This window comes from Patagioenas fasciata, chromosome 2 (genome assembly GCF_037038585.1).
Source record: "Patagioenas fasciata isolate bPatFas1 chromosome 2, bPatFas1.hap1, whole genome shotgun sequence".
Classification (NCBI taxonomy): Eukaryota; Metazoa; Chordata; class Aves; order Columbiformes; family Columbidae; genus Patagioenas; species Patagioenas fasciata.
The window spans coordinates 10,104,815-10,165,762 of record NC_092521.1 but is presented as its reverse complement, the minus strand read 5'-3'; the positions used below and the strand labels follow the sequence as shown (position 1 = coordinate 10,165,762).

The window sequence follows — 60,948 nt, the reverse complement described above, 5'->3', positions numbered from 1 at the left end:
TCCCTTGAGCCCCCATTAACTGTGCTGGAACACAGGGAGGGTCATTTGGTGATCACTGACCGCCTGGGTGAAATAACAAATCACCAGCTACCCCCAGAGGACCAACTAACTCATTTCTGGGACCACCAACCCATTTCTAGAACTATCTCATTAATTAGCACGAGGATCGAGCAGAGGGAGGAGAGGAACTGCCTTCTATCTCACATTCAAATGAACTAAAGTATAAAAAACTTCTCACTTGGGACACTAGTGTGAATTTTCACCTCACCCACCACCAAAAGAGCTACAGAGATCATCACTGGATCAATGGACCCCTGGAGTGGTGAAATCTGACTTTTCTTCTGGTATCTTTATCTGTCTTTTCTCTCTCTCTAACTTTATTCTGAGCACGTAACTTCATTGTGAGTTTTGTTGTTGAAGTCTTGTTAAATTTTGTGATATAGTTACAAACTTTTGCCATCCACTATTTGCTGTAGTTCTGCTGAGTTTAAGTAAATCCATTATTTAATTGAACCTCTTGCATAGTTGTTATGACTCCCGGTTACCATGCGGGAGTATTTAAAAGTTAACTCTGCCCTCATCCCACTGAGTGGGACAGGACACAGTTACATGGTGTTCAAATCTTTTGTTCCAAGAGAGGGCTAAAAATGGGGGAAATTTGGAGTATTTTTAATAAAAGCATTTTGTTAAATTGTTATTTTGCTTTTTCATATATTTTTCCAGTTGATAGTAACAAATACAAGTATGCCTTTATTAAGCAGACTGAAGCATTGTGAGAATTCGTAGAGACCTTTCTAATTCCCAGAAGAAGTGAGACAGGTATGACTTGATCCTCAAATCATGAGACAGGTATGACTTCATCCTCAACTCAATTAATAATTTGTTTCTGGATGTTGAGGGTCACACAAACAAATCTGACTCTTCAACATGACGAACAACATGCGAAGTAGGTAAACTTTGACACCAATGTTATTTTTTTTCACCCTTCTGTAGGTTTGCAGGCTCAGCATTGTACAGCTCAGAATCCAGTCTCTCAGTTAAGGCAGTACTCAAACCTCTGCATTCTACCATGGTTAACAACTGAAGATACCTTAAGTGAAAAGTAAAACTACCTTGTTTTGATTTCTGGTTCTAGTTTCTGAGATGCCTGGGAAGTTCTGCTGTGATGTAGTGCAGAACCAAACCCAAACTCTGAACTCAAAGGTGTTTGGGGTGGTGGGTTGTTAGTCTTTGTTTCTCTCACAAAGTCAGTCATGGCAGGTCAGCACAAGGGGGCCAATCAAGTTAAAATGATATAATTGCTTTTGATCAAGAAGTCAAACCTTCACTCTTACAATTAGATGTGTTCACAGAAGAAATACCTGATTAGTGTGGTTTTGATTTTGCAAATACATGCTCAGTGGAAGTGTGGAAATACCAGTAATCCCGTTGAATAATATGTCATATGCCATTGTGGGCAGGTCACCTTCTGGGTTTAAGCCGTGTATTTGGACTGTTGTGTGCTATACAACTAAAACATAATGAAAAAGACATATAAAGATTATACCATTGTGTGCATCTTTTGTATCAGAGTAAGAAGGTTGCTAATGATTTTGATCCTAGCTGGGTTTTTTTGTTGGTGGTGGTTGGGTTTGTTATTAGTAGTGATGCTTTAGTAATTTTATTTCTTATGGCAATGTTTTATGATCAAAACATAGTCTAAATTAGCACCTTATCAAGTAAAAAGATGTACATATCCTTTTATACTACTGTTGTCTGATAAGTGGTGAACCTCATGAGTGATGAACTTAAAAACAAAAAGCAAAGAAACTTGGGTTCAGTAAAAAGCAAAAAGCATTATTCCAGCTTTACATTGCGTAGTTCAGAACACGTTAGTTTTAGTTGATTCCAGGAAGCAGAACTTTTAAATTTATTCCCTTTAGCATCCTGAAGTCTCTCAAAACCGGAGATAACCATGCATAGTACACAGCTTTGGGGCAAGGAATGTGTCTTTCGCTGTCGTGATCTGACTGACCAGCAGAAACTCTGCAGATTGAAATTTGCAATTAAATAGGAAGGGAAAAAGGAACTAATTTTTGTGTAATTAACTTAGCTTTTCTTTTGGGTGTTTCTTGCTAAGCTCAGTAAAAGAAGAATGTCCACAAAAGGAGTTGGAGTAGTTGCAGATTGGTTTAATTAAAAACCTGAAATACTTCGCCACCATCAGCAAGATCCAGTCAGAACCAACTACCCAGTTAAAAAAACCAGTCTTTGATTAGAACAGCTTTTACATAGAAATCGAATGAAATTATACAGAACACTGTCAAATAATTGTTTAGGGTAATATCTTACCTAAGTACATGATCCAGGGTGCCAACTTCACTACAGTAAGGGGTTGTAGAGCCTAACATTTAATACCTAGTCTATGATTACGTCATTTATGTGCTGGAAAGCCTATGGCAGCGTGTAGAGCGATAAGGAGGAGTAAGGTACGCAGTGGCCTGCTGTGATTGTCTCCATGCCGTTTCTCATGTGCCGGGTGGTGGTTGCTTATCTTCCTTCGCGTTGCCCGGTTCTGGAGTTTCCAACAGGACGACGCATCTCTCTCTTCCCTCTTCTCAGTACGCTCCACAGTGGACCTTCCTCCTCACTGCTCTCCTCAGAGCTGGAAATCCCCGTAGCTATTTCTGTGCCAACCGCAGGCCTTTCAGAAGGGTCACTTTGACATAAGATTTTCTCCTCTTGGCACTTTTGCCTGTGTGGAAACTTCAGGCTTTCATTGTAGAATGCAGAAGCCATGCACTCGGCTGCGGTCGTGTCACAAGCACACAGTAGTTTCTCACACATGCTCCAGCCAATACCTTAAAAATAACTTGCAAAATTAGTACTTGAAAGCAGTTACAATCAGTCAATGTGTAATTTGCCATGGGTAAGTAAGCTTTTGAAAATTAAAGTTTTCAAACCTGCATTGAATTGTAGTCTCCCAATTCACCTTTAATCATATAAATATAAGCCAAACACCAAGGTGCTGGGCTGCTGAGAGTCCAGCCAGCTTTGGTTGAATGTATGAATGTAAAAGCACCACCAACTGACTTCTGTCTCCTTAGTTTGGCGAAGAGGAGACTGAGGTGTGACCTTATTAATGTTTACAAATATATAAAGGGTGAGTGTCAGGAGGATGGAGCCAGGCTCTTCTTGGTGGCAACCAATGATAGGACAAGGGGTAATGGGTTCAAACTGGAAGACAAGAGGTTCCACTTAAATTTGAGAAGAAACTTCTTCTCAGTGAGGGTGACAGACACTGGCCCAGGCTGCCCAGGGGGGTTGTGGAGTCTCCTTCTCTGCAGACATTCAAACCCGCCTGGACACCTTCCTGTGGAACCTCAGCTGGGTGTTCTTGCTCCTGCGTGGGGTTGGGCTGGATGAGCTTTTGAGGTCCCTTCCAATCCCTGATATTCTGTGATTCTGTGATTTCTCAGCCTGCCCTGGTCACATCATACATGGGATATAATAACCTTTATCTCAACTAGGAAAAAAAGCTTGGGTTTATAGTAAACTAAGATTTTGTAGACCAATTTTTTCTGTCTCCATACTCAGCTCTAGCAGCTCACAGGCGTGGTGGCATTGAGTCTATAATACTTTGATGCACTCTCATCAGGGCATGAGAAATTTCCTCAAACCCAAACTTACATTTTGGCTTGTGATCAGAACATACAACTTCAGATCTTGAATTTCTTTCTGTGTGACATCCAAGTTTCTTAACTTGTTCCATACAACAGTGGTGAGAGAAGCAGCACCTAAAATAGAGTAGATGTAAATTAAAAATACTTATTCTTCCTGCATCTCAGAGTTCTTGCTCATTATTTTTAATGCCTATTAAAATGGAGAAATTTTTGTTTTCATATAATGCAAAGATCTTTTCCATAAGGAAGAAGAAAAACATTCCAAGCTGTTCCTATTCTCCTCCTATGCATGTTCCTACCTTCACTACCTTCTTCCCAATTTTTGGTATTATATGTTTAACAATGCTGTAGTTTTTCAGGGTTTATTGTTTTAATTTAAAGATATATAATTGTAACTGTGATCTAATCCTCTGTGAGACGTGCCTTTAAGTGTCCAAATATTGTTGGCTGAAAATCTGAAAACTGCATCACAATAACCAGATCTAGTGCACTTGATCATGCTTGGACAGTCTTATTTGTGTGCGAATGTAGGAAGATTGTGAGCGTTGTATACAAAGTGCTGTACTTAGACCTGTTGTGGCCCCAACTATTATGAACCTCCACGCAGGGAGAGATTTTTAGTTGCAAGTGCGAGACTCTCAGAGCGGATTTCTTTACTTTAGTTGAATTCTCTGCATTACTCCAGAATTCCTCCTCTGTCAGCCGTGCTGTGACAGCACAGACTCGGCTGTGACAGGTCTCTTGGCTGCAGCTCAGGCAATACTTTACTCGAGGTCTCCTCTCTTCTGGAGGACAGTGCGGCACAGGTAGATGTTAAGTCTTCATAAATCACTTTCCAAACCACCCCTGGCCAAGTTTATGTCAACCCTTGTCCTCCTCTATTTCCACATACTCTTCCTTCTGCTCTATTTACATATCATTGTTCTCCTTTCATATTTTAATTAAGTTAGTAAGTCCTGTCCAAAATGTTAATGCGATAATCATTTAGGTTGGAGAAGGCTCTTGAGTCCAACCATGTGTCTTAGTGACATTAGAGTAATTAAATTAATGTTTTCAAATACATAAAGGTTGAGTGTCACGAGGATGGAGCCAGGCTCTTCTCGGTGAGAACCAATGATAAGACAAGGGGTAATGGGTACAAACTGGAACACAAGAGGTTCCACTTAAATTTGAGAAGAAACTTCTTCATGGTGAGGGTGACAGACACTGGACCAGGCTGCCCAGGGGGGCTGTGGAGTCTCCTTCTCTGCAGACATTCAAACCCGCCTGGACACCTTCCTGTGTAACCTCATCTGGGTGTTCCTGCTCCGGCAGGGGGATTGGACTGGATGAGCTTTTGAGGTCCCTTCCAATCCCTGACATTCTGTGATTCTGTGCTTTCATGCTTTATGTATTATGTGTATATTTATTTTTTTTTCCAAAACGTGTCCTAAATACAGATACATAGCTATACAAGACCCAACAAAAGGTATATTGGTCTTTGCTGGTCCATAGGTACCCCAATAACACCCACAGCTAGTGGCAGATTCTAGAGGGCCCACACCTGTCCAGTGCATCAGTAGGATAACCTTTTCCTTCTTGGCCACAGTAGCAACCATAAGACTCAAATTCCTCTGGGCATCGCTCGGTTAAGCAGAAGAGCATTTCTCCCAGCTGGGGCAGCTCCCTTTTCACTCTTCCATTTCCTCTGTCTTGCAGAAAGGTTAATCGCTCACATACTATAAAGCAAAAAAACATTATTTGACGTATTATGTTTTAACTGGTTGGGGGCGCTCCTGTGATTATAGAAGTATTTTCAGAGTTATCAGAAGCTTTTAAAGACAGCATTTTAATATTTCCAAATTACTGCTCCAGTCCATGGACTGTGGTTCTTAGAATACTACAGAGCATGACAGCAGCTGGTATTTTACAATCAGATTTTCCAGTTTGACAGAAGGCCAAGTTGATTCTTCCTGTCTCACTGTTCCTGCTCTGGGACTGCTGCTCTTCATTGGGGAGCCTAAAAAGATGGGAGAGTCTGTGATTTACAGCAGGGACAGGTCTGAAATGTCTTGGGATCTCTGTGAACTCTGGGCCAGAGCTGGAACAGACTCAGGAATGGTGAGAAGAGGTTGACTCTGACAAGACTTTGGCGAAAGGTCAGAGAAAGGAGCAGGGGAAGTTCCTTTTATTGCTTCTGCTGCTTGTAATACAAAGTAACTCAAAACGCAAGAGGAGACATTCACCGAGCTCATTTTAGATCTTATACTGTATGAAAAGTGTACTTACAAAAATTATTTATTGTTAGATTATAAGTGTTAATGATAGTACATTAGTGGAAGAAGTTAAACTGTTGGAAGCTTTTGCAGATGATGGCATCTCCTGTTCTTATAAACACCAACACATATGTGCTTGTCTAGCTGGTTTAGAATAAATATAGTCTCTATACGTAATATACATTTACCTCTTAATATAGAGGTACCTGAATATTTCATTAGATATAACTGAAAACAAAACAACTTCATTTACCTTTTACTGCAGGTTCATTGGGTTCCCTGTCAGGCGGTACCAGCTCCAGGATGATTCCAGAAGAAGTTGTGATCTGGCCATCACTTGCAGGACTTGCCTCTGGAGATGACATATGGATAGGTTAGACTTGCAAAGGTAGAACAAACTCTTCTTTCAGTATTGTCTCTGAAAGTATGTATTCTGAATCACATCAATTGGCAGTTTTCTAATATTTGTTTGATTCATAGCTGGAAGATTGTTTATTAGTGGTTAGTTAAGCCAGTGTTTGATAGTGAACTGTCCTTTCCAGTGCACTCAGTGTTGTGCACCCTGTGTTCAATGTAATCTATCCAGATGCCCCTCAGTTCCAAGAAGGACAGGGAACTGGTGGAGAGAGTCCAGCACATGGCAACAAAGATGCTGAAGGGAGTGGAGCATCTCCCTTATGAGGAAAGGCTGAGGAGCTGGGGCTTTTGAGCTTGGAGGAGACTGAGGGGTGACCTCATTAATGTTTATAAATATGTGAAGGTTGAGTGTCACAAGGATGGAGCCAGGCTCTTCTCAGTGACAACCAATGATAAGACAAAGGGTAATGGGTTCAAACTGGAACACAGGAGGTTCCACTAAAATTTGAGAAGAAACTTCTCAGTGAGGGTGACAGACACTGGCCCAGGCTGCCCAGGGAGGTTGTGGAGTCTCCTTCTCTGCAGACATTCAAACCCGCCTGGACACCTTCCTGTGGAACCTCATCTGGGTGTTCCTGCTCCGGCAGGGGGATTGGACTGGATGAGCTTTTGACATCCCTTCCAGTCTCTAACATTCTGTGATTCTGTGATTTAGGGTGAAGATGGTGTTATTCTACATATGTATGAGAAATGCTGAATACTCAGATAGCTGTGGACAGGAGTAGAGGAGTCCTGCAAGTTGGAATAGGTGTAATTCCATTTTTACTTGCCTTTTCCCTTTGTCCTTGCAGATGTTTCAGCAGGAATCTTCTCAGTGGGGACAGTTTTGACTTGCATTGAGTTGATATCTACCGGGAAGGAAGCTGGGGAGATGGTTATCTCTGCCACTGGGACCATGACTTCCATAAATCCATTCCCTTCTGAATAAGCAGAAAGAGGAAAGCGGAAGAAGACATGGAGCAACCAACAGCAAGATTTTCATTTTAGATAGCAGGTCAGAGAAATATCCTCAGGCAAAACTCGTGTGCACTGATGTTCATAGAGAGGAAAGAAATCAAAATGAAGACTGGAAAAGCAAAGAGTACCCACACTGGTCATTTCTTCACACGTCTTGCCTTTCAGAATAAAAGATGCTGATTAAAAAGGACCGGTATAACTACTGATTACTTTGTTTTATATATCACAGTATCACAGTATCACAGTATGTTTGGGATTGGAAGGGACCTCGAAAGATCATCTAGTCCAATCCCCCTGCTGGAGCAGGAACGCCTAGGTGAGGTCGCACAGAAATGTGTCCAATATGACATGCTGAGATAAACAGCTGTGCCCATTGCTGAAAATCATATGGTTTACTGATTAGTCAGCTGTCCTGAGAGATAAGTGCAAGTGAGATGATATTTGAGAGTAAATTGATAAAAAAATAAAGTGTCCATTCACATGAGGTACCAAAACTGACAGCAACAAGGAAGGTAGAAAATTATTCAACTGATGCAGAGCTTGGCAACTGAAGGATTTACTTCATTGTAACCAAGCAAATATTGAAGTGAAAATACATTGGGGACTAATAGAAACATAATTTTAAGGAGATTCTTTATCCTAAATATTAAATTGGTATTTAGTTTTAGATTATCTGAAGCTTTATTCTTGAGCAGGAATGTTTTGTTTAATTTGAGGATTACTTAAATTTTATTTCATTTTTAATCCTTTTTAATATAAAATAACTTGTAAATGAAAACACTGTTATTAAATGGGAATCAAATAGTTTCATTTTTTTTCAAAACGTCAATATGATGAGGAATGTGGCATGTGACAAACAGAAGATTTTGAAAATACAAGTCAACATGTTTTTCCACGTTTTAAAGCCTTTCCTTTTAAATTCCTTGGGTGAACTTATTAATTGGATTAAACTCAAATCTATTAAATTTGTCCCTCTGAAGTTCTGGTTTTATTATATATTGAAAATAACCTGTCATAGGATAAAAGAATAGATAAAAAAATGAAACAACTGCTAAGAACACAAGGAAGCCCATTAAAGGCTGCAGAATGGGATCAATAGCAACACACAAGTTTTAGCAGCTCAGCAAGGTGCACATTTTATGCCGCTTTGACAGTGATGTGTTGAAATGAAAGTGATTCCTATTAGATATAGGAAATAAGACTGGAGTTTGGGAAATTCTGCACTTGGCTAAGCAGAGATATTACAAATCATGTTCCAGGAGCAATGGAGACCTCCGACCCAATAAACAAATTTTCTGATACATTCAGGTTGACAGAGGAGAACATTTAGTGATTTTTGATCACTGTTTAGTGCAGCGATGCTGGATTTTTGTGTTGGGGTGGGAAACATGGGTCCTGTCCAGACAGTGTCATCAGGGTTAAAAAGTGACTACTTTCTGCTCTCCATATTCGGTGTTCTTTGACATTTTTCTGGTGCATTTTAGTCTGCCTGGACAATCCTTTCTGAGAAAAAGGGGCCACTGAAAGCTTGCAGTTCTACCAAGGTGCTCCACTTCTCGCTGTAGCCACTGGTGGGGCTGCACTCAAAGCAATAACAACTGCAAAAGCTGATGTAAATGTTAGACTGGGAAAGAATTCCATTAAATTCTATATAATAGAGGAGAGGCAAAATCAAAATGAACCCTTCTGGCAGCAGATGTTATGAATGTAATTTAAAGGACCAACCATTATATTGAAAAACCTTATGTGAAGAGGCTTTCAGAAACACTTGCATGGGGAGGGCAAATGAGTAGCTGGAGGCAACGAACAGCTAATATTTCTCAGTCTGGTTTTATTGTTTGTGTTTCTGCTATCTGACCCTGATCTAAATTCGATTCTCCAACATCCCTGTCACCATGCATGGGTTTTTAACTGTGATGCTTCCAGATGCAGCGCTGCTGTGTCAGTCAAAGGAAAAGGAAAGTCAGAGTCACTGACCTTTTATGGAGGGGATGGGGGGAGCAGGAGCTGTACCTCTGTGGTCACTTGTGGTACCTGTACAAAGGACAGTGGCATTGTGGCAGTGACCCACCTGCTCTATGTCTGCAATTCATTTCTGGAGTGACTTATACTGAAAACATCAGAAAGCTTAACCGAACATCACTATTAGCCTTGTTTTATAAAGAAGGTAATTAGGAGAAACAGGGGTGTTTGCTGCTATGCAAGTCAGCAGAAGGACTAGAGATATTTTCCAGAAATGCTGAGCTGCGTTTTTTTGCCTGTGACACCACTGAGCCTCACAAACCAAAATCTCATTTCGCTTGGAGCCAGAAGTGCCTGATTCATCAACAAAAGAATAATGAGACTCTTACCTCTGGCTTTGGAAGTCCCCAGGACCACCTCACTGGGCTCGAAAGAAATCACTGTTGAAGACAGAAAATGTAGACTCAGAAAACAAGTTGGTAGTGCAGACTCTTATGAAAAGTCGAGCTGCTAAAGAGAGATTTTTCAGCAAAGCAGGAAGACTCAGGCATTTCAGGTATAGAGATTTGCCTTTTTTCTCAGCAGTGCAATGATGATTGTAGAGAAAATGATACTGATCAAATAATCTCACTGCTGTGTTCAAATAATGTACTTTACACTAACAAAGGGGCAGCATAAATATGGTAAATTCAATAATAAATCCATTTGAGAGGCAAATACTCTAAAGGCAGGTCTAGAATCTCACTGTTGTGCACAGAATGATGCCACATTTCTTGCGAACACCTTGTATTTGCCTACGTTGAAAGTCAAGTGTGGACAGGCAGCTACAAGCCTAAATACTTCCCTAACCTCTTATTTATTTATTTATTTACCTGATAAACTTATTTTCATTTATCACCAGCTACATTTTGATAAAGTATAAGCATACATTGTATACAAAAAGTCATCTCTGCATCTTTTGGTCTATTATTAGAATGTGATGTGAGGAGGAACGCCTTCACCTTCGAATGAGTTTCTGAGTAGAACTGAGCTTTGACTTAATACAGTTCCCACAGCTGTCAATGGTGAAGCTCCTCTGGGTTTAAGTGGGGAGACAGACAGTTAAATGGTAAATGGTTCTCCAAATAGTTCCTTCAAAATCTGACTGAATATGTTATGTGATACATTTTCAGCTTTCTACAGTTGCTAATACAGGTTTTTATCGGTTGACAATATTTCGGGCCTTATGATGATGCTCTTTGGAGACCACGAGTAATCATAATAATTTTTTCAAGAAGTAAAGAATTGTCACATATGTACAAACACAGGTGCACTCACTCCTTTAGGAGTTCTCAGTTTTGTATTACTGAGCCTCCCAGAAGCAGCTGGGAAAACATGAACCAATACTGGAGCTGTTGTTACACGAAAACAAGAAATATCTGATAAAGAACCCACACCACCCTGATACACTCAGCCTACTTTTCAGATAGACACTCCCATGACTGTGGCACTTAATAATAGTAACAATAATAATAATAATAATGTAAAAGTCTGAAGCATTGTTTCTTAAAACAAAACAAGACAAAAACACAAAAAAGAAGAAGGAAGAAAAAAAAAAAAACATTTCCACATGGTTTTGCATTATTTGAGATTCACACTTAGGGCAATGACTTGCTTTGAGAAACACAGAGGACCACACTACCGCTTGAAACCAGGTTCTTGAGTTCCCAAAAAGTGCAACTTTACACCTCTCCCCACCCCTACAAAATAACGCCCGAGCTTCTTTGAGGTGAGCAGTGGTTTAGTTGCACCCATCCCGTGATCCAGTGCAGGTTCATAGAATCATAGAATAGTTTGGGTTGGAAGGGACCTTCAAAGCTCATCCAGTCCAACCCCTGCCATGAGCAGGGACATCTTCACCCAGATCAGGTTGCTCAGAGTCCCGTCCAGCCTGGCCTGGGATGTCCCCAGGGTTGGGGCATCTACCACCTTTCTGGGCAACCTGGGCCAGTGTTTCACCACCCTCATAGTAGAAAATTTCTTCCTCATGTCTAACCTGAATCTCTCCTCTTCTAGTTTAAAACCGTTGCCCCTTGTCCTGTCGTAACACACTTTGCTAAAAAGTCTTGTGCCCTTGGCATATAGGAGGTCTCCCTACATGGCAGTGTGGCTTCGCTTGTCATGGGGCCCCATTATGAGAGTGCATCAGCTAAACTGGACAGTGGATGGTCCAAGACTGGTCTCCTTCCCTATTTCATTACTGTATAATTTGGCCCTCACTTACTAGGTGTGTCCTTCTGAGCCATCCAGGGCTTCGGATGACTTCTCTCCGTGACCTCTTGTGTGGTCGTGCACACATAGCAGGTAGGAAGAGAACAGTTTTCTGGTGCTGTAGCAATGAGATTTTGCAAGCATACATTCCTAAATAAGATAGCCATTGATTGCAGCAGAAAAACACGATTGTCAGAAGAACCACTTGGCCTTGTGATTTAGGAGCTCACCTAGAAGGCACCAAAGTGAGAACTTCAACCTGGATCTCTGCATTGCAAGTAAATCGCCAAACTACTGGCTCATGTGCAGGAAACTATGCTCAGATTTTCCTCATGCTATCGCTTGATCTTGTGTAATTAAATGTTTCTCTAAAGACAGTAAATAATGCAACTGACTGTGGGTCCAGCAGTTGGCACCCACACAGCACGTCTCTGTCAAATGGCTCACCTCTGTTCCATGGAAAAAAAACAAATTAAAAAATAAAAAAAGGTCTATTTTGATTAAAATAGGTTTTGTTACAGAGTGCTCATTCTCAACCCTTGGAATACTTACTGTAAACACTGGCTGAGCGAGCTCATTGCACAAAATTGCGCCTTCTCATTCAGTCTTTAATTCAATCATCAAGACATTATATCTACTTTTATACCAGTCTTTTTAGAAGAACAGGAAGAAAGCAAACAGCTGATATTTGTATTTTGTTCTTTCAGCTTTTGGGGGGCTGGAAACAATGCACTATAAGTTGCAAACCTTCTTCCATGGATGCAGTTGCAGCCAGTGTTTTGACCGTCCCATGATGAAGGAATTCTGCAAAAATAAAAGGATTCTTAACCACAAAGACTCTTACCCAGCTTAGGATGCTCATTAAACAGGATCTTGGCATAACATGATCAAAGTCATCAGACTGGAAGTTATTTCTAAATATTACTCCTATTGTCCTTTTTGTAGGGTTATTATATGAGACAAATACAGTAAATACAATCCTAACTATTGGTAATTATGGTAACAGCATTAAAATCCTGCCTTAGTATTTATTCACTGCTGATACTAAATTCTACTCAGCAATGTACAATATACAAAAAAAGAGCCCTCAATCTCTATCACAGAGTTTCAACCTAAATGAAAAAAACTGGCTAGCAATCAGCATTCTTTAAATTCTGTTTCAACAGGTACTTAAATACATGGCTTATACTGAAGATATGAGGACAAGGATTAAACACTCAAACATAAAACTTAAATCCAGATGCTTAGCTAGGAATCTTGCTGAAGAAGGGCCTTAAATGTGCATGCAAAATAGAAAGGGATCCACTTCAAAATACATTAAAAATGCTTTTAGTGTGTTTCTTCTTATTTCTAAGTGGGATCCAGGTTTCTCTTCTGAATTTTTTCTCACAACAAAGAGACATTTGGCTTAAATTTTCCTATGCACCTGTGTAAAAGCTTTTTTTTCCTTTTCCTTTCATATTTTGACATCTCGGTAAAACTTGTATTTGCTTCTCAGAAAGGAATTCATAGCTTCCAAAATACTCATGTTATTTTTCTGAGCACCAATTTATTTTAATATATTCCAGTCAAAGAATTACAGTGATAAGGACATACCCTGCATGTGAAGTGTCGTTGTCTCCCTCTGGCTGGTTGTTTCTGAAAAGGAGAAAGCTCTCTGATAGATTAAGGTGTGAGAAGGGTGTTTGTCACTGTTTAATCTAAATAGTACAACAACAAATTAGGAGTTAATTTACATTATTCCTATTAAAGCGGAAGTTTAGGCAAATGCATCCCCATTTGATTCACATTTTTCTCTGTGATAAAGAATCTACTAAAGTCCTTTTCCTAGAAATCTGTCAGATAGTATTATTATTATTTATTTTTTTCAAAGCTTGAACTGCACAGAGCAGCTACACAGGAAGATAGTAATATGAGTGAAAACAAATAATATTTCATTCAAAGGATTTTTTTCCCATTAAGTAATACAATCAGGAGCCTAAAATTAGTGGAGCTATTCAATGAGCTAAAATTGAATCTATCATGGTCAGCAGTGGTAAAACCAGCAGGATTTTCTTGTTAACACCTAACAATTTCCCCTTTATTTGTAACGTGTTGGAACTGCAACACTTTATATGAGAGCCATCTGATCCCAGTGAAATATTACCGGCTTACACAAGACAATTTTCTGGCTTTGGTGCTGACTTTCCTGTGGCATTATATAGATGTGTATATCTGTACTTAGCACTGGGGTGTGTGACTGTGAGCCAAGGGATTAGAAAAGCTAGCATTGTTTTTCAGGTTTGTCTCAGCTGAGCAGTTCAAAGGTTCTCCCCCCGTGCTGTGCTCTGACTGCAATCCATATGAATTAAGTTTTTCATCCAGCCCTGTTGCCACAGGACAGGTGGTCAGTCTTACAAGGCTGTAATTTCAGCTACAGAGCAGAAATCGGTGTATGACAATGGAGATAAATAACCCCTTCATTTTAGAGAGGATATTAGCTTCCAGGATGGAAACCAAGTAACAGAGCAGAGTATGTCTATTTTTGCTTTTACAGGTAGATTTGCCATGATTTAAAGGAAGATTTGAACTAGCAATGTTTTGGCGTTTTGGCTTTCCTGCTAGTGACTTCATCCCAAGTATCGCCCAGTCACTCAGGCTGGCAAGAGCCTCGCAAGGTTGGCAGGAGCCTCCTGAAAGAAAGTTTCTTCATGTCTGGATGGAATTTTTGTCTCTGGCCTCCTGTCCTGACCTCACGTAGCTCGAGGAAGAGTCTGGCTCCATCTCCTCTACATGCTGTGCTAGGCACTGAGGACAGCAAAAAGATGTCCCCTGGGCCTCCTCCTCTTTCATCATGTGCTCCAGACACCTCACCAGCTCAATAATCTCTCCTGGATTTACTTCAGTAGCGCAATTAGTCCACCTTCTTCTCTCTTGGTGTTCACTTGAGTAAATGGAAAGGACTCATCAAATGGAGAATAGGACAGACTGCCACAATTAGTGCAGGCGAGCACCCAGCTACTGCTTCATTCTCCTTGGGTCAAATTTGATGCCAGCAGAAAACCTGGCAGTCGATCAGATCTTTATTATTACCTGTAACTGGAGGTGGGCAGAAGGAGACATCCAGCCCATTCAAGGAAGAGTTAATATGTGCATTCACAAAGCATTCAATGGCATCTTTGTCGCAGTTGCAGAGGAATTGTTCACAGGGATCCCCAGACTCTGGAAATAAAACAAAAATCCAGACAAGGTACTATTGAAATATGTTTTCCACCTCCTGCTTTATCTTCCCTGTAAATTTGTGTCTGCATTCATTAGTGCAATCTTATTTGTGCTGTGCTTCTTTACGTTAAATACATTCAAGTTTTATAGTTCCACACAGTTTGTTTTAGAAAAGCCATTCAATGTAGCCTGGCCAAGCTGGCTACAGACTTCTTGCCTGTGCTGGGGCTTTGCTGTGTCTAACTTTTCCAGGGAAAACTTAATCCAGTTGATACCAAGTCTGACAGTTCACAGACTTCATTACAATATTCCTCCTAACTTCCAGAAGTCATAGTCCACAAGCCAAGACCTTCATGTAAGATGTGTTTTGCTCCTCATAAAGGATATGGAACTGTTTCCCAGGAAATACTAATTTCCCACTTGAAAACCTTCTACCTTTCAGGGTTTCGAAAAACATTGACCTTTCAGAGCTGTCACACTTGTATTTCACATTTTTGACAGGGACTATTCTTTTTTCTTCCTTTTTTTTTTTTAATTTGAACAAAATGTTTTCCAATTACTAAGTATGGAAAGAGCTAGAAAAACACCACTTATGTTTAAATGCCCTTGAATCTTTATAGGCTGGCCTAAAATGCAAAAATGGTTTCAATTTGAAACAAGAAAGAAAATTGGATGGTTGGTGCGTAAACAAGCTGCCAGAGTATTGATTTGGGGATTTTGCTCCCCTTTGCTGGTATCCTCAAATCATGCTCTAGCATGTGGTTTTCTCTGTGAGCCAACACTTGCTGAAAAATTATATATAAATTAATGAGGCATTAAAGAGCCCCACCCCATGCCTGCCAGGACTGTATGAGATTTACATGGAAAAGCTCCCGTTATAACAGTACGATCTCTGCCCTCATTGGTGATACTGTCGCGTCTGAGAAGTGTATATGACTCTGCAAATGAAGAATTTAATGTTTCCAAGTATATAAAAATCAGGCCTAGAAGCTTCAGAAGCGAACAGTTTTTCAGGTCTTTCCCCATCATCCACTGTATTTTTGATGTCTGGAAATATCTCAAGCAATGCTCAATGGTCCTGCAAAGTCAGGAAAACCTCAGCAAGAGGCTCCCTGGTAGAGGAGCCTCGGCAAGTTTCTAGTTATTTGACTTCAGTTTTCCTGCCTAGTTGGGCCTTGTTGCCTCCATGGATTTATATTTCCATTCGCCCCTGAGCAGAACACTTAATCCCTTAAAAATGCACATGTGGAAGTGGTTTCTGCTTAATTGATGTTTGACTTTTGATAGATAGACCAGAACAAGCTTCTTGGTTATGGTGAGGCTGCAGTGTTATGCTCTTGCAATAGGTTAATCTTACCACAGGACAGGTTTTCAGTAGAACAGCTGACGTCTGTAGAAATCTTTGATGGGTCCCATGTGCACTCCATCTCAATTGCTTCCTCGTAGCATTTGCGGTGCTGGAAACAGCAGCTTAAGAAATGGAATAAAACAAGGTTCACAATATTTAGTTTTAGTTCAAGATCAGACTGCAATGCTTTCGTGTCACTCTTACACAAGAACATTAAAGATGCCAAAAGAGAAAAAGGGATCCTCAGTGTGGTCCCTAGACACAAGAAAGGCTGAGTACTGCTTTTCCCTGTGCCAGTCTAGTGGGATAAGTACAGCTGGATGCAAAACTCAGTGGTGGGAGCAGATCTGTATGCTGTGGGAGACCATGCTTACATATCTTTCCTGCCATGGCACCCAAATCCTTACAAGGGCTCTACAGGCGGTTTAAATGAGAAAACCACTGTCAGTGCCCAAATATCCACCCACAGCCATGTTATCTCACTGACAAACTGCCTCACAGCCCTGCGCTAGAGGTCTTGGCTCCAGCCCTGCCACAACGTTTCTCACTGCAGATTTGCAGAACTATGCAGGACCCAGAACACGTGGAGGGTTGATGTCTCTGCAATACCTCATGAATCCCTGTGTCTCATCAGGACTGTATAAATACATGTGGTTTTATGATCTGTTTCTTGTACTTTCTCGTCTATGCAACATTCAGGATCAAGATGCACCATTTAGCCAAGGGAAGAGGCCATGAAACACATTTCTCACACCAGAGTGACGCAGCTTTCTCCTACCACCACTCAACAAAGGCAGTTAGAAACCTTGTGTTTCCTTCACCCCTGCTGTCATGCAAACCCCAAATGCCTGCATGGGCGTGTTGCCTATGAATAACAATGAAAAGTCAAATAAAACAACAAGCTCTTCATCAATCCTCTCTTCTCTTCAACTGTTTTTGAGCAGGCAAGGCAGCTACTTCTATATTACAGCAACATCTGTGTGCACTGACATCAGCTGTAAATGAAAACAGTAAAACACTAGTAAAAGAGTCATCACTTACTCCATATAAAATTATTACATAAATTAAGCAGGGGTTTGCTGTTAGAATTAGATAGAAATATCCTAATTTCAGAGAAATGGACTCAGGACATAGGTCTGTTATTGAATTGCCTTTGGTCTTGACTGTGCCAAATGCAAAGATGGGGGCACTCAAAAAAAGCGCCTGCTGCCAGGAAGGTTTAACTTGTGATACACAGTATAAGGAATTGACTTTAATGAAGCCCATTTGGGTTTTTCATTAAAGACACAGTGAATGTGTTATTACACATCACCCACAGCCCTGCACGTGCACTGAACCCACCAACAGACAGGAGCAATCCTTCACTGATTAGATCAGGAGAAAACACCTGCCCTTTGCAGGCCCCCTTCTAGGCTACTCATTCACTTTCTCCCTTGCTATGTTTAAGAAGCATTTAATATTTAATCACATATTATGTGAATACTTAAAATATTTAATTTGACCTCACAACCAGGGAAGCGGTCCAAATCCTAACTACAATCAGACTTTTCACTTGGTGAAGGACATTGGTGATGAGCTTTGCTCAGGTTTGCCAGATCAGAGCTCACAAACAACATCATCTTAGCAGGCTGTGGGTAGGTTGGAAGCAGGGAGTGAAGAACTGCATGAAGATACTACACGAAGTGTGCAGCTGATGGTTGAATTTACTGCTCTTCAGCTGTAGAGGAGGTGAGTTTTCATTTGTTTCCCAGGAAATGTTGAAAAAGGCCAAGGGGTTCCTTTCCCCACTTGTTCTGATGAAGCTTTAAAGCCCGATTTCTTGCACTTCCGTGTCTCTGCTGCCTGTTAGTGGTTTTGCTCCCTGCTGTAACCTGGACTAGGAAGCCACAGGAATGTATTGAACAAAGGTGGAGGCAAATAGCATCCAACAGAGAGGCCCTGATGTTTGCTCCACACCACTACCCCTACTGTGCCTTGTTTCAGAGGTGAGGCTGAAGTTCGTAAGCTCCATCAGGAGCAGGGTTTTAAACATATAGATCATGAAATGTCTCAAGACCCACTCTTGTTTCTGCCTGAGATCTAGTGAGGTACCCACACCTGAAAGCTCCTCTAGCTGCGTAATTAATCTAATACAAACATCCTGCAGTTCTTGCTTGTTTAGAGCACCACAATTCCATTAGTACTTAATGCAACAGTTAACCACAAAATGTACTTACCTTCCCTTTGCAAGCAGAACAGTATAAGACACCGAGTGTCCTCTGGACATGCTTCTCTTTTCCCATAGATTGTGGAGATAGACTAGGCTCCTAATTTAGATGTGACAATTGACTACTCTGGGAAAAGGTTGAGCTTATGGGCACAAACATTTTCCAATGCCTAAAAAAACTATGAGATAGATGCTCAACCCTTTTTCATGGAATGGACATGGCAGTGACAAAATCCAACATTTGCAGAACTAGTTTCTAAGAAATAAAATTAGTGGAAAAATCGCAAAACTGGGAAAGACATGTAGAAGCCACATGTTTGGAGGTTTTCTGGAATCAGTGTCAGTGACAAAATAGTAATTTGTCTCCATTTAATGCAAACCGGAGCGGGGTTGCCATGCTGCTAAGGGAACCTCTCCGCAGGACTGCTAACCAATTTGTAAACACAAAGTGACTCTGTGGCCTTTTCTCAGGACAAAACAGCTGATTGATTGTTCTGTTGTTTCTGTATTTGTGCCGCTCTGCATTAAAATGAAGCTGAGTGAAACAAAAGCGCAGATGCTCAGCTCTTCAGGTGTCAATCCATTGAACTGACTTGAACTCTCATTTCAGCACATCATCACAACTGTTCAGAAAACCTTTCATCCTAAGTCCCGTGGCTTTTTTTTTCAGTAGCAGGATTAGATCTTGATTTTCCCAGCCATCTCATGATAGAAAGCGGATGGATGAATTTCCACCTAGCTACAGGCATTAGCCCTTTCTGAACCATTGCTCTCTTCACTCAGGTAATTACTACACTACGTTATTGGAAAATACTTCTTTTCTATTTAGAAATGAACGGATCTTGATTCTCTTTGAATTTGTTTTCCTACCTCCTGAAAAGCCATTTGGTTGTCCTGGCCTGAGATTACGTTTTTTCTCACAAGACCAATGAGGTTCTGGGGCAGTTTCACTCCAAAGCGCAGACTGGAGTTTGGATGGGTTCGTTCCAGGTGTGTGGTACTGGGAAGAGCCATCAAGCTGCATTGTTCTCTGTGCCTGGTGCTCTGCAGGCATATGACCTCAGCATGCACACAGGTATTTGGGGCAAGACTTAGTTAACATCCTATCTGCTGTTATTTAGTTAATATCTTATGACTTGAAGTCATACTGAGCTCTAAATTGATTCTCTTGATGCTTATATCCCTCCAGATGCCAACATTTCCATTACTTCTGTATTACACAGTTCCCGATGCCAACAATTTAGTAAACATGGACTCTGCTTTTATCTCTAGGATGGGAGTGTTCCTCTACATCGTAGCACTGGGAAATAGAAACTCTTTAGCTATAAGGAAAAAGAAGCAAGTAGATGACCACATGTTGTAGATTTTGACTACCTCAACTTCATTTCTTTCCAAGCCATGCTGTGAGGCAACTGGTACAGGGTGTTGACCCAGCAAAAAGATGGTGCTCACCAGCAGGCAGGAATAGCACAGGACAGGGGTGATAATCCAGAGCCGAAGTTATCTTTTATAGGTCACATTAGATATTTAGGTTGCGAGCGATGACTAGATTAAAGAAAGCCAGGTGTGTGGGACTTACTTCCCGAATAAATCTTCTAATTTTTTGTTTTCAACTGTTCTTAGATCATTCAGGCAAGTATTATGCTTTGGTTCATCAGAGCATGAGGGCACTGACAGCCAGTCAGGGCAGAAGATGATATCTCATGGATAAGACTTACTCATCAGCTTCATCCACGGGGAGTCCTTCCATCTCAAACCGGCAAGAGCAACCATAGTCTTCAAAATCCCTGGGGCAAAAACCAGTACGGCACTTCATTTTGTTCACAAAGTTGAGCAGGGCAGGGAAGTTAGTGAAGATGGACTGTAACCAGGTGAAGTGAGAACCCAGGCAGTCTGGAAAGAGAACAGCCATAAAATACATGGTAAACAGAGGTGAACTGTGTGTGTGTCATAAATGGGTGATGTTCATGCAAATGCGGAGCCTAAACAAGGCATTAACATGGGGGCATTGAGCAATTCTTGGCACTCAGCAGTATTTAGTATTGTGGTAGTCTTTGGAGAAATTTACAGCTTAAAAAATGCCCATTACTTTTCAGTATATAAAAACAAACTCCATGGGATTTCTGTTCAGTGCTCAAGTACAACTGGAAAACATACTTACCAAAGAATAATGTGACACTTTCCACATTTTGAAAAACTCCATTGAAGAATGTGGCATTGTCTAAATGAAAAACAAAGCCAAACACACTTCCTTTAAAAATAGAATCTGACAAGAACTGTTCCCAGACTGCCCCCAATCATTCTTCATTTGTTAAATCAGTCTGAGGTCAGAGTTATTTAGCTATTTGCTAAAAGCACACTTCCCTGGAGTATGGCTGATTCCCCACTGCCATGCAATAGTATAGAAAGTAAAGCTTAAACCATTCTTACTCAAGATTCTTTCAGGTGTGTCAAGAAGCTCTGGCAGAAATGCTGGTGGCTTCAATTCTTGGCCACCTACCTCAGCAAACAAATTTGAAAAGAAAAATATTGAAAAAAATGACAACAACATATACTTCATTATGACACACACACTGCAGGCCTTTTGAATACTTTCCTACACTAACAAACTGATATATCTAAGCTGTGAAACACTTGCTTAACTCCATCTGCACCCAGGAAAACATCAGAAACGTGACGGTAAGTCACATAGACTTCTGCTTAAAAATTAGTCCTCTGTTAACTTGAGGAATTGCTAGTGAGGATGTGGTAACTCTGGTATTCTTTGGCTCTTCTGAAGAGTAACACTCACTGGAATAATTCAGTAGAATTGTATAAAATCGGTTTAGTTGCCCAACAACCCAAACGTTTCTACTCTGTAAGGATGTGCCCTCAGATCTTGGTGAAGAGTTCAAACTGTTCTTTCTGAGTCTATATTGCCTAAAGCCTTATTACCTCTCCTATCAATCACTATTATTTCTAAAGTTTTTAATGTTTGTTTTTGTTTGTTTGTTTGTTTGTTTTCTTTTGAAGATGCTGTGGTATATTTTTCACACCTTTATTTTTTCCATTTCCCATGTCCTGAATTGGGGCAAAATCTGGTACTTGTTCTCTCCCTTTCCATTTTTGCCTTATTTTTATATTCTGCACAAATTTAGGAGACAATGTGTTTCTTTGGATTTATTTAAACTTGATTTTTTTTTTTTTTTAACGATAACAAGTCAAGGATATTTATTGGCTCAAAGATCTAAAAATTGACAAAAAAAAAGTACTGTTAAATTAATGACATAGCTTATGTCTCAGAACAACTGACATTAGAAAAACTGTCCATTTTCTCTGAAAAAGAGCTGACAATTCTCTTGCTTATCTGTTGCATTTTCTTGTGATAAATATAGGTGTAAGAGGGTAAAGTGAAGTAGCCAGTGTTTTAAATATGTCTTAACTTTATGTTTAGCAAACTATTAGGAAAAAACTCAGACTTTGTTTTAGATTATTAGCCTTCATGGAATGCCTACAATTTTTGTAGAGTGAACAAGATGTTCATGGTAAGTCATACACCTCCAGCAACTCATTTCTTACGTTTAGTGGCAGAATACGGGTATGGATTGAGGGAGGTAGGAAGGGGTGCTTCCTCTTATGTTATTCTTTTCCTGAAAGTCTTGGTCACAATGAAATCTTTCAGATGAACTGCAATCCATCAGAAGTGTCCTTCACTGCAGCAGGTCTGAGGGGAACAGGCTGCTTTCTAAACACCAGAAAAGGTTTCCCAACAAAGGCTGGTCTTTTCACAGAACTGCAACAAGTCTGTTGAAAGCTTGACAGCTATGAGGAATTCAAATTCAAGTGAAATAATGATGTGCCTTGCAAAATAAATTGCATTGACTGCTATATATTCATACACATGCTTACTAAAGAAAACCTGCCCTTTGTTTTCTAGCTTAAAGCCTTGTATTTCCTCTGCAGTCACGAGCATCCTTCCCCCAAGTAATATTCTATCAAGTGCATCTAGAGCCAGGTTTTGACACATTGCATAACACCATGACTCGGACTTGGTGTCTGTTGACAAATAGTCCTTTCAGCAAAATTTTGGAAAACATGAAAATCCCTTTGGATTGAAATAAGGCAGAGAAGAGAATGGATAAAGCCACATCACAGAATCGCTGGAAGTTGTGATTGTTTCAGCATCCTTCACTTGCACCTAGTTCTTCTCAGCAAATTTAATTTGCACACACCCAATTAACACATAAATGTTTGAAGTTCCCCTGGAATAAAAATCTCTACCACAGGGTCAGCGGCTTGGTAAACCTTTGGCTCTTCTAATCCTTTCATTGTGAAGAACGATATTTCTAATTGTCACTAAGATCAGTGAACCAATGTTTGCTAACAAGATTACTTAATATTGTTCAAATTGTGGGGGGAAAATGCTTTATGGATGAATTATTCTCTTTCTTATTTTGTAGTTATGTTTTTCAGGGCTATCAGTCCTGTGTCATTCCCTGTATGACCTATGGAAGATTGCACTGCAAAAATCAGTCCTTCAAGATTCAGAAGACCCTAGGGAGGTCAACTTCTTTTGTCTTTCTCTAAAACCTGCAAGTGACTTGGCATGTGTCCTGAGGAGACTTGTATGATACAGCAGTTCTTGGGCTTTCCATTGTATTTCTTAGCCACAGAATTTGTTCAGATGCATGTAAAAATATTTCTGGACTGTGTCTGTGATGCTGCTACCCTGACAACACTTTTCTGAAATGTTATCTGAAAAAAGCCCATCAAAAGCATCCGTGCACCTCCAATAGTTTTTTGCAATCGTGGCTAATTAAAATGTCATAATCTAGGGCATGGATGCAGCCACTATAATTCTCAGGGAGCAGAAACCTTGATCGTGCCAGGAAAAGTCAGGGTGCAGCAAATCCAACCTATTTGATTTATTGCAGGTAAATCACACTAGCTCCTCACAGAAATGCTAGTTCATGCACAGATATTTGCTTCAGTCTCAAAGCAGAGATCAGCAGAATAGATCCCACATAAATATACACCAATAATCCTTTCCAAACCTAAAAATGGTAACATTTTAAATCTTTTTGCTCAGATTGTGCTTAGCTGGGGGAAAATAATCTAAAACTGTGGAAGGCCTTTTGAGGTTTGGGGGAAATCTCTTTCAACCCGTTATGTCAGAAAACATTATGAGTATCCAAGTATTTCTGAGTGCACTAAATATTATTGATATCTATAATGCTCTTTACATCTGGGGACTGAATAGTTCTTTATTTTTTATGAGTAAATAGTGTAGATATTTTGACATTCTCTCTCTATCACTCCAGCAGGAAATGATGATGTTCTTACTGATTTCTGTTCACATAGAAGGAGTCCTATGGTTCAACATCAATATGTTTTAGCTGACGAGTTTTGTGATAGACCTGTTTCTTCAATGACTTATAACGCACGCAGCCTCTTAGAAGAGAGGCAAGTGGTGGAGTTAAAGTAGGTCAGTGCAGAGTTTTGTCTATGCCAAGGTGCTGAGATTTCTTTTCCCATTGGAAATAACCCCATGGTGTCACCAGAAATGGTGTTAAACCTTCTAAGAGCCCTTGTCGTCACCTACTCACTGCTACTCTTAATGGCATTCCTACACAGTGCATGGGCTGCAGAAATTTGATATGTTTGCCCATCCCTGTCACTGGGAAGCTCATTCACCCATGACAATAAAATCTAAAGAGTTACATGAAGACAAGAAGTCTATTCAAAGCAAAATTTGAAAGAGGAGCTTTAGCTGAACATGAGTTATATTTCAGGATGCACTGAATGGCTTGGAGAATTTAGACAATACACATGTATTTAATCAGTAGAATCTCTTAAATGTAATTTGTGATTTTTTTAGTTGGGTGTTGAACAATTAGGTTGGAGGGGACAGGAGGTCTGCTTCTAAATGATTGTTTCCAAATACATGTAGCTAAAATAATATTTAGGAATAAATGTCAAATAATAATAAAAATATATGGCCACTTACCGCTACACAAGATCATTGACATAGACACCAGCAGAATTACAATCATTTTTTATTTAATCCAAAGAAAAGAAAAAAATCACACAGCGGACTGGTATACCTGGTGAGTTAAGTAAAATATTAGGCAGAATGTTATCTCTTGAATCTGAGAGTGAGAAGACATCAGCTTAGAAAACATTTTTTTTTTTTTTTGTAGCCCAGCCATATTTCTGCTTGATGCAATGCAATTTTTACCCTTATCATAGTAAGCACATGTATTACAGTAAATATGAGCCTTATACATGCTCCAGATTTTATCAATGCCATCTTTATACTTGACTAAAAATATTTATTTTGACATTGCTTGAGATGAGTCAACAGGCTCTGCCAGAGTGTCATGGACAGGGAAAGTCCATCTACCAATAAAATGGTGTACTTCAAGTTTCCTTTGTCTTTCATCAATATTCACAGCTTACTTGACCTAACAGGATGTTTAAATAATTCTTCACATAACATTTAAATGCAGATATTGTGAAACACGCTGTAAATGAAAAGGCATTCTGGGATTACTTCTATCGAAGCCAGTTAATCTGCAATCCATTATAGCAGTTTGCTTCACATCACAAAAATCTCTCCTACTTTGTAGCCAAAAATTTTCTCTAATGAGTGTTGAGGCTGATCTGATGTATCAAAGATTTTCCTAACCATAAACACTATGTTGTTTGGAGAGCTTCAGGTTCTAGATGTGCTTGTCCTCACAGAAATGTGTATAAAGATTCATTCTGAAGGTAAAAGCCTTGCACTACTATTCATTAAATGACAGAAAATAGATTTGTTTTGAACTACAGTTACAGTTTACCCCAAATTTAGAATTATTTTCAAAGTCAGTCAGGCATGTAATATTTTACAGACAAATAAATGAACATTTATTTATCAGTTTTCAAATATGTATCTACTGTTCAGTATCTGCTTCCCTAGACACAAGATCAAATATTATATTCATTTATATTAAAAAATCTTGCAATATTTCTTCAGGAAGTGAGGTTATACGTCTAACATCTCTAAATATCTGTAGTCTACTACTCAAATCTCTTACCTGCACGTTAGTCTACAACTCCACAGTCCCAAATAGCTCATTCTACATTGGTTTCTTCCTGATTTCCATATTATAGAGTACATCTAGAAAAGCTTACCTTGAGGGATATTATTCAAAAACAGTTGGATGGAGGAGAAATGGATTTCACCAAAGTCAGTGCAATGTTATTTATACTCATTTTGATATATAACTCACCCATGTGATCACTTCCTTTATCAAACATACTTCAACATTAATTAATTAATCCTTCCATGAGATTCCTTAGAGTCATTATATCCACAGTGTATCTTAGTAACATAGCTCCAGCCATGTAAAGGGTCTATACTGAGAAGTCTATTCTGCAGGTGAATTCACTGTATAGTAACTTTCCCTAATACTCTTGGCTGTAATTAAATAACAATCATGTCATTGTTATTAATCGCTCACTAAATCTCTGGGGCATGTGAATGTGGCTTTAATAGTTTAGCAAAAGGTAGTGTTCAGTGATGAAAGATGAGTGAAAATTTATACAGCTTTTAACACTGGCATTCCTCAGGGCTGAGACGTCTGCTCTTGTCTATCCACAGTGGCTTTGATCCAAAGCTGAGTGAAATCCAGGGGAAGGTTGAGGCTATGAGCTTTGGGAAGGCTTCTCCTCATCAGGAAGGTGAACTTTTTGCCAGGGTCAGACACAACTACCCTTAAAAGATGCCATCAACAAAGGAAAACTCTCCACTGAGTTTTATCATGGAGAAGTGAGAAATCTGACAAATTCGGAATTGTAAGAATACTTACATGGTCGAAAGGCTTGGCTCCTCCAAGGCTGTGTGAACTACTTTGGCTTCAGAAAGACCTTTGACACTGTCCCCCTTAAAATACTCCTAGGGAGGCTGATGATATATGGGCTGGATGGGCCCAGTGAAGTGGATTGAAAACTGGCTGAGTGGCCCAGAGCCTCATGATCAGTGGCGCAAAGTCAAGTTGCAGGCAAGTGACTAGTGGTGTCCACCAGCGGTTAATACTGGATTCAGTCTTGCTTAACATCTTAATTAAAGATCTGGGTGCTGGGCAGAAAGCACCCTCAACAAGCCTGCAGATGACACTGAACTGCAAGGAATGGCTGATACGCCTGGAGCACCATGCCTGGTTTTGGGCTCCTCAGTATGAGACAGACATGGACAAATCAGAGACAGTCCAAACAAGGGCCACAAAGATAATTGAGGGACTAGAGCATCTCTCATATGAGGAGGTGCTGAGAGAGCTTGGTACTACAACCCAGAGCTGATTAAATTCATTCAAATAATAAAATAATCTTTGAAAAATAAAGCTTTTTCCAAAATTAGTTTTCTTTTAATGTTGTCTTTTAATTCAACTCAAAAAAAAAACAAAAAAACAAAACAGAAAGCCAAACAGACTTTAATCATTTTTCTCTTCCCTTATGTTCTTGTTTTCATGTCTTTCTTCCTGAGTTCTCAGAAAACTTAGTGATAAAACTGTAAGAAACAACACAGATTTATTTTCTTCAAATCATGCCTTCAGGCTTTAAGATGTTTTTGTGAGATTTAAAACAACAGTTGCATAATGGTGTAATTCACCCAACTTTTCACAGCAGAACTGATCCTGCCTTGGGTAAGGAGAGGTGCTACAGTGTGAGTTCTCCAGAGTGTTAAAGTACCATGCCTATATTTAATAATCTCAATTTATACATTCACTGCATCAACATTCCTATTTCTTCCACTGGCCTAACTTGCAATATCCATTGTAATTGATGCTATTCCAGTCTATCTTGCTCAACTCTCCCACTTTTATCTTTGACTTTCTATTATTTTGAGTACATATTTTTTCAGTGGAACATCAATGTGCACCAGCTGTAGTGCAAATACTATTTATTTTTGTTTTAAATATTAATGACTTGATGATGCACTTTGGGTTGATAGTAGCATCTTGTTGCTGCAGTTTACAAAATACAGGTTCATGCAATTTGTTTGGCTATGCATGGAATCATAGAATCATGTCGTTGGGAAAGACCTTTAAGATCATAAAGTCTACCTAACACTGCCAAGTGCCACTAAACCATGCCCCTGAGAGCCTCATATACATGTATTTTAAATACCTCCAGGGATGGCAACTCAACCATTTCCCTGGGCAACCTGTTCCAATGCTTGACAACCCTTTCTGTGAAGAAATTTTTCCTAAAGTCCAATCTAAACCATCCCTGTTGCAACCTGAGGCTATTTCCTCTTGTTCTATCACTTGTTATGTAGGAGAAAGAGACCAACACCCACTTCACTACAACCTCCTTTCAGGTAGTTGTAGACAGTGATAAGGTCTCCACTCAGCCTCCTTTTCTCCAGCCTAAACAGCCCCAGTTCCCTCAGCTGTTCCTCATCAGACTTGTGCTCCAGACCTTTCACCAGCTTGGCTGCCCTTCTCTGCTCTATCTCCAGCACCTCAATGCCTTTCTTGTAGTAAGAGGCTCAAAACTGAACACAGGATTATTTCCTTTTTATAGAACTGGGTTTTAATTCACCACAGGTGCATATAAGGAGAGGCATGAATCTCGATGAGCTCACTACAAATACATCACAGAGTGAGAGTACAAGAGGTGTGAACATTTCCTTGGTTGAGCTCTGCACGAGATGAATCGCTGAAGTGATGAGAGACTCTTAATTGGAATAACGGATAATCCCCCTGTGTCTAAAACCTTTCAATATCTTTATTGCAGTTTCACCACTTGTATAAAATGCATCTGTTTTTACACATTTTTACAATGCCATGGAAGAAGACACATTTCTAGGTTAGCATCTGTTTAATAGTTTGTCTTGTTACAAATATTTGCAAAGAACACATTGTATCCTCATCTTTACACTGAGAAATGAGTCAACTAAAACTGTCACCAGTCTTCCAATTTACAGTAAAATTCTTCAGTGATCTAGATGGCTGTACAGATGTTTTTAAGGCATTTTTGTTTTAATGCTGCAAGAACAAAAGAAAACTTCAGTTAGAAAAGGTTTTATGAGACAAATATAAATGAAGGTTAAGTAAGTTATTTAAAATCCCTTAAAAACTCCTTATCAGATGAAATAGCTATCTGATGAAAGGCAACACATACTCTGTGAGGAAGTAGAATCTGTTACTATAGTTTCATAATAAGGTATGTAGATATAGAGGAATACACTTACTGTGGGAATAAGCAACTCTTTTGACTCTTTCACAGACGTAACTTGCATTTTTCAAGAACCAGGAATAGTATTCAACACAGTACCTAAAGATGTAGTTAAAGTTAGGAGAGTAGTAGCTTTTTATCTTTCATAAGCATATCAATGTACATATCATACAGGTAATATTGAGCACAGAAATAAAAAGCTAGATGATGATCTCACTTATGTCATTAGATATTTAGAAAAATTAATTTGAGCTATAGTCACTCAGTTTGAATGCTGGAAACCAGGTCAGGTGTTGATCTTTTCCGTGGGGACCCATTTGGGTCTGTCATTAGTCACAGACTCAAAAATAAGTGCTGGTGATTGAAAATTGTCATTTGAAAAAGCCCTATGGAGTATTTTAAGCAGAGAGAGAGAAAAAAACTTGTGCCAGATTTTACCTCATGGCTTCCTTTCTGGAATATCTTCTTTGACCAACACAGAGGCACAGCTGGAAAAACCTGCACAGCTCCATCACACAAGGATTGATCTTTTGCATCATAAGGGTGACGGGAGGTGAGGTCACACGAGACTCTTTGAGGATCACCTGTGGACACCCTAGGAAAACATACAACTCTGAAGTAGTTCAAAAACTTTGTCCCATTGAATTTCTTACAGTGCCTTATCTGAGCTATGAGAAACATGCAGATTAATAAGCTCATGTAGGTATCATAAATGAAATTTGGATGAGGCAGAAAATTGAAAAGAAAACAACACATAGCCTGGCAGTTGGTTCAGTGAAAGGGCAAATATCCTGTTAAATTTATTATTATTAATCATCGCTGGTTAGTTATTTAAACCCATATTGCTTTTATTTATCACAAATGTAAGGAACGACTCTAAAAATGTAATTTATGTATTGTTACCTCTTCAGGTGGAAGATTAGTTACCACTGAAGCATTGGTTTTCCATAGTGCAAAGCAGCAAGACAAAGGACAGTGCTATACCTTTATTATATTTGATCTTTTCTTTATGCATATGCTACTTTAATGCAAAAGTCACTTCCAGTTCTGCATGCTTCCCTACACCCACCATCTGAATCTGCATCCTAGATTAAATATGACTGAGCTAAAAAACAGACTCCCACTGCTCTCTCTTTTTTTTTAGCCTTATTAACAAAACAAAGATGCTTTATGAACAGGTTATGGCTTTCTCTCTGTCCATCCCTCTGTCATTTTTCCCCTTCTTCCTTCTAGTGACTTGAATAATCATCTAATTTCAGCTGAGTTTTTAGAGATGAATAAAGATCACCGGAATAAATACATTCCTACAGGTTTCTTGAAAACTGACAAGTAACTGAAAGAGAAAAGGTCAGTTTTTGCCTGCACTGAGAGGAAGGTAGGAATAATTTCTCCGTTTTACTATTTTTTTGCCAGGAGCCAGCTGCCTAATCAGTGTTTTTTCCTTCAAGTGATCACCATCATATTATTTTAACTTAAGAAAAATGCAGGGAAATTGTGTACCTGGGTATAGACTCACACTCGAGCTAACTAAAAGGAGAATATCTAGTTTATTCTATTCATTGAATCTTCTGCAGTCAGTAGCGAGAGACAAACATTTGCACACCAAACATTTCATCCTGCCTGGGAACGCAGCTGTGCCAGGCTGCAGAAACAGCAATACTTCAGAACAGGTGATGGCAGCTTATAGCAAAATCCTGAATTACTATATGTTTTTTCAGTGTCAAATACAATCTCCAGACTCCCGTTCTGTTATAGAAAAGGGAAAATATGAACATGGGGGAAACCGAGAAAAGGTAAGGCAGAACTGAAGCTGTTTCAGTTTTTCCGGGCTTTTCTTCATTATAAAAACCTAACATTTGCTATCGTCTTGTCTTCTCCAAACCATTACCTGTCACACAGCATCCTGCACCTTAGCTAACAGTTGTGTTACAATCGATCAGAATCAAAGGACTTGCTAGAAAAAAAAAATATAATATTTAAAGTATGTTAAAAGGTTACCTGGGCATGGCTAAAATAGGTGTGTAACCACCTCTTCTTTGCATATTTAATAATCATGCTCTGAAGAGGAGGTGCTCTGTGCGAGGACACAATTTGGGTCACTGCAGTGCAGCTACTTCCACTGCAAGGCATCACATCTGACCCTGGAGAGCTGCATGCACACCCATCCTGTTGTCCCCTGCACACAGAAATCCCTCTGCTATGCCACCACTCAAAAAAACAAGGGACATGCCTGCAAACATGTCCTTAGGGCTCTGAAAAGATAACCAAGGGCCTCAATGTGAGAGGGGACATTTTGCATGATGCAGGTGGTCCCTTCACATGCACCTGTTGAGCTGGAAGGGCCCAAATGTGAAGAGCAAAAGTGGCTGCAGTGTGACTGTCGACTGGCTTTTCCATTTATGTAGCTGGTAACAGGCTTTGGCCATGTGGAGATAAACTGCCTTCCCTGCAGAGTATAATCCCCTTAAACAGTGTAACTGAATTTCCAGGTTCACATGTCTCACGTGCTTTGTAGTTTTGGGCCAGCTTATGTTATGCGATAGGAGAGGTTACAGAGGTTAAATTTGGACTAATTAAGTCCTGCTGAAATAAGCTGGAGTCCGCCTAGTGCTGACAAGAAGTTTAATATAAAATGGCATTCGTGGGCAGGAGGAAAATAAAAGCACTGCCAACCTGAGAGAGATCGCTATGAAACAATTTCTGTTCTGCCAGCGCTTGCCCAAGGTAGCAGGAGTCATGGAGGAGGAATGGGCAGGCACTTGCAGCTCCCAAACGCACAGATCCCTCTTAAAACCAGTTGTGTCCAAAGCCCTACATAACTACGAGGCATAACTAGTCAGGGATGGGCAAGAGGGAGACCCATTTCTCTTAATCTTAGCAGATCTGCATAAAACTCAGTAGGCTTTGTCCACTTAACAGCATTTCATAGAATCATGGAATCATTCTGGTTGGAAAAGACCCTCAGGATCATTGAGTCCAACCATAACCGAACTCTGGCACTAAACCATGTCCCTAAGAACCTCGTCTAAACTCCTCCTAAACACCTCCAGGGATGGTGACTCCACCGTTGCCCTTGGCAGCCTGTTCCAATGTCTGACAACCCTTTCCGTGAAGAATTTTTTCCTATATCCAATCTAAATCTCCCCCAGTGCAACTTGAGACCATTTCATCTTGTTCTATCACTTGCCTTTAACACACCTTGATTTTTTTTCCCCTTGTTGGCAATTAAAAATGAATGATTTCTTGCTTTAATAAACAGTCTTCATGTTAATAACTAGACATCAAAACATATGACAATGAAGTTTTAATAAAAGTTGTCCATGAAAAGAGATGTTGGATTTACTGTGAATAACTAAAACTTGCTAAAGTCCACCCTCCAATGAATCTCAGTCTCCACTGAAATGGGTCCTCGTTATCCTGCCTAACAGGTGTTAAATGTTTTCCTCAAGCTGTGTGTTTTGCCAGCAGAAATTCAGCTTTATCTCAATGTAAATGGAATTACTGCATTTTAAATTTGGATTCCTCTATGTAAGAAAGAGAAGTCAAATTAAAAAGCTGAAGGTTAAACAAATTATTTTGGTTTTCATTTTTGACAATCAATTTTAAATTAATGCTGCATTTACATACTGCTGCATTTATTTAATGCTAAAATTCTCTTTTGAGTAATGTTGTATTTAATTTTACTTTGTATCTCTTCTGTAATAAATTTCTACTGTGAAGTGTGTTTTTTTTCATTCAGTTCATAAATTTCTACAGATTTAGACTGACATTCAAAAAGGAATTAAAAGCAGAAATTTATTTCAGAACTTTCTTGTCTGAGAATTTTTTTTTTCCTAAGAAACAGAGTCAGTCAAAACGGCCCAGAAAAGGCAGGAATCACAGCTCCCTGTGCAGAGTGTTGCTCTTGTCTGTTTGAAATTACCACATTACTGTCACGGGTAGATAAGGGACCAGTTCTTGCTGCTGTAAACAACCCTTTCCATTATTAACTCAATATCACATCTCTCTGACACTGAGCTTAAATTTTTCTGCCAGTGAAAAGCAATGTTACGGCTACTGTGAATAATTCAGAGTTACAATATCCCTTCCTGCAGGCTCTAATATGCGCACTTGTATATTTTATCAGTTGGCATCCACTTTTGTGATTCTTGGAATAATGTCTCTGTCTTCAAAGATTTGTGGGTGTCCTTCATTGCTTTGTGAGCCCACTATTTATTTCTTTTATTTATTTCCCCAAACACATGCTTGATATATGCAGGTGAACAGCCTCATGGTTTTTGATACAGAGGCTTTTAGTGACTCTGCATTCCCTGATGTCATTGGAATCCATGTTTCTCATCCTTTTCAAAACAGCCTGGTTCCCAGTCCTAGGTTCTCCAGGCTCTATAGTGTTGTTCACCAGACAGCAACTGGCACATGAACAAACTCTGGACTGTGCACACAACATGTCCAGTCACACACTCCAGCAACTTACCATTTACTGGCTGTTATTTAATCCTCAAGTCAAACTCAAGCAAAGCAAACAAGACATGCAGAGGACTTTGGTTTGTGCAGAATTTTTTATGAATGAGAATTACCGTAGCATGTTCCCTTGCTCCCAGTCAAGATAAGAAGACCTAGTTCATCTTGAATTCTTATCTTCGCACCACCAAGATTGTCAAGTAGTCAAACTATATGCATGTGATATGGCATTGGCTCTTTTTCATCATGCAACCGGTGTTTGTGATGGGGGGTAAGATAAGGACTCTGGTATTTTGGGCTCTTTAAACAGAAGTAAAATGAGAGAAAGATCAAAAAAATAAAGATATTTGACTTCCTATCTCCATGGTTTGAAAAGCCTCCTATATCAAGAACTGCCCCTTGACTCAGCACCAGCAGGTCTTTTCCTTGCAACCATCTCTCCATAGATAGCTTTTTTTTACTGAAGTGTTCTCAGGCATTCTCTGGCCTCCCAGGCAATATCATCCTCCACCTCTTCCCTGACACTGCTTTTCTGCAGGACTGATGTTTGTACGATCACTTGATGCTGTTGTCAAACTTTGCTTTTCATGGTCAGTATTTCTAACTCTGATTATGACATTACTTCTGAAAATGGATCCCCCACTGAGTTGTATGCTCTCAAATGCTTTCTTTTCTAATAGTATGGGAGAAAAAAAGGAAAAAGGAAAAAAGGAAAAAAGGAAAAAAGATAAAAGGAAAAAAGGAAAAAAGGAAAGGAAAGGAAAGGAAAGGAAAGGAAAGGAAAGGAAAGGAAAGGAAAGGAAAGGAAAGGAAAGGAAAGGAAAGGAAAGGAAAGGAAAGGAAAGGAAAGGAAAGGAAAGGAAAGGAAAGGAAAGGAAAGGAAAGGAAAGGAAAAGAATAAGCAACCCAGCACATGCTTATAAACTCAGCCAACCAGAACAGGACTGGGAACTATGAAATACCTGATCAGAATCATCAAAAGCTACAAAAAGTAACAGCACAGGATCCTTCTTGGTCTTGGTTTGCTGCAAGAGGCAACAACAGCAAAACCAAAGGAAAAAGCAAATTACACCAAAGATGTTAGATACTAGTGCTCATCTACTATGTGATTATTCCCAGTGACACAAAAATTGAAAATTTGTGAAAGAACCTTTCTCTCTGACTCAAATATGTTTACCCTCCCTTCCCAAAAAAAACCCTTTACAGACAAATAAGTCTGTGTTGGAATTCAGCAACGAGCCAAGAGAAGTCAGTATTCAAAATATCATTAGAAATCGAGAAATTAGCAGGGAATCCAGGCCAGAATTTTTATTTTAAGCCACCAAGTAATCCCGAAATGAAGACGTGAGGGTTGTTTGTGTGGACCCAGGGAGTTCTGGATCAGCTCCACAAGCAGAGAAGGATCACAAAGCCACGGTGTCCCTTCCTGCAAAAACCTGCTGGTGATGCTCAGTTTTTCACTTTGCCTCTCCTGTTTTGACAGGGTAACTATCAGCAGCAGTTTTATCTTAGTCAGATATATTAGGAATCCCTCTCAAAGACCCACCTTTTTTTTTTTTTTTTTTGACAATACCAGAATGGTGCGGTTTGTTTTTCTATGTTTCCTACTAATTCATTACAAACCATATAGTCAGCATTTCTCTTTGTTCTTCTTGCCTACCATCTTTCAGAATTTGTAGTCCTTTTTTTTCTCATATTATTTTTTTTAATTATTATTAATTCCTAGATGTCCAAACAGACCTTTGAAAAAGTATTATTTGACTGGTATTTTAGTTCTTTGGGCTCATCTGGTTTTACCTATAACATCAGATCCAAAATATACTGAAGACCCCTGAAATTTAGTCTGATTATCTTTGCACTACCCAACCTCTATGCTTCTCTTAGACAGTCACCACGCAAGCAGTTGAGGGACAGGTTTCCAAAATTCCCTCTGACACTCCTCACCACCCAGTAAGATTTCTGTTCTCACTCATTTGTGGTAGCAGCAGATTCAGCTTCAATGGAGGAACCAAGAACAACCTCTTCCCAGAGTGTTCCATAAGCTCATAGTTCCTTACATCTCTAAGTAGTCAAACTGTCAGAGCATAGTCCTAATGGCATAAAACCTTGGAATTGAGCCACCTGCTTATTCTGGAAAAGTAAGGAGCATTTTCTTCCTTTCTAGTCTTGAGCTGAGAATGTGCATTTCCCCAGCTTCATGCACTACAGGAGTTTTCATGCTGATCTCAGTGGTAGCTACCAAATTTCTCTTCCTAAAAAGATTACACTACACCAAAGAGCAGATAATCACAGTCCTGGTCTGGAATACAGCCACATAGGTTTTATCTGGATCTCAGGACAGGCAGTCTGGATTTTCCCTTCATATATAACAGCAATATGAAGTCATAATAATACTGATGTGCTTTCCATATGAGTATCAAAGCTGGAACATATACACCAGCATACCCCTCAAATTTATTTTCTTTGCTACCAGGTTAACAGGGAGGATAACTGTATCCATGATGATGGTATCTGGAGCTGAACTAAGTCATCTTCCATCCTCAAGACTGGGAAGTGTGGCTGAGGTTTATTCCCATTGTATCACTGAGCTCTTCTCCCACTCTGCACATGGGAGTGTAGGGAGCCTGGACTCAGTCACACACACATGCTCCACATCCACAGTAGGTGCTGGACTCCCCCAGAGTTCAGACTCCCCTCCTGGCATCGAATCGGGTCCAGTTTTTCAAAGCATGTAATCTCTTACTAAATACTTATATATAAATATAATTTTATTGCCAACATCAGCGTATGATACTTTTAAGTGGAGTGGTACGTCATCTTATATTAACTCTTACTTTCTACCTCTTTATCTGGGTGCTTAAAAGGAAGAAATGAGCTTTCCTGAAAATCTAATTGATAATTATCCTTCTTTAGGTGAGGATGAAGTTTGCAGTATTGTAAATTCTGGACAGTTCTGGAGGTTTCATGTGGTATGGACTGACTTAAAAATTTTATTTGTACCAACAGGGAGATTTAAAGCACGATGTTTTCTTTCAGAATAAATAAATTTTAACGTTCTCCAATAACAAATCCACATATCAATTTCATCACCCCAGTATAATTTATATTTTGAATGTGTGATTGTGAATGATTCGCAAACAACTATGATCACAGTCCATTCTACATTTTGACATTTCACTTACAGAAGACATCACATAAATTAAACATACATTTTGTCTCTGTGTGGTAATATCTGCCTGTTGATATACCTTCAAACATACTACTATTTTTGCTGCATGAGGTGCGACTACTTACTGGTAGCTGAGTAAAGTTTCAGTGTCACACCAGGCCTGTAAGGTGGCGTAGACAGAACTGAAGGTAAATCTGAAGGAGGGAGAAGAAGAAAACTTTCATTGACATCTTATTAAAAAAAAAAAAGGTTGATTGAAAGAATAACAGATTAAAAAAAAAAAAAGCTAGAGTCACAGACTACTAATAAACACATAAACATTGATGAATAAATACATTCACAGTCACCTATTTATATATATATATGTATTGTTTTCTATTTCATAAATGTTCCAACTGACACAGTTGGTTGTTATTATCCCAGATCAATCTCACCTGGCTCTGTTTGCATCAGTTTGATGGTTTCTGGAGGAGACAGTGTCTGCATCCAAAGTTCATACACATCAGCTAGAGGGACAGAAAGGCGTATGCTTTGTGTCATTCAGGATATTTGTTATTTATCTGCCCACTGAGAACTGCCATATGTGAGACAGCTCAACAGCCAGAATCCTTCACCCTGTACTTCCAGTGGCATATAAAAATGTCAAGATGAAAAGGCAAGCACAAAATCTGTGCTTTGCTAGATATTGAAAAGTTTAAGGGCTTGAGAAAGGAAAGGTATATATAAGCTCTATATTGCTTTTCCACAGGTCTGCTCACCAAATTTGGAGAAAAATGTGAGGGAAGACCTGAGTGGCAGAGGTGTCTGTGAGGAGCAAGTTTTTCCCCAAAGGGTAAGAAACTATGGGTATATCCCTGGAAGTATTTAAAAGATATATAGATGAGGCTCTTAGGGACATGGTTTAGTGCTAGATTTAGGCTATGGTTGAACTCAGTGATCTTAGGGGTCTCTTCCAACTGAAATGACTCTCTGATTCTAAACTACAGATGGACATTATAATCAATTTTAGCACTTCTACAATAAAGCACTCAACTCACTTGTGACCCAGAGTAGGTCTCCTTGAAGGGCCTCCCAACTTCAACATCAGAGATGTGGTGGCCAAACCCCACCACTAGCGAGGTAAAACGGGGGTCACTCCTCCCCACCATACTCACTGGGGCTGGGCTGTAGGGCTGGTGATGGGATCGAGATGACCCCAGCAGTTGAAGGGGGTCCAGCTGTCCCTCGTGGTCTGGGAACATCCACATGTGGTGATGGCCACCCCGATCCTTTTGCTCCAACCGTCTTTGGCCATGGTGGGAACCTCGTGATGGGGTTTTCCTTCCCTTTCTGGGCAAGAGGGATCCTGGTAGCTGGAGAAGCAAGAGAGACAGAGAGAGGGCACCAGCAACACGCTGTGGATACTAATGCTCCATGGCAGTAGCAAGCATAACACACTGGGGGACAACAATAATCTCAATATCTATATAATATGTATCAATAATATCTAAAATACACCCAGAAAATATCTTCTGCTCCTCAAATGCTTGTCCTGGCAGGTGAGCAACCACCTTTCCATTTAATTTTAAAAATTATCTTTGTGATTTTTGTTTTTTTTTCTTTCCAGAAAAACATGGGGAGTGCCAATAAAGTGTGAAATTTTAATTGAGAACATTTCAATGTGCAAGTTTTCATAAAGAGAAAAAGAAACTGTCAAATGTTCCTTCAAAGTGTTGGGTTTTTTCCTTTTTTTTTTTTTTTTCCTTCACATAAATTAACTCTGAAGTGCTTCAGTACAGAGAAAAGAGATGAAAGCTCTCGTCTGTCTGAAGGGGAGGAGGCAGGTACTGGAGGGCAGATACTGGAATTTGAGAACTGATGACATTTTGTGTCAGGAATGACACTTGGGGCTGGACGAGGTAACAAAGGTTGGTATGCAGCTGAGCAAAATAAAAGAGCTTAATAAAAGACAGCAGACCGACTAGGGAAAATACTGAAATTTTGTTGCAGACAGATGCAGCTGTAGAGATGAGAATGTACAAGGTAAAATTCTGTATTTCTCTTTGCTCCAACTATAGCACATGGAAGCAAGTGTGAGGATTGCTTTTCTGCTTTCAAAAATGAGGCAGGCTAGCACATTTCTATTTTGTAACCTTGTGGCAAAGCTAAATGCACTGAAGCTAATGGAAAGTTAAGGTACTTACAACTAAACATCATATGAAGTCAGAGAAAAGAAAATGAAAAATTTACAATAAGAAAGGGGAGGAAACAATTTGAACAATCTTTTTCTTGGTTTAAAACAACAAGCTCTTTTTTTCATTTTGTTGTTTTTTGTTTGTTTTTTTTTTTACTCTCCACCTCCTTAATAAACTTTTTTTCTTATAAAACGGTATAAAAAGAGGTCTTTTTACAATAATTTTCCTATCCTCCAGTTAGTTATTCAGTGCATTACTTACCTGATCTTCCGCTGTTTAGGACAAACTTTTATCTTACTCTGTAACTGTAGTTCAACATTACAGTGCAGTGCAGTAAACATACATAATCATTTGTGAAGATATTAATCAAGGAGCATATAAATTTATGTCTGACAATACTTGCTCACTTTTCAATGTCCACACATGTTCTGCTGATGGATCCACTGTTTTATTGAGGTCCTCTTGTAATTTTGTGAAACTTGAAATAATCGAGTCTAGATCTTTGAAGTATGAGAAGATGAGGTTAGTATGCTGTTTATCCATTGCATATTGTATGCTAAAAAGGGAAGAAATCAAGTTCTGATATAATTGAAACAGCTGTTGTCTTTTTTAACTAGAGCCATTTTTGGCAGATTCTTTAAATGTTAGTGTTTTGTTGTTTTTCGGGTTTTTTTTTTGTTTTTTTTTTTTTTTCAAACAGGGGACAAGCATCCTACAGCTTTCAACACAAGTAAACTTACCAATGATTCCACTGTCTGCCTGTTTTAATCAGGCATTGAAAATGAGAAATAGTCATGGGCAACAATAAGAAATGAGCATCTGAAATGCAACTCACAGAATCACAGAATCACACAGAATCACAGAATGTCAGGGATTGAAAGAGACCTCGAAAGCTCATCCAGTCCAATCCCCCTGCCGGAACAGGAACACCCAGATGAGGTTACACAGGAAGGTGTCCAGGTGGGTTTGAATGTCTCCAGAGTAGGAGACTCCACAACCTCCCTGGGAAGCCCGTTCCAGGCTCTGTTACCCTCACTGAGAAGAAGTTTCTTCTCAAATTTCAGTGGAATCTCTTGTGTTCCAGTTTGAACCCATTGCCCCTTGTCCTATCATTGGTTGTCACCGAGAAGAGCCTGACTCCATCCTCCTGACACTCACCCTTTATATATCTGTAAACATTAATGAGGTCACCCCTCAGTTCCAATCTGGCAAACTAGTTCTGGGTGCAGTAGCCACTCAGCACACTGGCTGAATTTATTCAACTCCTTTCTAAAACTGACTAATGTAAAGGTAGGAGATAATTTGTGCTAAGATTTAAGGGAGGTACCCATTTACGTTAAAACCATTAGGGAGCCTCCTCAGTCCAGTGCTGAATTCTGTAAAAGCTCCAATCCAAGGAGGTTTTGTTCATTCCTCCACTACAAGACCTTGTAGCTAACAACTTCAAAGTTTGTAAATTTTACTTATAATATAAATATTATATTACACTTATAACTATGTAACATGTTATATTTTAATGGTAATAAAATATATAATAATATACAAATATATAAGCAATAATAAAATATAAAATAACATTTTAAAATATTTTTATGTTATTAAGATGGAATTTTCATTGCAAGTGCTACCTGGAGGTGGTTTTCATTGTTGTTGCTGTTTCCTTTCATTCTCCTGGATGTACTTACCCAGGTCAGATGTGTTACTAGAAAATGTGTAATTAATAACAGGAGACTTCTCCATCATTTCCCAAAAGTCAGACAGATTTCGCCCTGCAAATAAAAACGCTTACAAATATCAATAAAGGCTTGTTTCTATTATAAATCATCACAGGAATAAACAGGGCAATATTTTGGGACAGAATGGTTTCAACATTTACCTGTCTGCCCTGTCATCACACAGATGTAGATACAATCTGAATCATTGCTCTGACGCACTGAAAAGCAAAGAAAAAATGTAAACCAGATCATTGTAACCAACTTTCATTATATGATATTATCTTAAACAGTTGAAAACACAAACACAAAATGCTATGTGGTTGCTACAGCTGGCCAAGTATTTTCCTTCTGATCTCGTTTTTGACAAAAATCTTGAACCAGCACCAAATACAAATGCTAATGTTTCCAGGGAAAAGGTTTCTACCTAATTAAAATTCTAAATTACAAGCATTTTTCCATGGAAAAAATATTCAGACAATACAGTACATATTCTTTGGGGATCATATTTCCCCAAAATACCAGTATTTAGTAATGATTCACTAGACTTTCAAAGAAAACATAACTGCTCATAGAAACATGTATGTCTCTCTATTACGTATATACACATTGTATATGTATCTTGTTTCTCTAAAGAGATTTTGTTTACAACTGCAGTCCATGCTTTGCAAGAAAAATGCTGCTGAGTAAGAGCAATAGGCTTTTATACTCATTTCTATGCTTGTTTCCATGCCAGGAGTAAACAAGACAAATAAAACAATGAAAAATTTTAAGGGGAAATGCAAACCTGAGAGAATAGAAGTGGATTTGAAAATTTCAGTGAGATAACTTGTGGAGTTTCCAATAATATCGACAAGTAAAGCTGTAAAATCTAGACAACAAAATAGACAAAGTTTATGATTGAAAACACATATTCCACCATCTGAGTCAAAAAATCGTTTTATATGTCATCATATTTTGGATATAAGCTTGTATGTGACAATGCTTAAAATATATAGAAGCCACTGAAATAATCTGCAGAAGTATATTTCAAAGGTGATATCCAAAGCAACAACAATGCGCCTGAAGAAAACTTAAATGGAATTTATCTGTTCAAGAGAACAATTTAAAGTAACATACTACTTAGCGCAGGCAAAGCCTGCAAGCTTTGGTTCTCTTTCTGTGCTTAAGCAGACTATCTATCTGCTATATAGGACCTTCCAGGAGGTATCTGACTGTCTCCTCTGAGCTCTACTTCAGACATACTGATATGTTGTTGTGGTCAGCTCAAAAATGGCTAGTGATGGTGGTGTTAAGACTTTTTCATAACATGTTCTAGCAGTATCAGGCCACTGTTCTCACTTAGGAACAACAGACAAGAGTCCTGCGTTGGGCCTTCAATTTCTGCTACTTGTGAGGATGGTCTAGTCGCCAAGATCTTCTGGATTTGAGACAGAAAAATTAAAGTTGCTCCATTGTCCTTCAAGGCATACTGGGTCATCATGCAATAAAGCTTTTGAGGTGTGTGGGTCCAGAAAAAAAACATGAAAGACATTGTGGTTCATGTATGTGGTCATCGCCACATCTTAGAAGGTAGGGGTTCTGGTTCTGAGCTGCTGAGCTACTCTTGATATCTTACATTAACCCGAGTGCTCAGGTCCATCCTTGAATATTAAATACTGTGAGATCAAGGATGTGAATAAGGATTAGAGAATCACAGAATGATTGGGTTTGGAAGGGACCTCTGGAGATCATCTAATCCAACCCACTATAGGTGAAGGATTTGCCCAACAGCATTTTACAGCTCTGCGAAGATGTTAATCCTTCTTTTCACTCGTGTTGGGCTCGTTGAAGTTACAGGAGTCTATTGGTGCAGAGAAGCCATTGTTCATCTCCCGTGTGTTATCACAGGAGAGTGAAAGTGGCCGAAGTAATGTACCATTGCTAGGTTGTCTCTCCCACACTGCTCTTTGTACTTTGAGGAGGAAAGGGAGGTCTTCTCCCTGGGCAAACCACACTGTTTGCTTGACTGATGGTTCCATCCCCTACTGGCCATCCAGGTGCAGCTGCCTGAGACCGAGTTCTTCAAGTCTCCCCCAAGGTTCAGAGCAGCCACTCATGGTGAGCAATGGCTGTTGACCTCCATGTGGCAACGCTGCTCCGAATGATGGACTCTGCAGAATCCAGGCTACAGCTTGCAGCTCCAGGGGAAATAATTCATCTTAAGCACATGCAATTGACCAACCTCTTTTGTGTACCCACCTGTCAAATCATTTGTCACGTTGTTCAAACAGTAGCAGTGCATAGGGAACTGGCCAGGGTCAACATTTTTCACATTAGAAACTGCAAGGAGAGATGGAGAAAAATCAATATCTTGATGCACAGGCTGTGTGAAAGAAAATGCTCCTGCTTGGAGCAAAGCACCAAGACACTCACTGTTATAAATGGTGACAGACACTTTGTGGAAGGCAAATGAGCTGTAAGATGTGACACTCAGCAAAGAGAAGAGTTTTTTGGTACCTGCAGAAACATGTGCCCATGCTATTAGTGGTTGGAACAAATTATGAGAACAGCATGTTTTGACTCTGCTCATTTAATTTCTAAAAGACTCCTAAAGTGCTGATAATATACAGCTGCCCAAGCCTCAATTCTTTCTCATTTCCACTGAGGGAAGGATTGTTTGTATTTTTATTTTTTTTTAGTTCAAACCTACACTGGATTATAAAGTGCTATCTAAAGGCATCTCATAAGCAATTAGGTTGTGTCTATATGTAAACACATACTATTATCTAAATTCTTTGGGGCAGAAAACTATCTGTATTACAAATGCACAAGGGTATCTTGCTCCTAGAATAAATTCTGGAGGCAGAGAGCAGACAGCATGCATTTATGGCTTCTCCTGCTAACACTGTTAGTCCTTTGTATCACTGACCACTGGGCTGACAGCCTGTGTGACCTGCCGGGCCTTGTCACATTACCTCTGAGCGCAGTGTTCAGCATACTGTTCACCAGCTCTGTCAGGTTGATAGCAGACAGATCCACAGACTTCGCAGGCAGTTCTGCAAAAGAGAGTGGCTTTGAGCAGCTGGCTGCAAGGAAATGGCCATAAATCCCCTGCTTATACATGGCAAAAAGTTTCCAGAAGGGGGAAAACAAAATGAACAGATTATGTATTGGGGTGCACTGATAAACCTGTGGTGAGAAAATAAATATTCCAAGGGTGCAGAGACGAGTCTGGAAAATAACAAGATAAAGTGAGCAATGTAATGGTAGGTCAAAATTTAGATCAGGCTCTAAGTCACCCTTTCCCTTGAGTGTGCCTTCGAGCAAGGCTGCCGGGAGCTGCAGCCAGCCCTGACGTTTTGGTGCCCTCTCGTGCTACGCCATGTGCATTTACTGACAAAATTGCAGCAAATCTCACTTTGCAGATCACAGAGGAGAAAGTACTTGCGTAATGTTCCCCCTTCCCCAATAATACAAAGAATTGGGATGAAAATAGAGGATATTTTTTCAGCTACCTTTATGGCTATACTGCTATGACAGAGTAAACTCACTGCAGCTCAATCGCACTTTTCATTTTAACGTATTTTCTTTCTGATTACATTGCTTATTTGTTTTTTACCAAGTCAAAATTTCCAAATATTTTGTCTTGCTTCCCTCCCACAAAGTCATGCAAAACAGAGCAGTGTGGTATCTCTGTGTATGTCAGGAAAAAGGTCTGTATGTGTATGACAGAGAGAGAAAAAACAGAGCAGGACAAAAAAAGAAGCACAGAAAGCTGAGACAAGAACAAAATTGAATTTGGGGACAGAAGTACAGTTTTCCAGTGACATCAGCATTATTTTTAACCAATTCAAAACCAAGCTATACCCCAGGGCTGGAAGCAAGGCTTGACCACAGCATAGAAAACGGAAGACAAAAGGGAATGGAGATTTGTGAAATATAGAATTGAAAAAGAGAAAACAACATTTTAGATTCCTGGAAGGATGGAGGTTAAGTTGCCCACCCAGGGACCTGGATAAGCCCTGTGCTGAGCAAAGAACCCTTGCAGCAGGTGGTGGTTGGGGCTCAAAGGCTCTGCAGGAGAAGGGCCCATCTGCCACCATCTCCGTGTCCAGTACAACACCTCCCACTTTCATTGCAGCCCCGCACAGGGTCTCCTGACATGTTCCTTGTTACCTGCTGTAGCCAGCACTGCCACTTGCTTCTCTTTCTTATTTTCTCTTCTTATGCATGAAGCTGCAAAGTGAAGAATGAGACTGAGAAACAGTTTTCAGTGCTGAGCTACCAAATAGCTCTCTGTTGAGCTCACCACCCAGGTTACTTTGCTGCTGTCATTTTTTTTAGCTCAGAAACCAATGGACATCAGCACTGCTAAGCAGACCACTGAGTATTCATGAGAGCAGCTGATCAAGCACCTAAGGATAAGGATGTCCTAAAGGACTTGCCAGGTCCTTTAGCTGGCAGCTAAGGAAAGAAAACAGATTAAATAACAGAGCTTACCCCTTAACTCAAGAATCAAAAGAAAATAAAATAGTAGCAAACTGTTGTAGGGGCCTGCAATAAGCTTGCACACAAGACTCACTGCAAAGTACATGGTATAATGAGGACAAATCTACACAAATCTTCACAGGTCGTGTGCATATTTGTTATCCAGAGCAGTCATTCACTTGAGTTCTCTTCTCAAGGGCTGTGCTGTGAGAGGAATGAATTGGAGCTGGGCTCAGGAGATGGGACTTAATTCCTGTGTTTTCCTTGCTGACTGATAAGGACAAGGTGCAGAGCAGTGATTTAGACATCACAGGAGAACTTGAAGTCCAGAAGTTTGGTTCTTGGGCTCCCTATCTCATCAGTGGAGAGCTGAGTGTCTCCAAAGAGCAATCCATAAGACTTGCCAGATGAGCCAGTGGTAGCAAGTGCTAAACTCTCCTATCCCTCTGAATCTTCAGCTTCTTGATCCACCCAAGCTTCCCAGAGAGGAGTCCTCTCCTTGGACCTGGGGTGAGAAGGGTTTATCCCCATGGTGCTAATGTCCCACTTTGTGTTATAACCTAATGGGCAGAGCTCTCACCGGGGAGTGGGAAACATGCATTTGGTTTCCTCTTCAGCAAGAGGAAATCTGTAGGACTGGAAGAAGCAGATGGAAGAGGAGATGTGACTGCATGGTCTGGTTGTTTGTACCTAAGCTCATGAAAAACACGTGTTTGTCCTTATTCGTGCCAAAATCTATGCGTTGTATAAAAGGCAATCTCTGGATGCATTTATCTTTATTATGAGAAATTATACATTCTCTCTTTACATACATACAAAAGAAAAATTCCCTATAACGAAAACACGGTAAAAGGCCTGTAAATAGCGACTCTTCATGCAGTGCTAGTCAGCTGTATTAATAACACTCACATAATATGAGCTAAATTCAGACTGACAATCTAGGTGGCAGGAGCTCTTCTAACCCTTCTCTCTCTTTCCATATAAACCCTTCTGACTCCATATACATGGCATAGGAACCAAGAGCAGAGCTTTACCACTATCTGGTGTGCCTTGTTGCATGGCACCAGCCCTGGAGCTCCAGCCCATCAGCTTTGCCTACACAGGGAGAAGGAAACAAGCCTGAAACAGACGTGGGGATGGGGCTATGGGAGCAAGTGGGAAAGAGACACGTGGGTTATTCCCTGGGGAGCACCAAACCATTGTCCTCACCTGTGTTGCAAACCAGAAAGAGACACAGAAATCCCAGGCTCATCTTCACTGGCATGTGCCAGCAGAACCACTGCATTGTGGACTCCAACTTCCAGCAGTTTAAGCTGCTCTAGAAGAAAGAAATACTGTTTTGGTGGTGTTAAAGTTTGCAGTATTGTGCAATTTTGTCCAACCCTTGTCCCAAAATGATGTGACCATGAGAAAAATATTAACTCTCTGGTATGCTGAGAAAATATTGGTGATGTAAATGGCAAAGAATCAGAAATTACACAATTGGTATTTTCTATGTATGTGTGTGTGTCATGAGTTTAGTATGTAACTCTTGATTCTTCAGTCCCATGTAACTGTGTCTTTGGTGGGACTTGGTATGGTCATCAACACAATCCTCTTCTCTGTCAGGACGACTTGTACCCAAAGGACACTGACACATCAGATGCCTGAAACCTTTCTGTTGAAACAAGATAAAATTTGCTTGTGTTCAATTTCAGACCAGATATCAAGAGAGCTCCTTTTTCTGCAGGTGTTGCTTGCCCAGTCATCCCTAGCTAGTCTTGTATTTCTATAGTTAATTGTTGTCCTGGAATTGTTTCCTGTGCTGTCTTGCCTGGCTGCTTGGGAGGGATTAATGGTGTTCTGTCTTCCAGAAAATGACCTGCTTTCCAGGTTTCCAAGACTTAATTAGACATCGTCAGAAAAAAGAAGGCAGATCCTTGCTCCTTTACATGCTTCCCTCTGTTTTTATAAAACCAGAACATACCAAATAGCTGTGTAATTGTCAGAAAATGAAGGAAAGTATGAAAAATAGCCAAAAAAAAGTTCAAAACTATTTTCTCATATCCTCTTGGAGTAGCTAATCTTATGAGTACACAGCAAACCATTATTTTGAAGATAATACTGTTTGATTACCAAACCATTATCGTGTTTAAAATCTTTCTCATATTTAAATCACTAGAGAATTAACACAATGTGATAACAGCTAATTTATACTTAGCAATTCTAAAGAGATTCTTCCTTGGGATCATGAAATGATACCAAGCATTTCTGTCTTTGAAATGTCTGAATTTGCTCATCTGTCGAGTCAAGAGCATTAAAGTATCAGCTCTGCTGATTCAAACGAAGCCCTGAGAAGTTTTTAGTCCATCTGCCTAGTCTTTTTTGCCTGACCCCAAGCCTATACTCGTCCACGGTTTCTGCACAGCATGTGCAGAAGAGCAAGGCTGAGGCAGAGTGAAAGCCACGGCCGAATCTCACCCCCCAGACTTCATCCTCCATCACCTTTCTAGGAGCTGGACTGGTCCCATGGACAAGCCTAGCATCAAGTATCCTAAGCTTGGCTCTCCTTGCAACAATATTTGGGGCCTGACCAACAGCTAGACTCCAGACCCTGCACGTAATTGCATGAGAATCAGAGGCCCTGACACCTTGGCAAGGCTATGCCTGCTTTCACTGTCTGGTATTATGAAGCTTACGGGGAGCTGTAACAACTTTTTCTATGGATCTGTGGAGTCTGTAGTTAGTGGAGGCTGTAAAAGCAGGAACAAAACAGAAAGAGAATGAGATACGAAGCATCCCATGCACATTGAAATATGCTTCCTCACTGACCTGAATTTGCAGCTCTCTGCTGTCCTCCCCGCTGGGCTGCTCCTCCAGACTAACCAACACACGCAATTTTCTCCACATACGATGCTGATTTGCAGCAGGGATTCAGAGCAGGTATTACCATGGCCATAACACCCCTCATTTAATTGAGGTGTGATTACAGGCTACAGACTCAATCAAACCAAACATCTAATGACTGGGATAACATGCAAATAGAACCTGGAAAGATGGATCATAATAGGCCATATCTTGTTCTACTACTAACAAAGAAATATGAAATAATGTTGACATAAAATAATGGAGAATCTTCCATTCATGGTAGGGCTTGTTTTGTGTGAACGTCAGATCTAGCACTGTTGTGTCCTCTGGCCAGTACAAGCTGCTTAAAAAGAAACCTCAATACTAAGAACATCGACCCTAGGCAGGACTGCCCTCACTCATCAATAAGTGATTTAAATTCAAAGCATTAGATTTGAGCTGTTTTCCAAAATATTTTCCCAGCATTACCTCTCTAAACGTTAATGCTCTCCTATTGAATTTCAAAACCATCTGTGACAAATACTCTTTGAACTGCTGCCTGAAATATCCTATCTCTCAACAATGTAGATATTAGTAATAATAACTCTTATGATACATACCACATTTCTGTTACTCTGATTAACTGACAACTAATTTTTATCTATCAATTAGAGACAAGTCATTATTACTTTGTAACTGTATCTCTTTTGTTAACCAGCATAAGTGATGCTTCTGTGATAACTAAAATATGTGTCCAGATTGCAAATATGAAATGCTCATTGTACTTGAGCTCAACATCACTAAAAAATTTCCATTTCAAAGCACAGCACAATACACAGGCACTAAGGAAAAAGGTGCCACACAACCATCACATATAGTGACTCTCAGTTAATATTTTCCTACCCAACATTAGTCTGATACAGGCTGCAGGGCAAGCCTTTAGTTACAAATTCTTCTTCACCTCTACTGGATATTATGATCCTCCTCTTGTGTTTAATTTAAGCTTCGTGATGTTAGTAGAATTCATTTTACATCAATCTGTTGATTCAGAGTTCTCTGAACTGCTGAACTGGAGGTTTTAATCCAGTTCACATTACCTTTATACCCTCATGAATACTTCTTATTAAATACCGCTTTGTGTTTCTGAATTAACAGGAAACTTAAACCAACATGTTTAGTAGTTATGATTCATTTGAACTAATTTTAATGTGGCAGGTAATCATGAAGTTTGAATTCTTTTTGTTTTTCCTGTACAGAGCACAATCTGATATTGAATAGCTTTCCTGTGTCTTCATGCTAAACAGAGCAAAATAGACGTTAAGAAACAAAAGAAATAATTAAAGAAAGTCCTTGAGTATTAATTTGCTTACCTTCATTCAGTTCCAGCATTTAAAGGTCATCTCTCATTTTAAGCACGCCGTGATACACCAGGTCTAAAGAAATATTCCATGTTAATATGTAAATATGTCTGTGTTACAATTATATGCCTGACTACACTGCTACAACTACATTTTAAGTTCTGGTGTATTGTATGTGAATTTGAGCAAGAATCATTTTGCTACATTCCCACAGAACATGAAGAGTACAGTTGAAAAGTTTCCTTCCAAGTACACATGAAAACACTGAGATATGGAATAGTTAATACCATCTTACCTGGTTTCTCTTTAAGAAGATGATTATCTTCAGAGCCTATATAAAACTGGAGGTTATCAGCAGGTCTTAATAATCACTTTGTGAAAGACTTTGAGTAGATAGGCTTGATAATCTTGCTTTAAAATCCTGTGAAATTGTTATCCTAATCTCACAAGGACTAACTAGAGGTAACACAATCATAAGCACATAAAGTAGAAAGGCTCTGTGGCAGGTCAGGTGAGGCTTGGAAGTCTCTTTTTGGCAGTAATGACAGAACTGAGGAGCAGAAAGGATTTTTTTCCCTTTTAAAGGGACAGCTCATCTTACTGCAATGAGGCCAATATCACCTTTGATGGCAAGAGGTAGGGCAGGTGGAACCCCTTTGGTAAAGTTTTAGCTCATCCTTGGAGAAGAGACTTAAACAAGGGGCATTGTGGAGAGAATAGGGGAAAAAACCCAAAGTGTATCTAAATGTAGAAAATCAAAATGAAGAAAATGACAGTTAAAACAGAAAATTGCCGGGCATTGTGGTTAAGCGGTGAGGAAGGGAGATCTGTTCACAACAATGATCTAGGACAGTTTTGGTGATGATGAGTGATGTCCAGTATTACCCAAGAGAGGATTGCTATTGGAAGCAGTGGGTGAAATTCTGCTCCCATTTATTCCCATGGACTGCAAGAGATTCCTCTAAAATCAGTGAATTTAGATGCAACACTGTTAAAATCAGATAATCATCCATTTAGTAGTTTCAGCATGAGCCACCAAACACCTCAGCATGTGAATTAATTCAAAACCTTATAGCAATTAGAGACAGGCAGCCCAAGAGGATTCATAATCACTCCATGGAATAAAAGGTATTAACAGCTGGTAAATATGATGCTTACACATGTGTGTGCACACACATACACAGTCTTTGTTTTATTTCACTCTGCCTTTCATGAAAAAACATTATTCAGTGGCATGTCATTGCATCTAAAATCATCTAATTCTATGTGGAAGTCACTAGTGTGATAAAAGGAAAACTTTCATGACTTGTGACTAAATGCTGCAGCTCGAAGAGCGTGAAAACACTTCTTCTTTGACAAGGCTTACTTTTACTGGTTTAATTACCAGTTGCTCAATATCTCATCAGGAAGGCTGGGATGAAAGTCCTCTCTGTAACAGCTGACAAAACCAGGTATAGCCAGGAAAATGTGTGCGCTGGGATCCGTTCCAACCATTTGATGTTTGGCTATGAGGATAATTTGACTTTCAGCAGGTTTTACCTCATGCTGTGCTTTACCCTGGGACTCTGTAATTTTAACTTTCCTCAGGTGCAGAATGATGCTCACGTGACCGAGAAGGGAGATATTGTTCAGCCCCAACTTTGACTCTTGGGGACAATGGTGTGTTCTGACTCAGAGCATCACTCTGAGCAAGCAGCTTTCTCAGGAGTATAGTCTTTACGTGCCTCCTTTTTCCAGCAGCTCTTTGTGTGACAGCACTGTGTTGATAACTGGTATCCCAAAATCCAGAACAAGAAAAGAAGTAATTTTTAACGTCTTCTTAGTAACACAGTATAGACGCATCATTCTTATAAATTACTGAGTAAATGCATTCATTTGCTGATGGCTACGCAAGGTAAGACCCTGCTACTGCAATTCAAATAAACACATATTCAAGCCAAGTGCCTGTGATTTATCCGTAAGAACGAGGACAGCGTGGCATGAAGTTCTGGGAAAGAGGGAGAAAACAAAGTCTGAATGTTGATGCTTGATCTCTCTGTGGGCTGAAAACACAGTGTGGAAGCACTACGCTGCTTCTTGTGGCTTTTTTCTTAAGCCTTTTAAACACAAGTAGGAGTTGCAATGTGCGTGAGCGACTACAAGGGCTCTGGCTGTATGTTCTGGTGACCTGAGCCAGAGCCAGCAACCAGCACCTCCTCCCACCCACTCTGTCCCAGCGTCCTCAGGTACGGCCCACAGCCTTGGCTGGGCTATAAACCATCTCTGCCCTAAAAGATGGGCTGCAGCACATGGAATTCTTCAGTGCCCACAGCGTCTTGTAAACCTGCCTGTCTTATATGCCTAGGAAAAAAACACAGTCCAGCTGCACCTCTCTCTCATCAGATGCTAATGTGCAATAAAGAACGAAGCACTGTTTTTAAAAAGAGAACATACAAGAAGACTTAATCCAAGCTTGCTCCAGAGGATCAAAGTTTCCTCGTGTCATACACTTTTTTATACTACAGCATACGCTTCCATGAAAGCATCTTTGAGTAATTGTTTCATAAATTTTGTTTAGAAAATATCAACTGTGTAAATTACACTTTTTTTCTGAAGAAGCCTGATTTAACTCAACACTTCTTGAATCCTCTGTCATTAAAATTTTAAAAGATATTTAGTGTATTTTATTGAGAAATGTTCTAGTTCTATACAGTTTCTTGTAATCTGAATTTCATTTCAGATGTTAGCAATATTCTTCTATTTTATTTATTTTTGCAGAAATATAATTAAGGACAATTCTCTCCATATAATAATGGTTGAGTTTTTTTATTTTTCTTTTGAAAGATTCTATACTTCTGTACATAATTTATATATATATATAATTCATCACAGCTGATGTGGAAAAGGACTATGAGATGCTTTTGCCATATTCCTTGTCAGAAACTTACCTCAGCTGGAAAATTAGAAAGGCAATGCTTCTCAGAAACACTTTATTTTCAGTCACCAGAATTTTGTTTCACTTGTTTAAATGGGCCAAGGTTTCTGCATCAGGGACACCCAGAATTTCATCAGTTGAAGATTGCTGTTATTTGCCCCATGGAAGTTGCATTAAGTGTGTGAGAACTGAGTAGCTGGGTGCTACATTACTCAATAATGTTGTCGGTGTGTCGCGATGTGAAAAATTAAAGCAGAGGCAGATGAGCTGCCTGGGTTATTAGAGAAGAACGTTCACTGAGGTACACTCATTGGACAGTCCTGAAGAGAACAAAGCCACTGCAACATCTCTTTGCAGAGTTCCGCCACCAAACATTCACCATAAGTTATTAATAAATGTTTCTCCAGAAAAGCAATGAGCACAATTGCTGTCACAGTGATTGCATAGCTCTGCTTTCCTCTCTATAAAGCAAAATGGGAACTACAAAGAATATACTGAATCTCAAAACCAGTTCATTTCTGGTGCACTCCCGATTGTTCTATTTCCTTCTCTGCATGTTACATACATTCACTGAGATTTTTACAGACCTGTGCAATACTTTTGGGGCTTCCAAAGACAATAGTGGGTGATCAAGCACTCTGCATTTGTAAATCTAGAGCCTCAAAAAGCTTTGATTAAATACAGAGAAGCTGCAGCAGTCCAGAACTTACTTAGAAAATATTTAATAATTTATCCAGTGTTGTTATTTCTAATATTTGTCAGACACATAACTGGTCTCATCAAACTTGCCAAGACATTCACAGCACATTTTTTTCTCTCCTTTTTTTCATGATCACTGGTCTATTGCAGCAGGATGCAAACCCCCCTCTCTCCCCCTCCCTCCTCAGTATGGAAGGAGTAGGCACATCTGTTTGAGGCTAACAGCTTCTTTTGTTTGGCCTCAGAGCACGCTGGCCAGGGCGATAAGGAGAAGGGAGTGCGAAGGCGGCTGGGCACCTGTGGCCAGTGTGGGGGATGTTTGGAGGCTTCAGGGGCACCCACAGCAACTGTGGGTGTGCAGAGAAGCTTCTGGAATGCCTACAGTCAGATCTGATCAGCCTATATAAAAAATGGGATTCTCGTCAAGACTCTGTCCGTTGTCGCGGGTCTCTTGAAGCACGAGCGAGATACTGCCACCAAGAGCCCCCTCCCCGGGATGGAGACTCCGCTTGCCTTGCCGCCACGGGTGTGAGTAAAATTTCTCCTCGCAGGATTGCGAGTGTATTTATACTTTTCGTGCACATATGCACATGTAACTTTCCGTGCTCAATATGAGCACGTGTAAAATTAATCCTCGCATAATTGTGGGTGTATTTTCCTCCCATGCTTCCACATAAACACGTGTAACTTTCCATGCACATTTGCACGTGTACTTTCCGTGCTTAATACAAGCACGTGTACTTTCCGTGCACATTTGCATGTGTAACTTTCTATGCTCAATACGAGCATGTGTATAAATTATTTCCTCGCATAATCGCAAGTGTATTTTCTTCCCGTGCTTCTACATAAGCACGTGTAATATTTCGTGCACATTTGCACGTGTATTAACCCTCGCAGGATTGCGAGTGTATTATAAATTTACCTTCGCAGAATCACAAGTGTACACTTCCTGTACTCACTACGAGTACGTGTATCTCTTTAAGATAGTTCCACACCATGTTCAGGCAAGTGTGTACTCTTCCCGGACTCAGAGTTGGCTCCGGCATTGTTTCGGGTGAAGCCACGTGCATGCACTCTGCGGACCGCCTGTTGTATTAGTTGCTGCCCCTTAATAATTTTCCTCAACTGATATCCGAACCTGTATTTAAGTCACTTTTGGAGTGCTAAAACCCTGTTTCTCACTGGTTTAATAAAAGTTGTTTTGGACCCTGTTGTCCCTTAAACTAGCCTCGGGGTGTCTCCATGACATCTATACTCTGCTGACCATCTGCATCTCACAGAGGGAAGCATGAGAGAAGCTGTGGTGCTGTCCCAAGCCCACTGGACTACCAGCCGTCAATAACATATGCCTGAAAAAATTGTCATAGAGAGCAATTTCTTTAAAGACAGTCTAGCTCTCTTGCTGCTCTATGCCAAGGGACTCAGCTTTCCTGATTTCTGCCCTTCTTTGTAAACCAAGAGGATGCTCCATGTTAATCAAGAGACCGTTTTATCTGGTCTAGTTTTCAAGACTCTGGAAAAGCTTGAAAATCAAAGCATCTTTGAGAAGAAAGAGAAGGGTACACTGACAAACTACCACTCTTTACACTGTTGTTTGTGCAGTACTGGATGCATCAATATTTATCCTTTCTAAGCTGTTAAGTCTTAATCTCACTCTGCTCAGGAAGGGTACGATTAAATACAACCTCATCAGTCCTGTATAGACATAAGTGGAGCCTGCAGGAGGGAAAAAATCTCTGGATACAAGCAGGGCTTTGCTTGAGGATAGGTATCACACCTTTTCCCATTTCCCATTTTAGAATCCATTTCTTAAAAGATCAGACTCAACCTCGTGCTGAAATCCAGTGATTTGGCATGCTTATGTATTTGGGAGACAGTCAAGGAGAAATTTTAATGCAATATATTTCAGTTCAGGTGAACAAAAGCCGAGTGGTTCACCTATTGTGTCTGTGAAATACTCATGTAAATGTCACTGCTGTGGCTGTCTGCCTTGCTTTGCAAAGAATTCTGTTGCACAGCTACCGTTCAGTTCAAATTGGGACATTCACTCTTAAGTAAGTAATGATGATGTGTGGTAATATTGTTGGTAAAAGGATGTGAATACATTCAAAGTACCTTTGTGTTTGCCTAGAAAGAAATGTATGGAATAAAGAAAATGTTAATGTTATATATAGTCTTCAGAACTGTGTGGAAAAGTAAACCCAAGGGATTCAGAATTCTACATGCTGGTGCAGTAGTTTAAAAAAATACTCTCCATCTTTGGAAAAAAATACAGAACTCAGCTGTAAGAGCTTGGCACTGATCCTATTTAAACCGATCTACTAAAGATAAAAAAAGGCAAAAAACTGAAACCACCACAACTGGATGTTGTACTACTACAGGATTTCTTTTTTAATTATTTTTTCCTGATTTACAAGGATGTAGAAGTGGGATAAGATACTGGAATAGCTGCTGAATAATTTTTTACCTACCACAAAACTTTAAGAAACCTTTGTTTAGGTTGCATTTCAAGCGTTGGGCAGAGCTGGTTCCTTGGTGATGATCACGATGCTGAAACCACAAGGAATGCCTTAAAAATACCTCACTGGGTCCCAGCGATATTTTTGGGAAGAGGTGATGATTCACAGGCTCCCTTCCTTTCAGTCTCTCTCCCTTACCTTTCAGTCTTCCTCCAAACTGATAGGATGGGATTCATCTCATCTTCTTTAGCAATCTGAAAGATGTGGTTTCCTCCAAGCCAGTCATCTTCAACTATATAGTTAAGCAAGATGGCGGTTAGAGACAGGCGTCCTCTGAGAGAGGTAGTTTGCGTCATTTGACAAAGTAATCGCTGGATCATGATATGAGAAGTCTTGAATTTCCTCCATTCATTGCAAAGGGGTCTAGTAAGAACAAACACTGGTATCTTCAACTTGATATTGAACTGTGGCATGACCGTAGTCACGGAGAGAAATCAAACTAGCGCAGCTGAACAGGTTGTACCATGTCCCTCTACTTCCACACACCCCAGTCCTCCTGCAATACCCTGAGCCGAGCAAAGTTTGTTGTGCACGTGTGTGTGCACACTCTGTGCCTTTTCCAAGGAAACACAGCAGTTTCCAAACCGGCAACCAGGAGAAAAAAAACTACGTACTCTATACATGTTTTTATATATGCATATTTGATACCATTAATATGCTATCTCCAGCCAAAACTGCAAGCCAAACCATTTGCAGAGAAGATGTTTGAGATTCATTTTTGTCAGTAACACTCTCCTATTTGCTTCAGAGGGCAAGACATTTTACACAGTGCATACTGTCCCCCAATGTTACTGGGAGGCACGTGAGCAGCCTTCTGGCGGTTCTACACATCAGGAAGATGGACAGATGGACAGACAGCTGAAGATGTGAGGCCGGGACCACACAGAAACAAAGCAACAGAACTCAGGAAACTGAACTCCCAACTTAACCCTGTAGCCAGCTTGGTACCATTACTATGTTCCCCATATACTTTGCCTGTAAGTTCATATTGTAGCACATTGATGTCTCTATTTTAAATGTATTTTTCCCTAGTTTTCTTTTTCTCACGTACATATGATCAAAGCCATATAAGTTACATGGCCACAAAACTAAAAGAAATCACAAATAACAGGATCAATTTTGTTTTATGTTACAGCAGGATTGGCTGTGGAAGCTGGATAAAGTGCACTATGAGCTCAGTCCTGAATGAGTGAAGTCAATGTCTTTGCTGGGGGCACATTTGACACTGTGGTCCTTGAATGTGTACGCATGTATCATGATTTAAATGAAAACAAATTCTCCACATAATAATTGAAATTTCTATTTATTAATAAGTGGTGCAGTTTTTAAAGACAGAACATAAAAAATCAGTTAAGAAGTATTGTTTGCATAATATATTGAAATAAACATATTAAAGTTGTTCAAATATTGGACAGTGCCAGAATATAAATTACACATACAGTTTAAAAATTACAATAAATAATATTATAAAGAGCACTAAAGGCCACTTGTATAAAAGTTGTGTTCCCTTGTCAGCCAGAATCTGAAAAGCATCTTTGTAGCATGGAGAGAATTTCAGTGAGCAAGGCACAAATACCAGTAATAATAAGATGCCATAACTAGAAAACAAAATGCAGTTGGCTATGTAACCTTCAGTCTCAGCATATTCTATAGGATGGAAATAGGATCCCACTTCCAGTATTTTGCTTCACTTGACATTAGAAGGAAGCTACTAAAAGCTGAATTGGGAAGGATCGAATCTTACAGCCTAAATAATCAGAAGCATTAGTGATACCCAGGACCTTTGTTCCCACAGTGCCCAGATAAAATCACTTGAAAACAGCCCCTTTTTCCCTGCACCTCTGAAACTGGTCTTCAAAAGTGAACACCCACATTCATCTGGGTTCCTGAAAAAGTGATATCACTCCAAATTTGTGAGGTGCTATCGAAAATTGAGGCACCTGAAGCTTAGTGGTGGGGGCTGTGGGGTGCAAGGACCCAAGATCCAGCTCTTTCTCATGGGCTCTGCATTACCAGGACAAAGTCAGTTCATGCACAATCCAATGTGACACCCCTGTGACAACTGGGCTCCCAGCAGGGCTGAATTTACTCATTAATCTGCATTTCCTCATTGCTTTAAGCTGTGATCTTGTGAACTGAATGGACCACGGCGCTCGGCTGAAGGCCACAAATCAGCAGCCCTGCTACGTATGTGTTCAGGTGGGAATTAGTTTGCCATGCTGCTGGGCCACAATTTGAAGCAGAAAAATTTAAAACTATTTCCACTCTGAACCATAACAATGCAGCAAAGTTCCAGATAAGAACAGAGCAAATATAGCCAAAGTCACTTTAGGGACTTTTCAATCAATCTCTCCATGTGCTGAATTCCTTTTTGTTTTGATAGGAGCCAGATGGATTAATTCAGTGCAGGGAAAAGCCAAGGTAAGGACCACTACCTGACTAGATTTTCTTTTAAAGAAACAACTCCTTAAATGGAGCAAAAACTGCATTTTCTATACCTGCATACTTTAGCTGAACATTCACTTCTATCTTAATGAAATATTCCCAGTTTGAATCTAAAGTGAGAAAGCTTGATTGATAATAATGCTGCAAAGAGAGATATACAATGTAAATACAGATTCACCCTTTCAAAAACTTCCAGATGTATGTCATTTGGTAGTGTCTGAAAAATCAGTGTAAAAATGTAGCTAAGAAAAATGCCTCCAGGTCAGTTCTGTCTTTCACAAGAAAATTCATAAATAAAGGCAGATTAGAACCCATTCTTGCTCCCAGTGCATCAGTTTGTGAAGGTTTCTTTCTGACTTCAAGGTAAACAGACATAAGCCTCAAACTTTCTGATTATGGAAAACATCTCAAGGCTTGGAATGAATCCTTGGTCACTCATTGGAGTTAAGAGTCAGTGAAGAGTGGGTTCCAATGGTTAATTCTCTTTAATATTAACTATATGTAAACAAAGTGTCAGATTAGATACTGACCCAAACAAATTGACAGCTGTTAAACTGAAATGTTGCATGCAAGTGGAAGAAGGGATATATCTTATTCATTCCTAGGATGAAGAGTAGTATTGACCCAGATGTCTCTCTCAAATGAAATTGTGAATAATGGATTGTTTGTATGCAGTGAACCTGCTCTGCAAAACAGGTCCTAACCTCTTAAATGTTGCTGGAGTCAATAGTCACAGATACTTGGTTTTGTCTGGTACGTATGGCAGGAACGTAAAATGCAGTTCCAAGTTTGATTCACTTCCTAAACTCAACTTGAACTGAAGTCTGATGTTGTGTGCACATCCCAGATCAGGGATGGTCTCCAAATCTCACCTGGCTGGTGACACCTTGGCATGTGCCTATTGTCACCACAGAGAGCAGAACTGCTGCACACCCTCTTTTTAATCCAGATGATGTAGGAGACAGAGAGCTGCTAAGCGCACCGCCCTTCTGAACAGACCAATGACCAGTTTCAGTACAAAAAAGTGTGTTAGAAAAAAATAAATATTAAAATAAGCCAATCAAGCTTCCTTGATCTTCTTCTTCTTTGGTCTCTTCCAGAGGATCCAGAGATGTCCACAGCACAGGGTCTTGCCGAGTTTACCATCCGTACCTTTCAAGAGGCAGACCTTACCTGGCTAATTAGCACATCATTAGATACTTCATGATGTGGTTACAGATACTTGATCTGAGGTTTGTAAACTGGACATTTTAAATTAGTGCTTACAACCCATTGATGACACAAACTCAAATACAGTTCAGCTACTCAGTGTTCCCAACACAGGGCACCCCAAATCCCGCTCTCTCTGGGGCTGCACTCTGTGTGCAGGTGAAGATTCATCCAAATCTCAGCCCTTGCTTGGGTTTTTCCCTTGGAATGCACATACCTTTAAAATGAGATGATTTCTGGATTTTTCAGCCAAGTTTAATACTGAGAAAAGATTACCTTTTATATTACCTGGCATGGGAGAGATTAGAAACCTGAACTAAGGATTTTGAGGGTGAATTAGGCAAGGAACTGCCTGGCATAGCCACTGTCAAAGACATTCACTAAGCAATTCCTCAGATTGCACTTGGCTTTTGGCTGCCTCAATTGCTCAGATGTAGAAAGCATTTTAAAAAGGGCTGAACTTATATGAAATCAGTAGGAATGCCAATCACTTGACATACAAGAAAAGTGAAGCAGGCTTGTCTTAGCATATACTTGCAACAATTTCAGAAGTCATCTAGCAATGTTAAAATATTTTTTTGTTCTTTTTCATTCATCATGTGAGGGTTAAATCTTAGAAACTGCCACAGACAAGTATCAGAAAGCCTGAGGCAGGTGCAATACAGGTGCTTCCAAGAATTCAGATTATCTTTCAGGTCAATGGCTGTTTTGTCAATTAAGTAATTACTAAAATTGTACCTCATGTCATTGTAGTACTGGCCTTAGAACAGCTCCATGTACTCAGTTCAGTCTTCAGAGGCTGTAACTGGTCTGCACTATTTACTCAAGTAACTACAGCAATTTGTTCTCCCTGAAGACCCATTCCAGAAGGATGTACCATAATATAGCTGAAGAAGTAGATGAAGTAAGTATCATAGAATCATGGAATAGTTTGGGTTGGAAGGAACCTTCACAGCGCATCTAGTCGGACCCATCTGCAATGAGCAGGGACAACTTCACCCAGATCAGGTTGCTCAGAGCCCTGTCCAGCCTGGCCTGGAACGTCTCCAGGGATGGGGCATCCACCACCTCTGCGGGCAACCTGGACCAGTGTTTCACCACCCTCATAATAAAAAATTTCTTCCTCATGTCTGGCCTGAATCTTCCCTCCTTTAGTTTAAAATCATCACCCCTTGTCCTATTGCAACAGCCCCTGCTAAAATGTCTGTCCCCATCTTTCTTATCAGTCCCTTTTAAGTACTGAAAGGCTGCAATAAGGTCTCACCAGAGCTTTCTCTTCAAAGAAGATCATAAGCCTTTTGATGTCTCTTTAACTAGAGAATAAAAAATAAGATGACGACACTACCTACCTCTGGAAGAGAATAGAAGGTCCCTGAGTGGAATGACTGTTATGAGATGTCAGTGATACTGAGGAATCAGATATGAAGTTTACTACAGTGGACAAAACCCAGCAAGATATCTTCCATTGAACAGCACCCTGTCCAGACCTGTGCAATGCCCACTTACACATGGGCATCCCAGTCAAGTGTTTAATTTCCTCATGCTCTGATTGGATGTGCCAACAATGCTCAGTTGTGCAGCTTTAGTATAACACAAGCAATCACTGTAGAAAGTTCACTTTCTAACATCTTACATGGGTCAAATCCTTGCATCTTTGTTGGTCAGTGCTCCAGCCATGGTGAAGCAGTCATTGTGTGGAGTGACAGGGATAACTCTCAACAGGAGGTGGATGTGAGACATGGTAGAGAGTCTTGGATCAGTGGGGTAGGCGTGAGAACCTTCCCACTGACTGTGGGTGTCTCTGATCATTCAACATTTAAGTCACTCTCTGCTCCCATTGAAATCAGTAGAAATTTAGTTATTGTCAATAACTGAGTTAAAGATGAGATGAATCTCATCCTCAAGCTGTTGTGTGCTTTGGTCCTTGTACCCTGTGCTCAGCGACTGTACTGATCAGTTTTCCACCATCCATAAAGAGTGCATAGCCATCAAACTTGGTGTAAAATGGACACATGGATACCTGGATTGACATCAGATGACTTGGTTTCACTAGCTGTACAGATAGTACGTTCTCACTATGGTGGTGAGATCTCTGATTCATTTCTGTTCTGTTCCCAGTGGGTTGTTCTCTCTCTTCCTCAACATGATTTCCAATTCCCATGAAAAAATACTTGGCTGATGCCCACGGAGCATACTTATCCCTCTGCTGCTCAGGGACAGGTGACAAGAACGGGATTTATTTATTTGTACATTGATCTCAAATGTGGCACACATTTATGGATTTGGAACAGTCTATTTCCAAGAGAAACAGTAACGAGAGAAACAGATCTGGGCAGCATCCACATTGTGGAACTCCCAGGGAACAGAATAGTGACACTCTGCACGTGTGAGGAACTCAAAGGACTTGGCAAACAGTGAACTGAGCCTTACAACCTATATATTTGTATAGAAGTATAACTCCAAATTAACAGATTGGGAAACTGAGGCAAAGTTACATTATGCAGTTTACTTAGCAGAACATAAATCAGTAA

The 60,948-nt window shown here is 39.9% G+C and overlaps 2 protein-coding genes across 3 annotated transcripts; both read right to left on the bottom strand.

The window, feature by feature from the left end:
• Positions 1-2,150: 2,150 nt before the first annotated feature.
• On the bottom strand, positions 2,151-25,653 carry OC90 (otoconin 90). 2 transcript variants are annotated; one of them, XM_071805532.1, is made up of 15 exons: positions 25,512-25,653; positions 24,245-24,341; positions 20,689-20,754; positions 20,420-20,479; positions 19,977-20,151; positions 16,062-16,174; positions 14,576-14,704; positions 13,100-13,141; positions 12,251-12,307; positions 9,643-9,693; positions 7,105-7,254; positions 6,171-6,269; positions 5,206-5,380; positions 3,670-3,776; positions 2,151-2,840 (listed from the first exon to the last, which is right to left on the bottom strand). In XM_071805532.1, the coding sequence occupies exons 2-15, from the start codon at positions 24,288-24,290 to the stop codon at positions 2,530-2,532; spliced, it is 1,581 nt and encodes a 526-aa protein (XP_071661633.1). In that variant the 5' UTR covers positions 24,291-24,341; positions 25,512-25,653; the 3' UTR covers positions 2,151-2,529. The 2 variants fall into 2 exon arrangements, with proteins under 2 accessions (XP_071661633.1, XP_071661632.1); XM_071805531.1 differs by lacking the exon at positions 25,512-25,653 and adding an exon at positions 25,414-25,458.
• Positions 25,654-28,077: 2,424 nt separating this feature from the next.
• On the bottom strand, positions 28,078-45,732 carry HHLA1 (HHLA1 neighbor of OC90). The gene is made up of 15 exons (XM_065833060.2): positions 45,657-45,732; positions 44,136-44,195; positions 42,935-43,015; positions 42,393-42,476; positions 42,219-42,299; positions 40,765-40,848; positions 40,142-40,198; positions 39,951-40,034; positions 38,673-38,765; positions 37,246-37,443; positions 36,526-36,597; positions 36,217-36,285; positions 28,900-29,056; positions 28,478-28,560; positions 28,078-28,271 (listed from the first exon to the last, which is right to left on the bottom strand). Exons 1-15 carry the CDS (start codon positions 45,730-45,732, stop codon positions 28,228-28,230), a joined length of 1,323 nt encoding a protein of 440 aa, XP_065689132.1. The 3' UTR covers positions 28,078-28,227.
• Between the last annotated feature and the right edge of the window lie 15,216 nt (positions 45,733-60,948).

Coding starts and splice junctions, on each gene's coding strand:
- HHLA1 (XM_065833060.2), bottom strand. CDS start 45,732: ATGCAGTGGTTCTGCTGGCACATGCCAGTGAAGATGAGCCTGGGATTT. Junction 40,199..40,764: donor ATCCACTTCTATTCTCTCAG/GTTTGCATTTCC, acceptor TTTGCTTTTCAG/TGCGTCAGAGCAATGATTCA. Junction 38,766..39,950: donor TAGTAACACATCTGACCTGG/GTAAGTACATCC, acceptor CATACTTCAAAG/ATCTAGACTCGATTATTTCA.
- OC90 (XM_071805532.1), bottom strand. CDS start 24,290: ATGATTGTAATTCTGCTGGTGTCTATGTCAATGATCTTGTGTAGCG. Junction 20,755..24,244: donor GTCAATGATCTTGTGTAGCG/GTAAGTGGCCAT, acceptor TTGCTGAGGTAG/GTGGCCAAGAATTGAAGCCA. Junction 7,255..9,642: donor GGGGACTTCCAAAGCCAGAG/GTAAGAGTCTCA, acceptor CTGCTTATTCAG/AAGGGAATGGATTTATGGAA.